General features: G+C 40.5%; 3 protein-coding genes across 11 annotated transcripts in view; 1 reads left to right on the forward strand and 2 right to left on the reverse strand.

Annotated features, from left to right (window-relative positions):
• Positions 1–10,804: 10,804 nt before the first annotated feature.
• On the reverse strand, positions 10,805–20,614 carry LOC137035534 (gastrula zinc finger protein XlCGF8.2DB-like). Of its 2 annotated transcripts, none has more exons than XM_067408926.1 (3): positions 20,557–20,614; positions 19,717–19,851; positions 10,805–11,793 (listed from the first exon to the last, which is right to left on the reverse strand). In XM_067408926.1, exons 2-3 carry the CDS (start codon positions 19,799–19,801, stop codon positions 10,952–10,954), a joined length of 927 nt encoding a protein of 308 aa, XP_067265027.1. In that variant the 5' UTR covers positions 19,802–19,851; positions 20,557–20,614; the 3' UTR covers positions 10,805–10,951. The 2 variants fall into 2 exon arrangements, with proteins under 2 accessions (XP_067265027.1, XP_067265028.1); XM_067408927.1 differs by lacking the exon at positions 20,557–20,614 and adding an exon at positions 20,176–20,201.
• Positions 20,615–29,197: 8,583 nt separating this feature from the next.
• LOC137035533 (oocyte zinc finger protein XlCOF6-like) lies at positions 29,198–54,180 on the forward strand. 3 transcript variants are annotated; one of them, XM_067408925.1, is made up of 3 exons: positions 29,198–29,328; positions 35,011–35,677; positions 52,645–54,180. In XM_067408925.1, the coding sequence occupies exons 1-3, from the start codon at positions 29,244–29,246 to the stop codon at positions 53,405–53,407; spliced, it is 1,515 nt and encodes a 504-aa protein (XP_067265026.1). In that variant the 5' UTR covers positions 29,198–29,243; the 3' UTR covers positions 53,408–54,180. The 3 variants fall into 3 exon arrangements, with proteins under 3 accessions (XP_067265026.1, XP_067265023.1, XP_067265025.1); XM_067408922.1 differs by lacking the exons at positions 29,198–29,328; positions 35,011–35,677 and adding exons at positions 44,578–44,623; positions 45,367–45,497 and having other exon boundaries at positions 52,482–54,180; XM_067408924.1 differs by lacking the exons at positions 29,198–29,328; positions 35,011–35,677 and adding exons at positions 44,620–44,632; positions 45,367–45,497 and having other exon boundaries at positions 52,482–54,180.
• A 14,170-nt stretch (positions 54,181–68,350) lies between these two features.
• Positions 68,351–72,089, reverse strand: part of LOC137035526 (gastrula zinc finger protein XlCGF57.1-like) — a 5,730-nt gene continuing 1,991 nt past the window's right edge. For 3 of the 6 annotated variants that reach the window (XM_067408906.1, XM_067408907.1, XM_067408908.1), the window contains exon 4: positions 68,353–69,842. In XM_067408906.1, the coding sequence (XP_067265007.1) occupies positions 68,755–69,842 (1,088 nt within the window). In that variant the 3' untranslated portion in view covers positions 68,353–68,754. Of the gene's footprint in view, positions 69,843–71,233; positions 71,563–72,089 lie in introns of all 6 variants that reach the window. The other 3 variants (XM_067408905.1, XM_067408910.1, XM_067408909.1) reach the window with 3 other exon arrangements.

Below are 72,089 nucleotides of genomic sequence, written 5' to 3' on the forward strand. Positions count from 1 at the left end.
AAAAAGCACCTTCATAATCATGGTATGTGTAATGTAATTAGTTCAATTGTATTTATTTTGATTATCCATGTTAAGATTAACTCCCCTCATCATTTTGTATTGTTTACAGATTTTGCAGTTACAGACAAAGTTACCAACAGGCCAGATAGTATGTACTTTTGATACTGGTATTTATCAATGTTTAATATTTATTGGTCTTGGTCTACATATTGCCTTTACATATTTAAATATTTTCCCTCAGAAGGGCCATCTGAAAACCCTAAGGCAAGGCAGCATGTCAGGCAGGAGCAACCACCAGTCATTTGTATTGATGAGAGAAATGGGATTTTTGTCACCCCAAAAGATGCCCATGGACCTAGAGTCCCTATTCATCTAAAAAAGCAAATGGTCTCAGGGTCTATTGCCTGTGAATTAGAGGCTGGAATTTTTTCGGGAATCCCACGGGTCACGGAATTCCCGTGGGATTCCTGCAGGATGCATACAGTGCATTACATCCTTGACTGGAAGATGGTAAACCGGATTCTGGCCACAAGAGAGATGGAAGGTGTTAAATCCAGTGACCACATCAGAAGGACTGTGGAGAGAATCCTTCAGGTATCTCTCTCCGTGTGTCTGTCTGTCTCTCAAATTAGATCATCTTTATCCACAAGGCATATGTAATTAATATTGCTAATTGATGATAAAATTGGGAAAAGTATGAGAACAGAGTACAACAGTAACAACAACAAAAAACATGTTTACAAGAAAAATTATACAATAAGAGAAATATATCCATAAATACAACAGTAGCCATGTGTGTGTCAATGTCCCTTACTGTACTGCACATCAGTTTGTTGCAGGCAGCTGCATTTGCTGCTCTCTGTGTCGGAGGCAGTTTTACTTTTTTGATAGATTAAGGAGAACGTTTCATAAAAATGTGAAACTTTTAAAAATAGTTTTCATATTTTCATATCTTAGTGTCCTCCTGTGCTGATATGCATTAAGCATATGTGTAAACACTGTATGTTTTGTCCTATTATAGTTATAAACATTTATTGAAAAGTTCTCTGTTCAGTTACAGGACCATTAGTCATTCTGTTTTGATGCTCTTATATCTGGGCTTCTTTTTGCAAAGCTTTTGTGTTAGTCTTTTTTTAATCTTTTTTCTTTTTACCTCACACAGAAATTTGGCATCCTGAGCAACGACACCACTTTTGTAACGGATAATGGCTCAAATGTGGTTGCAGCATTCAAGGATTATGTCCGACTCTCCTGTGCTGGCCATAACATCAACTTAATCTTAAAACATGTATTTGACCACTTGGACGAGGACAACCCAGTGCACAGCAACATCATCAAGCTGTTTAAGGACACAAAGACCCTTGTCACACACTTCAAAAGAGCAGGGTAAAATAGCATACAATTTTACGTCTTCCTGGTAAAGCTGCTTATATAATTTGAAAGAAATTAAAGTGAAATAAATAAAAAGAAGCTACTGTAATTTATACCTGCACAGGTCTTTGTTCTTTTTACTCAATTTTAAATAAATCTCTTTTTTTTTTTAAATAAATGTTGTTTTCCCAAAAGAGAGGCCAATGAATTGGAATTTATGTCACCGTAACATCCATTTTTCTTGTGCAATCTCTTTATATTTTAGGTTGCAAAAAGCACTGGACTAGTCACTGAAGCAATCTGTGGAGACGAGGTGGAATACCAGACTAGCAATGCTCCAATCTGTTAATGATGCTCTGAGATCTGGGAGGCTGCATCACATCCTGCTTTGCCGAAACGAGCTCCGTTACCTCAACAACATAGACTGCGAACTTCTTGAAGACCTCATCCAACTCCTGAAACCTTTCGATGAGGCTACCAGGCATCTCTCCACTGTCATGTATTGTTAACTCAACAATAAATGAGTAAAATGCAGCTTTATGTGCTGTTTGGGTTTATTAAACTATTGTAGACATGGTGTGAACTTTGTACTGTTTTTCTTTTATTTGCTGTCTTCCATTTTCTGGAGAAAATCTAGAAACAGGGGCTCAGCAGCCAATGGTAGACAGTGGCCTGATGTCCAGAACCCGTCAAGATGAATGTTTGCAGCTCAGAATCAAAAGTATTACTAGTGGTGTTGATTGTGTGTTTCCTATTTTTTGGCATGTGCAAACCACTGTCAGGTTTATTTATTTTTCTGTCTTTACTGGGGTAAGAGACAACTGGTGTCAGTTTGAAAGGACAAGGGTTTCTTTTGATAGCCATGTGGGCCAGTGGCACTGCCAGTGCTGCAATAAAATGAGAAGCTGTGTGCACAGGTACTTGAGCATGTGGTGGCTGTTTCAAGAGAAACCCCACCTCCTTTCTTGTCAGACTGACCCAAATGCTGGAGACAGTGATGTGGATGAAAGGGTCAGAGATGTTGCAGAGACAGAAGTGGCACCACTGGCTTCTGCTGAAATACAGGATTGGACAGATTATTTGTGGAGGAAAAAGAGGGTGCCAGAAGACCTTCCAGAGGATTTGTCAACAAAAGAGCGCCAAATCCCAGACTTGTTTGAACCCCTGGAGTCCAACTGTCCTTATTGCCCTGGCCCAACTCCACCAGCTCTGGGAGAGAGGGTGCGTAATTACACGGCATGGGACGGTGTACGGCGTATCCTCAGTGACTCGAGGTTAATTTCAGAAATGTGTTTATATCTTTATGAATTTTCACATTGTGTTTTTAACATATCTTTTATTCAATTTCCATGTTCTCCAGGTGTGCCAGTGTATGTGAAGAACTGCCTTGTTTGTAGACGTCCAGTGAGGTTTCAGGAGTATCAGTCTGGATTTCACAATTATGTGAACCAGGGCAAGGATGTTCATGCTGTCAATTCATATGTAGTGGCCACTTCGCAACCACCTTTAAATTGTGACCCTGCCTGTAAGTGGTTTTAGAAATTTAACTAAACGTAGTTTCATTTTAATGCACTGCTTTAATGTTATCATCACTTAAATGTGACATAGGTGATTCTCTACAGAAACATTTTGTAATGCTGGTTGAAAGTCTCCTTGTATCCTGATAGCATTCACTAAGTGGTCTAAATGTAATTTTATAAATGTACTTAGTCTGTGGGAAACTTATGTTTATGTTGTGTCTCCAACAGGTTGATGCTTCCTCAAAAGACTGCATCATTTTTCCTCTGTGCAAGTCAAGTCACTGGACCCTGTGTGTAAGTTGTGGTTTGGTTGTTCTTAAAATAATGTGTTTTATTTTTTTATTTTGGAAATGTCTTTCGAGAAAATGTATCGTTTTCATCCAAGGGTTTGTCTGACTTTTGGTAATCATAATATGGCTTATTTCCCCCCTCTTTATCTAGATAAAGGTTATTTCTTGGTTTAGTTAAGTATACAACAACTTTTATTGTAGAAACTTTGTGTATATTACAGGTTTTGCTGCCGAAACTTAAAAGGATACACATCCTTGACTCCACTGACCCTAGTGGTTATGGAGATACTGACTGTGTATCCATGTTCAGGTTTACATACTGTTTAATTCTGTTCCATGAAGTTTCATGGGGGAAAAAAAAAACTGTTCTGTGTTCCAGTTGAAGTTCTAAGCATGTGAATGCAAAATACTTACAAAATTTAATGGAACTGTTCATCGTTCCATAACTTTTAGGCCTGGTTTTACAGACATGGCTTGGATTAAGCCAGGATTAGGCTGTGGTTAAATTAGAACATTTTAAGTATCTTTTACAAACGTGTCTTAGAAAAAACATTACTGGTGTGTATCTTGAGACAAAAGCATGTGTGATGTTGTAAGGTGTATAAAAATAATAAAAACAAAAGCTAACTCCGAACGGTCGTCTTTAATGTAGGAAGCATCAGTAACATTGCCATAGCAAATCAACAACTCAATTTCTTCATCACCTTTTCTAGGTTTCTTATTAGGTTTTACTGCCCTCTAGCAACCATACTTAGTATCACAATTATTCATAGAACACAACATCTTCCCTCTCTGTTAAGCCGCTTAATGTCAGTGTACTGTTTCATCTTGACTTGTTTCCTTTCCACAGTGTCATGGATGTCAGATGAATTCGACATAGGAGCAATGGGCAAAATGTCCAGTCTGGTACGCATTTTACGTCCATAGAGCAGTTCATAAGGTGAGGTTGAGGTAGTGGCATGAGGTGTCGCACGATACACTTGAAGCCAGTTGGTCACAGCTTCCTTCCAAGGCTGTGACTGCAGGATGGCTGTCTGTATGCAGCCCTTCAGAGAACGGTGGAACCTCTCAATAGCTCCATTGGCTGCAGGGTAGTACACAGATGCCCTGTTATGGTGTATACCCCTGGTCTCAAGAAATTCAGCAAAGGCAGCTGATGTGAACTGCGTCCCGTTATCAGTGACAATGCTTTCCGGATTTCCATGACGACTGAAAACGGTGGTCAGAAAATCTATGACATCGTCAGTTGTGGCGGATGGGCAAATAGGTATATGAAATAGGTTGTAGAGGCGCTGGATGAGTGAGAGCTGTTTTGTCATTAGACTGACAAGAGGCACAGGCAGATATACAGGTCTGAACCTGAGAGTCCATACAAGACCACCAGTAAAGGTCACGCAGCCGCTGTTTAGTGCGTACAATCCCCTGGTGGCTTTCATGGGCCAGGGTGATCAGTGTGTGACGCAATGAGACAGGTACCACTAATCTGGAACCACGGAAGATGTAATGACCCTACACTGAGAGTCCATCCCTAATTTTGTAGTAGGGTATTAGATTCTGGGCAACAGCCCGTATAGATGGAGGCCAGCCACGGCTAATCTGTTCACGAAGAGCCACCATTTCTAAGCATGAGGAACAAGCACTGTCAAAGTCAGAGACCGGAAGGGAACTCAGTGTGGAAGAAATCAGAGCCACAAGTTCAGGTTCCACATCTGTAGAAGGATCCGCTGGCACATGCAGAGGGAGACGTGAAAGGCAGTCTGCAGTATGGTTTTGTGAACCTGGTTTGTAAATGACATCATAGGCAAAACAAAGCAGACACGCCGACCAGCGGGCAATGCGCAATCCAGCCCTGTTCATTCCTTTGGTAGTGAGTAAGGTTGTGAGTGCCTGGTGGTCCGTGCGCAAAGTAAAGCGCCTGCCCCACAAATACGTGCGCCACTTTTCTGTAGCCCACACGCAAGCAAGTGCCTCTTTTTCCACGATTGAGTATTTACGCTCTGCCATTGTAAGCGTACGTGAAGCAAAAGCTACTGGTTTCTCTGTATCATCAGGCTGAATTTGGGCGAACACAGCACCCAGTCCATAATCACAGGCATCGGTCGAAATCACTGAGCGTAGGGAGGGGTCGAACAGAGCTAGGGCAGAGCTGGACACCAAGAGCTGCTTAACCTCATCAAAACTGGTCTGGGCAGCTGCAGACCATGTGAAAGTCTCTTTATCTTTGACACATTCACGCATGGGAGCCACCACCGTTGCAAAATTCGGAATAAACTTGGAGTACCATGAAGCAAGGCCCAAGAAGGATCGTAAGGCAGCGGCATCAGATGGTGCGGGAGCTTGAAGTATTGCATTAATGTGCTCTTGGTCAGGCAAAATACCATCTGCGGTAATGACATGGCCAAGGAAGCGGAGTGTGGTCTTTCTGAAATGGCACTTTTCATCATTCAGAACCAGTCCAGCATCTTGGAGACAGTATGGAGAGTCTGATCGTGTTCATCAGCAGTGGCACCGTAAACTATTAGATCGTCCAGATAGTTCTGGACACCAGGTACTCCTTCCAGAATGGTTGCCATCATCTTTTGAAAAGCTGACAGAGCCGATGCCAGGCCATATGGAACCTGGCAAAATCTAAATAGGCCCTTGTGTGTAATAAAGGCCGTAATGTCTCTACTGTCCTTATGAAGTGGCACCTGGTAGTACGCGTTGGCCAGGTCGATAGTAGAGAAAAGAGTAGCACCTCGCAGGCTGGAGAGAAGCTCATCGACATGTGGAAGAGGATAACAGTCGGTGACCACAGCCTTGTTTGGTTCACGAAAGTCTGTGCACATTCGTATGCCTCCATTCTTTTTTCTTGTAACTACAATGGGAGAAACCCAAGCAGAGGCATCAATTTCTTCTATAATGCCAGCCCGCAATAGACGATCGAGTTCAGTCGAGACAGCATCCCTAACTGCGAATGGTAAACGCCGCAGTTTCTGGCGCACAGGTTGGACTGTAGGATCAACTTTGACCTTATGTACGAACTGTTTCACACACCCAATCTCAGGTGGAGGAGTAATGAGAGGTTCAGTAGTGGTTGTGGACAGAACAGGAGTAGCTGGCGTCGCATCTGAGGTTGTAATCATATCAGCATTTATGCAGAGATGCAAGCTGCTAATTAAGTCAATACCTAACAATGCAGTACCTTCCTCTACCACGAAGAATGTGCCTGGAGTGCTCGAATCCGCTACACACACTTGGGCATGGAGACATCCAAGTACTGGAATGTATGTCTGTGTGTAGGTCACCAGTCTAGCAGAAGGTGGAGACAAGGGGGTGGAGCTGAAATATTGTTTATAGACATGGTGTGGTAGTATAGAGACAGCAGAGTCTGTATCTACAGTAAGTCGTATCTCCTGGGCGGCAGAGGCAGCTGTATGAATGGTGGCATTGCAAAACAGTCTCTTTGGAGCATATTCATCAGTGTTGCCCGTATACAATATAGTCACGTCAGGTAACTGCACCTCGTGTACTTTACTGGTCGGAACAGAACGACATACACAAGCAAAATGACCCCTTTTATTACAGGACTTGCATTGGGCATTTGCAGCAGGGCATTGAGTGGAGTTGGCTAAATGCTTGTCAGAGCCACACCTAAAGCAAGATCTACGTGGAGAAGAAGTGGCTGCAGCATGTGGCTTAGATGAGTGGTGGTACTGTTTGTTCGCAGCTTTGTGTGATCTAGAGTGCACAGTCTGCACTGGAAGTCCCTTGTCCGAAACACCTCTGTCTGAAATCACTTTTTTGGCTTGATCAGCAGCAGCTTCCATCTGTGTTGCAATAGTTACGGCTGTGTCCAGTGTTAGGTCTGACTCCAGTAACAGCCTTTCTCTAATACTGTCACTCAACAAGCGTTCCAGTAGTTGATCACGAATCATGTCATCAGATTTGTCCTCAAAACCACAGGTAGCTGCAAGAGCACGCAAGGCAGCTACATATTGTGCAATAGTCTCATGTGGAAATTGAGCTCGCTTTCTGAATGCATAACGTTCAACAACAACGTTGACTTTTGGAGTAAAATGTTTCTCTAGTGCACTGACAGCAGAAGCATAAGTATCACCTGTTTCTGGTAGAGCGTAAAATATCCGCTGTCCCTCCGTTCCCAAACAATGGAGTAATGTGGCTCTTTTGCGGACATCCGGCCAAGCATCCCCTGTCGCATTAATCACTAGCAAGTAGTTGTTAAAAATACGCAGCCACATGTCAAAAGGCATTGCTGGTTCCCCCGGACAGGGCAAAAACATTGCTGGTGCAGGAACATTAACAGACATTCTGAGAGCAACAGTAAAACAAAACTGCAGTGCGGGGTATCCTCGTCGCCAATTTGTGATGTTGTAAGTTGTATAAAAAGAATGAAAACAAAAGCTAACTCCGAACAGTCGTCTTTAATGTAGGAAGCATCAGTAACATTGCCATAGCAAATCAACAACTCAATTTCTTCATCACCTTTTCTAGGTTTCTTATTAGGTTTCACTGCCCTCTAGCGACCATACTTAGTATCACAATTATTCATAGAACACAACAGCATGGCACTGACATATTTTAAGATATGCTTTGTTAAAACGGCTCAAACATGCATTTTAGTCTGGAACTAGCTTAAGCCTTGACTGTGAACCCATGAGTTGAAGTTGTAAATATTAGTCCAGTGGTTCAGTTCAACATTTTGTTCTCTGGCTTTAGGCATGGGCAGTAGCTTTAAAAACTAACTTGCTACTGTCTAAACCTACAACAAGGTTAAGTGGTTCAACACTGAATTTCTCTCTTGCTCTTGTATATGTATATATTTATGTGTGTGTATATATGTATGTATGTATGTATGCATGCATGTAAAAAATAATATATATATATATATATATATATATATATATATATATATATATATATATATATATATATATATATATATATATATATATATTTTAAGCTCAGTCGCAATAAAGATGATTCCAGGATCTTGGAAGCTTGTTAAAAATAAGGTATTTATTCATGTCACATACACACCAATATATGTGCATAATTCCCTCTTGGGTCGATATATGTATCATAATTAATCATAAGGCTTTATGATTTATTATATTCATATATTTCACCCATGAATTGATTAAATACTTGTAATATCACTAAAGATTTATTACAATATTGTCCCATATAAAAATACTGGAACTGTAAAATGTAGGCATACTGAAATGTCGTATTTCACAAGATCAAATGGCCCTTAATTAAACCACTTTGTCAGATTTAACGCATCCTTACAGGTGGCAGAGAAATGCTTATTTTCTTAATTCAGTTGTAACAGCGCTTATTGAGCAGAGCCATAGACATAAAGGACTTTTAGCTGGATTAATCCTAGATGAACTGGTCTAAGAAAGGCAGATTTTGAGCGAATACAGCTTTATTAGTTTATGTGCATCCATACTCTCATTTTCTTCATAATTTTCATGATCTTTATTAGGTCATATGCATCCATACTCTCGCTTTCTTCATAGGCAGTGACGCACAAATGAAATAGGTTATAGTAGGCTATACACAAATTTTTTATTTTTAATAAATTTTTTAATTTTTTATTTTTGCAAATGTCCCTTTAGGGGCTCTGTACAATTCAGACAGAATTTATTGACAGTTCAAAAAACCAAACTCGGGCAGACTGCCGAGAACCGAACTCTTGGGTGTTCGCAGCTGGAACACAGTTAGAAAAGAACAAAGAAAATACAGTTCTGGCAGAGGGCTCGCAGAAACTGTCGCTCAGTCCCGGACCTGGACGCACCACAGGTATCTGGTATCTGGGCTTCTACTGAGACTGAGACTGAGACGAACACACAATTAAGATCTCAAAGATATCTGGATATCATGGATAATAATCATTTGTCAAAGAGATGAGAAATCAGCAGAGAGAAATAGCAAAGAAAATCAGTAGAGAAGAAACAGGTGAGAAATTAATCAGCGCGAGCTAAATTTTTATTTATCTAAATTTATTTAGATACTACTTATGTACTTGTAGAACACTATGGGTTCAAATGTACTATAAGTGGTAACTCAATATATTTTTTAAATACAGAGATAGTATATTAAAAGCACATTTAAGTTCATATTTCATGACGTCTCAAAACAGCACAGTTGAGTACACTTAAATGTTCTTAAGATTATCTTGAGTACTAAAGAAGAATTTTTAGTATATTAAGTAGAAAATTAGTGCGCCAAAATAGAGCACTTTAAGTACATTATTGAAATGTACTTTTTTTTTCACCTGGGTCAGACTTAAATTTTCACCACTTCTGACGCAAAGTGATTTTGAGCATGTTTAGGCCCTCAAAAATGCGATTCATTTCGGAGAAGAAGAATAAACGCAAACTACTATTAGCTTTAATTCTCGATCTTTGGCTTTTTACCCCCAAATCCCTATGACAGTTTTCACAGAGACCCCCTTGATGTTCTCCCATCCTGTTGAGAACTACTGAGTTACAGGTTTTTGTTCAGAAACAATAACATGTTTACAAGTTTCCCTTTTATTGCACTTCTTCTCTGGCTTATTAACTGTCCTGCCTTTGAGAAAATTCCTTCTGCAGGTACAGATGAAGCAATGACTCCCAGGTGTTTCTTGGCAAGTTTACTAAGAGAATGCTGGCTCAATTTTCCACCAAAGTATCAAAGGGTCTTGGTCATGAATTGGCTTCTCTTCTGAGTAACAGCGCATTTCAATTAAAGCATCAGTCGTATGATGCTGCTGGGATGCAAGGACTTGAGAGTCAAACTCTGTCCATATCCCACCTTTTGCTGCAGGTGGGGAATCAGCTGCCTCTGAAGGGGAGCTTGACATCAGCAGAGACTGTAATGAGATTACTGTAATGAGATTATGCATTCTAAATACATAGATAATAAAACACGGAGTAAGTTTTTGGATGCAGCCATAAGCCACTTTTCAACTGAAATTACACAGAACGTTTTTTCCCAGGAACTTCTCACAAACCTGTAACTGTCTGCATTTGCGGTCTAAAGTACCGTGAAGATTAAGTCCGGTGACGAAGGACTGGATGCGACTTTCCAGTTCCAGCTGGATTTCGTCCTCCGCATACAAGCTTAATAAAGGCTGAACCTCATTGTCGGTCCCTCTGTCAATTTTTTTTATACTCTCGTTGAAACGAATAGCAAACAACTCTTACTATATGCACCGCAACAGACTTTTAAAAAATGTAGTTGAAATAAAATGCTGCATGGAGTCAACCAATCAAAATGCTCCGTGAACTCAACCAATCAGCATGTTCAGAACTTTGAAAAAGGGAGCAGGGACTTTTTCAAATTTTTACTAATTAACCAACGAACAGTAAACAGAAACAAAACACAATGAAACTGATTCAAAATAGAACATACACGTGACAAAGAAGTTGTCATGAAGGTGGACAGGTAGATTAGGTCGACATTCAGTAGCATTGTGAATGTAGCCTTAATTTCACATAGATTCTGCAATTTTGCATTGCCAAACCACTTATAACTCTTTCCACACAAAGAACAAAATATGGTCTCACATCTTTTCAGGTATATCTATAAGTGTGATGGCAAAATTTTATTTTTAATCACACTGATCACAATTAAACTGCCTTCATCCAGAGTAAAGGCACAGGTGATTTTTGAAATCACCTTTTTTCTGTATTCTTACTACATGCAGAACATTGGAATATCTTTCCAGAGTGAGTTTGCAAATGGTGTTTCAAGTCTCTTTGATGTGTGAACCTCTTCTCACACTGAAGACACATAAAAGGCTTCTCTACTGTGTGAAATTTTAATGTGTGTATTGAGTGATTTTTTGAGTGTAAAACTCTGCCCACAATGAGAGCAAGTATAAGGCTTTTCTCCAGTGTGAAGTCTCATGTGGACATTAAGGTTTCCTTTATTTGTAAAACTCTTTCCACACTGATCACATGTGACTGGTTTCTCTCCATTGTGAATCTTTACATGAACTCTATGGTTTCTTTCTGTTTTGAAGTGCTTTCCACACTTATCACATACAAACAGCTTTCCTCCAGAGTGAATTGTCATGTGGGAATTAAGGGTGTTTTTATGAGTAAAACTCTGTCCACAATGAGAGCAAGTATAAGGCTTTTCTCCAGTGTGAATTCTCATGTGGATATTAAGGTTTCCTTTTTGACTGAAACTGCTTCCACACTGTTGGCAGGTGAATGGGCTCTCTCCATTGTGAATTCTCATGTGGATATTAAGGTTTCCTTTTCGATTGAAACTTTTTCCACATTGTTTGCAGGTGAAATGTCTCTCTCCAGCGTGAATGCTCATATGGACTTTAAGGCTTTGTGTTTGAGTGAAACTCTTTCCACACTGTTGGCATGTGAAAGGCTTTTCTCCAGTGTGAACTCTCATGTGGTTTTCCAGGTTTCGTTTTCGATCGAAACTTTTTCCACACTGACTGCAGGTGAAATAACTGTTAGAACTGTTCTGATCTCTTTTTTGTGAGGAAGTCATTTCAGTCTGTGTGGATGTTTTTTCACTGATCATGAAATCATGTTTCTCATTTTTTTCTTCCATGTTTTTCAGTTCTTGACTCTCCTCTTTCAGCACCATCAGGTCTAAAGTGAAAAAAGACAAATACACCAGTTTAATGGCACAAAACAACAAACATAAAAACCAACTAGACTTGTGCCGATATTCGGTAATACGATATATCACGATAATTAATATGCATGATATTGTTATCGTGGGCACTTCAAAATACCGTAAATAATAATTTATTACCAATTATTAAAATTTTTATAATGCATTTAAGAATACTTTCTCCATCAGCTGTATAAAATGCACAACAACGCTGTATTCTGCCTTGAAGTTGGATGAGGAGAGACCCCTGATATGATTGTAAAGCACTTTGGGTGTACAGTAGTACATATGAAAGCGCTATATAAATGGCTCAATAACAATAGCAAAAAAAAATCTATGCCCCAAAATAGGCAGTTAAAAAAATGAATTAAAAAAAAATCTATGGGTTATTCATAGACAGGGGACACCTTAGACTTATGTTACATCTTTAAAAAAAAAGGTTCTAGGGCACCTTTAATAAATTCAGCTATTGTTTTGTTTTGTGAACTAAATGTAAACATCTTTTATGTAAAATATCTTACTCAGGACAGTATTAAATAAAAAAAATAACATGCATTTTGTATGATCTCACTTATGTTATTAAAATTATTCACATTTTCACAGATTCTGCAAGTGGTTCACATGCTTTTTTCATGCCACTGTAGGTGGCTATTAGCTCAACTAGCGTAAGATCAGGCTCAGGAAGACGGATGCAGTTCAAACCAAACTTCAGTAAGGTTTCACCACAGCATACACCCTGAGGGGCTAGCTACTCAAAGTACTCGGAAAAGCACCATAAATTCTCACAGCGAGAAGAGGCCTACCTTAGTAAACATATGGCATCAGCAAGGGGCTGCCATAACCAGTCCACCCAAAAGCCATGTATTTAGTATTGAAACTTCCTCAGAAGAAATACATAGAACGCTGCCACCCAACGTGAACAGGCCTGATTAGGGCCTATCCGTTGAGGTTGGGCATGGCTTTTTTAAGGTGATCAGGTTTTTTTGAAAGCATCCTGCAAACAAATCAACTAATAAGTAGGCCCAGTGGGGCCTACAATCTCAGCAACAAGTGCCGTTCAACAACTGTAAAGTAAAAACACAGACTGTACACTAGAAACCCTGATACAAGAAGCACAAACCAGCCTAGGGCTGAACCTCAGGAGGAGGCCTCATGGAAGCCTACAAACCATGATCAGCTTAGGGAGCTAAGCACTATTACACAAACAACCCTAACATGGAAGTACAAAGCTCAACCTAACAGGTAGACCATACTGTGGGCACATAATCATGGAAGGACATTCAATGGTGGCTTGTGAGGTCCACCTTGAACACCTGTCTTGCTAGGAGCAGGACATCTGAATCAATGACAGTAGTTAAGCTGTAAAGTGCCCACATGACAATCCACCCAGACTCAAGGAGGCTGATGTAGTTATAACCAAACCTCAGTAAGGCTGCATTCACACGGAGCGCCGGCGTTAATGCTTCTCGTTTACTTTGAATGGGTGATGTCATGTGTTGCCGAACTGAAATGTGGGTTCCGTCGCGTCGCTTCACTCGCGTTGCAAGCGGCAGAAGTTGAAGATTTCTCAACTTTTCAAACGCCAACGCAGGCGTCATCCAATCAGATCGCCCTATGCAAATACCCTAGAGCAGTCGCAGCCAACTGCGTTCGTGCAACAACACCGGAAAGTAATGTGATTAGCTGTAATCACTATAACGGTTGCGTCAGCACAAGCTTCAGACACGCCCTCCGTCAAGCGTTGACGCTGACGCCCCGTGTGAATGCAGCGTTAGGTTTTACCACCAGAACTCACCCTGAGAAGTCAGCCACTCAGAACAGTACTCGGTAAAAGCACCTTTTTACTCTCAAAGCGAGAGGAGTACACAACTGAACTCCAACATGCTATGCAGGAGGCCCATAGGGCATACCTTAGTAAACACGTGACATCAGCAGGTGGCGACCATAACAATACCAACCATTAGGCCATGCATTCAAAGATTTAGTTTCTAAAAGGAGTGTATATTACGCCACATACTCCAAGAGAGGCCTGAAATCAATTGAAACTATAGAATATCTTCTTTTATTTGTATTCACTCAGAGTAAAAACAAAATGTTGTGCTTTTTGCAAAATAAAGAAAACTAAAATGATGCATGATCTGTTCTCTCCCTCTGAAAAAAGTTTAATCTGATAGTTCTCAGAAAATGAACTATAACTTAGTGAATACAAATCACAAAAAAATTAGACTTATGTCTAAAGACACGTTGAAATGTCAGGTTTTAAATCATGTAAGTCATATCGAAAACAAAAATTCTGTGTTTATGTAATCTGTATGAAAAGAGAGCCATGTCAGAAGTTTGTGATTCAGCTCATTATCCGCTAATGCGGCCACGCCCACGGAGCCAGCGCTATTCAGACGCAAATTCAGTCAATACATGCATACATCGTCTCAATCGTATATTTATTGTCTTGAAAAGTGTTTATCTGTATGTAAAAGCCATGGTTAGTGACCTCTGGAAGACATGCCGTTAGTTCCTGATATGTCTTCTTCTTTAGAATAAATTGTGGACTAAATGTGCACACAAAGCGCCCTCCGGCTGCAAGTATGAATTGAAAACACCATTCCTGAAATGTCCTCTTCTTCTTTAGAATAATTTTTGGACTAAAGGTGTACAGAGTGCCCTCCAACTGCAAGTATGAATTGAAAACACCAGCGCTCATAGTGATGACAATGAATATAGAATGAATATTACTCCTCTGTATAGAAAATTGACATAAACATATAAGAATCCAGCAATATTTCTCCAAATGTGCATGCTTTTAAACAGAAAATACATTATATTTTAAAGAATATAGTAGAATACCATTATTTTAAATTGAGCTGAGACATGATTACAGAGGGTTTTTTCACAGCCTACCTGACTGAAAGGCCTCATTATTATGCAGCACCATTAGAGGTTCTTTATGCGATTCTTTTGTCTTCTCAGGTGTAAATGAGCCATTATTCATGATGATTCACGCCTCCACGTGTTTCTTGACAAAGAGTGTCTTACAAAAACTAAATCAATATATTGTTTTATATGAACAGGTAGGCATTATAATTTTCACATAATTTTGAAGCAAAAACTCTAGCCTACAACCTCCAATACCCAGAAGTCTTGTAAACACAGATTTAATATATATTTTTGGCCTTATTTCATATTATTGGCCTTATTTTAACCATGCACAAACGTTATTCCTTCAAAAACACAAACATGTACATACATGCACCTCACATATTATGGTAGCCTAGTTTGTGCTGAATACAGTGTAATGACACCTTTGTTATTAATATGTTTATGAACGACTGGAAAAAGCACAAATGTCAGGGCATGTCAAAACTTCTCCAGGGCCCCAAATCAGCCTCAGACTCCAGAGTGTTAAACGTTGGTTGATGTTCCTGTGGATTCCTGTTTCTCTCCAAGTAAAGACTTATATTGACTATCTCCTCGTCGTGTGTTTTGTGTACCAGTTAACGTAACAGAATACTGGACCAGTACAGTTATACAGTTTGCAGCATGTTTGTTGTTTTCCGTCCCAGTGATTTTCGTGTTTCACTCTCCGTTTCCGTCACCATGTACACACCCGCATTTCTGTTGTTATGCCTTGAGCAGAAGGACCGCTCCCTCGAGGCACATTTGGACAATTTTTTCTTTCTTGCTCCATCAACACATTTCCTGGACAGCAGCCTTTGCAACTTCCTGTATGCCAGCCTCAACACCGCCACCTAAGCGCTGCTGTCTGGGGAAGGACCTCGAGGGAGCTTCCGGGATTATGTGGAGTGGGTACTGGTGTCATGTGGATCTTCGATGACCGTGGGTTTCTCCAACGACGACGTCCTGATCGGCAGCATGAGCCCACCGCAGAGCGTGATGAGGACTCCGCCGCGGCGTTTGAGCCAGCGCCGACTACGAGAGGGACATCGCTACGGAGCCTGAGCAACGCGGGACTGACCAAGCGTGCGAGCCGGCTGTACCATCCGTCGCCGAGGGAATCTTAGTGGATTACGAGGGTATGGAAGTGCGCCCCACCTAACCCCCTGCCACTGAGAGTGAGTTTTTGGTCAGACATCGCAACGCCTCTGCAGGGGACTTACGGGCCAGTCGCTGCTCTCTGGCCCTCCACCCCTTCTGCGACAGCCAGCTCCGCCCTCCCTCAGGTTCCACCTCCGCCCTCCGGATACCCGCTTCCTCCTCGGGGGGTCGTCACTGCGGCTCCTTCGCGGTTGCCAAGGTCATCGGGGTCGCTTCGAGTCTTTGGCGTTCTGGCTGCATGGTGAGCTCCTACGTTGATGTCATCGCCACTGCCGCATAGTGGCATATAGGACTACATCACCATGGCTCCTCCCGTCAGCGACGCCGCCATGGGGCGCAGTCTTGGCTGTGTACTGGTTGGTTTTGCTACTTCCTCTGTTCAAGGCTACCCTCTGGTCTCCATCACCTGCATCTCCCTGGGCACCATCACCTGCACCTCCCTGGACTCCTGCACCTCGCCTCCTCCCGGGTAACCGTCCGCCTCCTGAACCGCGTCCTACACCATCGGAACCATCTCATCTTCATCTTCCCCTCTCCATGGAGTGAGGACGCGCCTTTCCGGGAGGGGGCGATATGTTACATGAGCACTCTGTTTTGGACTTATTGTTGGACTTGTTGTTGTTCTATTTCCCGCCACCAGTTTGTCACCATAGCAACTGATCACCATCATTATCACACACAGCTGTTTCTAATCACCCTCCTTGTTATCCCTTGTATATAAGCCCTGTGTTCCCAGTCTTGTGTTGTCCGGTATTGTTCATGTTAAACGTTGGTTGATGTTCCTGAGGATTTCTGTTTCTCTCCAAGTAAAGACTTATATTGACTCTATCTCCTCATTGTGTGCTTTGTGTACCAGCTAATGTAACAGTTATATGCAATATAGATGTTAACAAAATCACAAAAAGGGAGCTAATAGAAACCAGCTTTTCTCAAAAAGTGGTTCTATACTACCCTGAGTATGCAATCCAACAGGTGATGCACTCAGTGACACCAATAAACCCACAAATGGGGAATATTAGGTCACCAATGTCTCCAATAGCGGCTACATGAAAACACCTGCTATTATGAGAACAGGTGCTAACCTGTGGCAGCATAAGTAAGCTCACATATAATGTAGGGCAAAAGTTTAGAACTTCAAAGCAAACACAACGCTTTGATTTATATGCTATTTTCAAAGAGGAAAATTATTTTCTCCCTACAGATTATCAAATCTGTACTGAGCCATAGAGGATGGATGCTAAACACCAGCAACGTCAACTCAAACTTGATAAAAGAGCAAGTAGCTCAGAGGAAAAACACATTTTCCATAGCATAAAAGTTCTAGAGAGTGGGCCCTTGCACACACAGCACCTGTGTCTGGACCTGACTACAACGTAGCCCAGGAGACAATGGGCCTACAGATCCAGTTCTGGCTGCATCTATAATTCAGATTTTTAATCTCCGTATCCCCTTACATATATTTATATATAATCTATTTTTAATCTCTATAATAAAAATGTATAATTCAGATTTTGATCTCCATATCCATTTACATATATTATATATATCTTCCAAGGGGTTTTTTCCCTCCTAGGACTTTTTTCCCAGTGCTAGCACGCTGGGTTTTTCTCCTAGGGGTTTTTTTCCACCCCTGGGAGTCAGCCGATATTGGCTTAATGTAGCACCATCTTGTATATGTTACATATTACCACTCTTGTTTGTACAGCTTATTTTTAACCATTTCCTTTTTTTCTGTGCTTCTAATATGTAAAGCTGCTTTGAAACAATTACCAATTGTAAAAACGCTATATAAATAAATTTGACTTGACTTGACAGCATGAACTTATCTACGCAAAGATAAGGGCCTACCACCTGAGATAACAGCATCAGGGAGTCTAAAAAACAGTCTACAACCTAGCTGTTAAACTCAACAATTGCACCTACATAGCAAGGGGATAATGGGCATACGGCCTGACAACTCCCTCGGGAGGAGACTAGAACTAGGAACTATACAACCTGACAAGGGATAGTATACATAGGGTTATATTTAAATAACACACCTAACCTAGCTCTAGCCTGGCCGCTAAGCTACGGGTCTTCTTACAGGGCCACAAGCCTAGTGAAGCCTGGGTTTCACCTCCAAATCACATGGATAAGAGAAAGAAAGCGAAGCTCACAAGCAAACAATGTCAGGCGGCTGATTAAGGCCGACCTAAACATGCATATTAACTGAAGTGACGAGTGCTAACTCAAACTACTCTAGCAAACAGCAGATGAGAAGCTACTCTAAACAGGTGGCTAAGAGGCGGCCATTTTGTGGCCTGAACAACATATACTCTAGCCAGTCTATCAACTTCAGTTTGCCCAAAAAAACCCTAATTTTTCTGACTACATGCTCAGAAAACTATACAGGAAAATCAGGTCTTATTTTAAACACATAAAATATAGACCCTCCTGCGGCCTGCCGTCCCAAACACATAGCAGCTCGCATTCACAAGCCAGAGGAGCGCTTGCCGAACGCTATGACGTCAAACACGAACGTCATCGTCATCCACTCATTCTCATTAGCCCCGGAGAAGTTAGAGAGAGAGAATACAATTCTCTCAAACCTCCCAACAAGCTCATCTGAGAGCCCTATGATGGCAGTCACCGCTATGCCTCAGCACAAACGGGGCCACAATCACCAGGCACAGATGCAGACACCTCCTCCCTCGGGAAGAGTGCTAAACGAGAACGGAGCGTCCCGATAGGAAGAGGCTCACAGTAAATAACAGACAAACACACAGACAGCGTTCTCAAGCACTGTCTATGCCTGCTCCTCTCCAGACAGAAAACGTCCAGAAAAATGTGTACATCAAGTGTCAAACCTTGGGACACAGATGAACACACTCTCTTGAACGTTTGTAAGGCATATATAAAAACCTTACCAGAGTCGATATAGTCACAATCAGACAGAACAGGACCGAAAGACGATGAGATGCTGACTGTTTTCTCCTTTATTATACTGTTTCCGCCTTTTTAAGGCGCTCCTTTATACTCCGGGTCGCACCATATTATGTCTTAGGCTGTCGCCGGCCAATAGGGATTGAAGTTATTGGATAGTTGGCTTTCTGACACTTGGTTCACGTGATGTTCCCCCCATTGCGTATTCCAACGCAGAGTTGAGTTCCCTTTCAAAAGGAAACACTGCTAATGACAAGCAGAGCACTTGACGGCAGCAGGTTAGTGGGGAAATATATTTATTTATTATTCAGAATGCGCATTTGGAAGCGAAATACATTAATAAACATTTCAGCAGGTTGAAGATAATTAATGTTAATGCAGAAAATATAATAAATTGTTTACAAAACATTTGCCAGCCCTAAACCATATTAATAATCTGCGTTTTCACGAGAAGCTCTCTGTATATAAGTGCGCTGAATGTTGACCGGAAACGCTCGAGCTGTAATGAGTAGAACACGGAAGTAGTTGTGCAAGTAGTCCATTGTACATTGTGAACGAGTAATCAGTCGAGGTTTGAGAGAAGAAGCAGCCGTGATGAACAGCCAATTCGTATGGAAGCATCTGATGACCAAACACTGGAATTCACAAATGGAAAAATCAAGTGAGCCGGGACTGATTTGTGTTCACAGTGGACATATTTAGCGAACCGTACCGTTAGCTGAAAGCGAACCGTACTCAGACCACCTCTTTTGAAGCAGCATTAGTATTTGTCTGGTCACGTGATCTCAACATGTATATCCACATAAGGCGACCACTTAAGACAAACAAAACTGATTTAATTAGAACACACATAAGACATTCTTCAAACGTATCATTAATTTCTGTAGAGGCCGACATTTCAGTGAGGATCAAATGAAACTAACCTGTTTGTTGCTCAGTATCTTCATGTTTCACACCAAATGCTTCTTCAATCTCTATATCTTCACTCTCCTCTTTAATAAACGCCATCTTTATAATAGTTTGTCGTGAGGATCTCAGCTGCTTCTCCAGGAGTTTTTCTGTGTGTTTGAACAATTTTTCATGTTTAGGATGAGAATAATTATCAGAAATAAAAATAAATATAAATGAATCCATAGTTCAGTAGTCAGCACTCAGTCAGAGTAATGGCCTTAAATGACCCGATTACCCCCAAAAACAATAAAAACAAGCAGTACACATTATTAAAGAGCAAATTACATTCTTAAATTCTTATTTTAGCCATTATGGAGTATATGATGATTTGCAGACTACATTAAATACATTACTCTTTCATGATGACATTTAAAATAGGTTTGTAAACCTTGTCATTATTACATGTTTGTGTTTGTTCTCATTTTATTTACACTGTTCAAGCAGGCATCACCAGCGAGGTGATTCGAGCGAATCGAATCAGTGAATCATTTTGCGGAGCAATTGGTTCAATTGACTCGGTGTAAAAAAGAAAAAAAAAAAAACATCCGTTTCTCCATCACTACTAGCCAGCTGTCAAATTCGTGTTTACGGCACAATTATTGACTATATGGGTAACGAAATAAGACGCATTTTTTCTGTTACTCCTGTGCTAATGCACCTTATCACAAAAAAACCGTTCTTGAGACATTTTGGATCCTCATGTTTGAATAAATAACCTAATTACAATGCTTAATTTATTAACAAATAATTCATCATTAACTATACAACTGGTTGAACGGTTTTTGTGCTGATATAAATGCTTTAAAACAAACCTTTTTACAGGCGAATCACAACAGATGCCGGAATGCGGTGCAGAGTAATGACGTCACATCACCAGACCAAAATAAAAGTCCCGTTCATACGCTGCTGTCTAAAACCCCCAAAATACATTTAAATTTACTTAGTTCGTAAATGTTTACATTTAATATACAAAATGTGTATGACATATCCCAAATGGATATGTGTTTTTGATTAGAAAGTTTGATTAAACTATCAAAAAATTAGGATATATTATATATAAATATTTTAAATATCGAGGAAGAACAAAACCAAACTGAGTGTACTAAGGTATTTTTCTGACAAAATTACATATACAGGCAAATAACATACAAATTTTATTTTACTAGAAAAACAAAAAGCTGACAGGAAATGTTATTACATTTAATATTTTGTTGGTTCTCTCTTGTTTTTGCATAATTAATTTGTTTGACAGCCTGGCCATAAATGATGTCTGCATAGTTTGGCATGTTTCATTGTGAGAAATAAGAAATGTTTCATTATAAGAAAACCAAGAACGTTCCAGATACGTCCTCTATTCGTAATATAATGGTCATTCCATGACTTACTGGCAACGTAACAGCAACGTCATGTGCTCGTAATTTCATTACCATCATTTACACATTCTTTATATGTTATTATTACCAGAATTTGCAATATAAAACGTGTAATTAAATGTCAGACACAAGACTGAAATGTCCCCTTAAGAAAAAAAATGTTTCTTTTCACCAAATCAGAGTATGGATGACTGTTTTTTATATATAGTGACGTGACATACACAAATGTAGTGCGCGCGTGCCCACAGTATGTTGATAAGAGTGTAAAGTAAATTTTTTTGAGAGAAGAATTTATTTTTCCGAGGTGACAACGAATAAATGGCTTTTATAAAAATGTATAAAGTTAACTTTGGAAAGACGCAAAACCTTTTTTTATTGTTATGTTTACGTTAGTGCAGGTGGCCGTTAGAGTTGCCATGGCAACCGGGAAAACATTCAAGCTGCTGGAGAGGACAGCGTCGAAGTTTCTCCGTGTTTCTCGTCAGTTTTATAGCAATAAAGTTCAACAACTGCGTCAGATTGGTTAAGTAACATTACCCACAGTCTACTTTAAGTACTTTTGTTAATATTTTTACCTTTGTGATTTCCTTGATCGTCTGAAATATATGTTATGCAAAATGTTACGTTAGCATAGCATATGTTTTTAATGATACTGAGAGCAAAACGTCTTGAATGCTTTTATTTTATGTTTCGCTGTAGGCTATATGTTTTTATTTATAGTTTGAGTGTATTTCATTATTTTTATTTGGAGTTTTGTTCATGTTCTGTGTTTTTCAAAATAAATTAATTTAATTCATTTTGAGTCTGCATTCATCGTTCACAGCTGTTGGAATAGCCTTTACATTAGTTTGGGCAAATGAGGACATAAATTAGGTTAAACTACTGCATGTCCGCCCATAGAAAAATAAATAAATATAAGAATTACCAACTGATGACCAACACACAACTATTGATACACAACGTTGCCACGACGTCGCAGTTACTAACTGGCAACGTCACAAAGTTACGTTGTGGCGACGTATAGGCACCTTTCACTTTTCCGGTTGCCACGACGTAACTAGTTACGTCGCCACGACGAAAGTTTGGTCACCAAATTACGTTGCAGTTACGTAACAGTCACGTATTTTGGTTAGCTGGGAATACACAATATGCTTATCTTTAACATTTTATTTTTTTTTTTTTATATTTAGATATAGAGTGAAGATGTCCCTTTTTCTAGCCAGACATGACATGGTCACTACTGCAGCATTCTATGGGCCTTTATCACAATCAGCATGTCGTCTCATCCGGCTCCAATTAGTGGCGTAAAGGAATTTCTGCTTGTGGTATTGTCAATAGACGGACGCCAGTTTTGAAAAGAAATTGTAATTAATTTAGTTGAACTTAAAGGTTTAGTTCACTTTGTGTAATAATCAGAGTGTACACGCGTTGTTTTTAAATTTTTAAAGCAAATTTGGAAAACAAATATTGGATTGTTTGAAAATAACAACTCAGTTGACACACATGCAAAATCACAATTAATTCTGTACAACTGAGAGTAATGTTCAGGTATGTGCGACATGTTAATTTTTGATTGTTGGATATGTTTAGTTTTTTGTGATTTTGAGTAGTCTTTTGCCTTAATAAAGGTTAAATTTAATTCACAAACCTTGTTTACTGTATAATAATAAAATTTGTTTGTGATACAACTTCAAAAATCAAACCCTGGTATAATTAGTTTCTGCACTCAAAAATTATAATTTTGTCTTTTAGACAGAATCTCTCATTCAATTCAATTCACATTTATTTGTATAGCGCTTTTCACGATACTGTCACGTAAATAATGACGGATGCAATAGCAAGTTAATCTCTTTATTTAAGAGCTTCACACACAGATGGTCAGTCACAGATAACACAACGAACACAGCAGGAGAGTGGTGACGCAGGGACCTCGATGGGCGATGAGAGTCCAGATGAATGGTGACTGGTGAAGTGCGTCCGTGAAACAGTGCCGTGTAATCCGTGGGTGAAATCCAGAGAACAATCCAAACAAGGAACCAGGAAACAACGACGAGAATCCAGTCCAAGGAACAAACAACACGAGCAACACGAGACAACAACACCAGGACTCCAAACAACGATCTGACAAACATGAGACGAAAGACAAGGCGTTATAAAGGCAGGTGTAATTGCAAACAGCTGCCGCTGATCAGATAATCAGCGGCGACGCCCACACAAACAATCAGGTGACACACTACAGAACACACAGACACCAGAATGAGACAGCGGATTCATGAACCGTGACAGTACCCTCCCTCCTAGGAACGCCTCACGGCGTTCCCAGAGCTCCTTACCTGTCGATTGTAATCATCGATGAGGGAGTGATCCAGGATGTCCCTGGCAGGAACCCAACTTCTCTCCTCCGGACCGTAACCTTCCCAGTCCACCAAGTACTGGAATCCGCGTCCCCTCCGCCTAGAGTCCAGAATGCGATTGACCGAATAAGTAGGTTCCCCATCTACGAGTCGCGGCGGTGGAGGAACCGGAGTAGGCGGATTAAGATGAGAGTGAAAAACGGGTTTAATTTTGGAAACATGAAAGGCGGGATGAATCCTCCTGTACGCTGGAGGTAATTTGAGTCGGACTGCCACCGGACTAATGATTTTGGTGACAGGGAACGGGCCTATGAATTTATGAGCTAATTTATTGGCAACGGAGCGGAGCGGAATGTTCTTAGTAGAAAGCCACACTTTTTGACCAACGACGTATACGGGAGGCTTCGACCGGTGGCGATCAGTCTTAGCCTTGGTGCGCGCCCTCACCTCAGCAGAGTCTCACGGGCTCTGTTCCAAGTGCGGTGGCACCTCTGGACAAAGGCGTGAGCGGAGGGGACCGCGACTTCAGATTCCAGACTGGGAAACACAGGTGGCTGGTAACCTATACTACATTCAAACGGAGAGAGGCCCGTCGAAGACACTGGTAATGAATTATGTGCGTACTCAATCATAGAGAGTTGTTGGCTCCAGGAGGAAGGATTCTTGGACGCCAAACATCGCAACATTCGCTCCAAATCCTGGTTGGCTCTCTCGGTCTGCCCATTGGTCTGGGGATGGAACCCAGAGGAAAGACTGACAGTCGCCCCCAGCAGTCTACAAAACTCTTGCCAAAATTTGGACACAAATTGGGGACCCCTGTCGGACACCACATCTATCGGGAGGCCATGTAACCGAAAAATGTGGTCTACGACGGTAACCGCTGTCTCCTTAGCAGAGGGTAATTTAGTTAAGGGAACAAAATGAGTCGCCTTCGAGAACCGGTCCACCACGGTCAAAACGACCGTGTACCCCTGGGAGGGTGGGAGGGCGGTAACGAAATCTAGCGCAATGTGGGACCAAGGTCTCGAAGGGACAGACAGCGGTTGGAGTAACCCATCTGGAGGTCGATTGGAAGTCTTGCCAGTGGCGCAAACCGAGCAAGCCAAAACAAAACTGCGAATGTCACGAGCCATAGCTGGCCACCAGAATCGTTGCTTAACCAAAAACCTGGTCCGATTAACCCCTGGATGACAAGCCACGTTGGAACAATGACCCCATTTGATAACGCAGGACCTTAACTTCTCCGGTACAAACAAACGGTTCGGTGGGCATCCGGGCGGAGGCGTTACCCCTTCTAAGGCCGACAGGACCTTCGATTCGACCTCCCATGTAAGAGTGGAGACCACTAATGTCTCGGGAAGAATACACTCGGGAGTAGACGGGCGTTCGGAAGGATCAAAAATGCGAGATAAAGAATCGGGCTTGATGTTTTTGGAGCCCGGGCGGTACGATAGGGAAAAATCAAAACGTCCGAAAAAAGTGCCCACCGAGCCTGCCTGGAGTTAAGTCTTTTAGCCGATCGAATATACTCAAGGTTCTTATGATCTGTCCATACGATAAAGGGTACCCCCGAACCCTCCAACCAATGACGCCACTCTTCCAACGCTAATTTGACTGCCAACAACTCTCTATTACCAATGTCATAGTTGCGTTCGGCTGGAGATAAACGATGGGAAAAATACGCGCAAGGATGCATCTTATCGTCCGTGGGAGAACGCTGGGATAGTACTGCACCTACCCCCACCTCTGACGCGTCGACCTCCACCACGAACTGACGCAAAGGATCAGGGGCAATGAGAATGGGAGCCGAAACGAAGCGACTCTTCAGTTTGGCAAATGCAGCTTCCGCTGCATCCGACCACCTGAAGGTCGTTCTGGGGGAGGTCAAGGCGGTCAGAGGCGCGGCTAGTTGGCTGAAATTGCGAATAAAACGCCGGTAAAAATTGGCGAATCCCAGAAACCTCTGTAGGGCCTTACGGGAATCTGGACTTGGCCAATCCACCACAGCCTTAACCTTGTCAGGATCCATGCGAACTCCCTCAGACGAGACGATGTACCCTAGAAAAGAAACAGACTGTGCGTGAAACTCGCATTTCTCCGCCTTGACAAAAAGCCCATTCTCTAACAGACGCTGAAGCACTCGTCTGACGTGTTGAACATGTTCCTGGAGAGACGAGGAAAATATCAATATGTCATCCAGGTAGACATAAATGAACTGATCGACCATGTCTCTCAACACGTCATTGACGAGTGCCTGGAAGACCGCTGGACTGTTGGACAGCCCGAAGGGCATGACCAAGTATTCAAAGTGTCCTCTAGGGGTGTTAAACGCGGTCTTCCATTCATCCCCCTTCCTGATGCGAACCAAATGATAAGCGTTCCTTAAGTCCAATTTAGTGAAAACGGATGCTCCCTGCAACCTCTCAAAGGCTGAAGACATCAACGGCAAAGGATAAGTATTCTTTACCGTGATGTTGTTCAGCCCTCGGTAATCAATGCAAGGTCGCAGAGACCCATCCTTCTTCCCCACAAAAAGAACCCCGCCCCCGCTGGAGAAGAGGAAGGGCGGATGAATTTCGCTGCCAGAGAATCAGAAATATATTTCTCCATGGCCTCCCTCTCGGGAGCAGACAGAGAGTATAGTTTGCCTTTAGGCGGAGACTTACCGGGTACTAAATCTATGGCACAGTCATAGGGACGATGCGGAGGGAGAGAAGCAGCCCGGGACTTACTGAACACTTCCCTCAGGTCTTGATACTCTGCGGGCACGTTAGACAAATCCACCGCCTCCTCCTGTAACACAGAAACAGACACAGTGGGACAAGCAGACAACAGACAAGACCTGTGACAAAGAGTGCTCCACTCGGTGATGGTGTGCTGCTGCCAGTCAATCCGAGGGTTGTGTTTGGTGAGCCAGGGGTGTCCGAGAACGATAGGTGCCTGAGGTGAGTCCATGAGGAGAAACTGAATGTCTTCATTGTGATTGCCAGAGGAGATGAGAGTAACGTAGTCCGTAGAGTGAGAGATGCTGGGAAGTCGTTGTCCATTGAGTGCGTCGACAGTGATCAGGCGGGTGAGTGGGATGATGGGTAAACTGTTAAGTTGTGCAAAGTTGGTGTCCATGAAGTTCCCCTCAGCCCCGGAGTCGATGAGTGCCTGGCAGGTGATGTTGTGAGTCGCCCATCTCAGTCTTACCGGGAGGAGGGTGGATGGTGAGGACTTCTCGGCGGAGATCCCACCCGATAGTAGCCTCAGATTTACTACCGGGCTTGATCTTTTACTGGGCAAGACCTGAGGAAGTGACCTGATGCTCCGCAGTAGAGACATAAGCCTTGGGATCTCCGCCTTTCTCTCTCCTCCCGGGAAAGCCGAGCTCTCCCTACCTGCATGGGTTCGGGATCTATAAAGGAGCCGACCGTGTCCGCTGTATTGGCCAACCAGCCCTCCGCTCCATGAGGCTTAGCGTTAGCAGATTCTAGACGTTCCAGCCTCTGAAGTCGAGCATCCACTCGCAGCGCGAGATCGATGAGTCCGTTGAGTGTCTGAGGAAGATCCAAGACATAGATCTCTCGATGGACACAGTCGGCCAACCCATGCAGGAACACATCCCACTGCGCCTCCTCGTTCCAGCGGCACTCCGCCGCGAGAGTGCGAAACTCGATGGAATATTCTGCGACCGTGCGGTTACCCTGCTTGAGTTCGGTGAGTTGTCGGGCAGCGTCCTTGCCAGCCACCGCACGGTCGAACACTCTCCTCATCTCGGCGGCGAGTGCCTGGAACGAGGCGCAGCATGGATCCTGGTTCTCCCACACCGCCGTTCCCCACAATGCTGCCTTCCCTGTCAGGAGCGTGATCACAAAAGCCACCTTGGATTTCTCCATCTCGAAGGTGCGTGGCTGCAACGAGAAATGCAAGGAACACTTGTTCAAGAACGCTCTACAAAAGTTCGGCTCACCGGCATAAGTCTGAGGAACAGGAAGGCGTGGTTCTGGCTGATCCCACCGCTCCAGCGGCGTGGGGGGAATCGGCGGTGGGGTTGGCGCAGTGGGAGCTCGAAGCTGTTGAAGTTGCTGGGAGAGCTCAGACACCTGCGTCACCAGCGCTTGAACAGCGCGTCCGGTGGAAGAGATACTCTCCTGCTGTTGGTCCATGCGGGAAATGCTGTGGTTGATGAACTCCGTCAAAGCTGCTGAGCTTGCTGCATCCATGGTTGGTCAGATCGTTCTGTCACGTAAATAATGACGGATGCAATAGCAAGTTAATCTCTTTATTTAAGAGCTTCACACACAGATGGTCAGTCACAGATAACACAACGAACACAGCAGGAGAGTGGTGACGCAGGGACCTCGATGGGCGATGAGAGTCCAGATGAATGGTGACTGGTGAAGTGCGTCCGTGAAACAGTGCCGTGTAATCCGTGGGTGAAATCCAGAGAACAATCCAAACAAGGAACCAGGAAACAACGACGAGAATCCAGTCCAAGGAACAAACAACACGAGCAACACGAGACAACAACACCAGGACTCCAAACAACGATCTGACAAACATGAGACGAAAGACAAGGCGTTATAAAGGCAGGTGTAATTGCAAACAGCTGCCGCTGATCAGATAATCAGCGGCGACGCCCACACAAACAATCAGGTGACACACTACAGAACACACAGACACCAGAATGAGACAGCGGATTCATGAACCGTGACAGATACATATTGTTTCAAAGCAGCTTTACAGAGAATGCATATCAGATGTGCTTCACAATCATTTATTGGCAGCTCTTTTCAGCACATATTGGACAGCATGTATTTAAACATGTATTCATCTATAATCCATCCGACATATTATTTTGCTTGTATATAGCCTATGCAGTTTTGTGATTTTAGCCTGTGACCAGGACTTTTATTTTGGAGTGGCGTTGTGACGTCATAAGACTGCGGCGCTGGGCGTCTGTTGAGAATCGGCTGAAGAAAGGTTTGTGTTTTGTAAGCATTTAAAGTTTTTAAATAGGCTTAGTCCCTTCATATAATGTAATAGCTAACTTTTAAGAGCGTTATTCTGTGAGTAAAACACATCCACATGAGTAACTGAAAAGGTTTTTTTTTTCTTAGTAACAGAAAAGTTGCTTATTTTGCGCCCTTTATCGTGCATCAGTTTATCATAAACATGAATTCAGTCTCTAGTAAATTGTGACGAAGAAACGAGCTTTCCGAGTCAACTGAATTAAATGCATGTCAAAAATGATTCAATCAGTGTTTCGAATCTCTTGAAAGTAGTTTCATCCTATAACACCAGAGGCTTTCAGGAGCGCTTCTAGTTTTTAGTTTGTACAAGCAGTTTTATAGCACTTGTGTTCAATTATGTATTCATTTTCAGTAACTCTTTACTGTTTTAATTGTTTAAATTTAATTAAATTTTTCCTAACCCTGAACATAACTGTTGGTAACCCTCTTTATATATTTAATTTGTTTCAAAATATAAACTCATATTCTGATTCAGTTTTGATGTAAGAAAGACCTTAATTTCTCAACATTTGTTTGATTAGCCGCAGCGCTGTCTGACCTTTTAACAAAGTGCAGTAAATGGTAAAATAATGTAATAATGTAATAATGTAATATGAAAACACATTCCAGTTGACAACATCAATCAGCCATAATGATTTACTGTGGATTTATTTTTATTTCTGTTATTTATTCTCCTATTAAACATGTCAAATTGTTCAAACACACAGGGAAAAATCCTGGTTCAGCTGAGATCTCGTGACACACTATTATAAAGATGGCGTTTATTAAACAGGAGAGTGAAGAAATAAAGATTGAAGAAGTGTTCAGTGTGAAACATGAAGAAACTGAAGAACAAACAGGTTAGTTTCATTCTCAAAGCTGAACTCATTTGATTCTTATTAAAATGTGGGCTCTACAGAAATACGCACTGAATCAGCGCATTTATAATTACGCCTCAAAATAGGCATTTAAAAAATTGAATAATAAAAAGTCTATGGGGTATTTTGCGCTAAAACTTCACAGACACATTCAGGGGACACCTTAGACTTATATTACATCTTGTGAAAAAGGATTCTAGGGCAAACACAGAGTAAGCCAGTCAGAGATTTTGAACATTGTGACAGATAATTTTTTTTTGCCACCAGTTCATTTGTTTTATCACATACATAAATCACAGTATCACCTGCATACATTTAAATATATACATCAAGACCAACATCTGGAAAATAATTCAAGTACAAAATAAAAAGTAGAGGCCCTGGTATAGACACCTGAGGTACCCCTGTGGAACGATCTCTCAAAGAAGATGTATTTTAATCCAGGTGTAAGATAAGGCTCAATACAATTGATTGTTTCTACCGAAAAGTTAAAATGTAATAATTTAGATAACAGATTTTTATGATTTAGCGTATTGAATGCCTTTTGTAAATCAGTGAACACTGCACCCACAACCCTTGTCTAGTTTTCACCACACTTGCTCAATAAAATAACATACAGCAGTTTCGTTGAATGACGTTTACCGAACCCAAATTGCAAATGGCATTACTGACAAAATTAAAATGTGTCACGGTTGGTGATCCGCTGTCTCATTCTGGTGTCTGTGTATGTGTGTGTTTCATCATGTTTATTGTTATATGTGGGCGTCGCCGCTGATTGTCTGATCAGCGGCAGCTGTTTCCCATCTACCAGCCTATTTAATGCCCTGTCTTTCGTCTCATGTTTGTCAGATCGTTGTTTGGAGTTCCCCTGTGTTGTCCCCTGTCCTTATCGTGTGTTCGTTCCTGGATTGGAGTTCTTCTTGATGTCGTGTTCCTGTTTTCTATTCTTCGTTGGATTCTTCACGGTGGTTTCACGCTCACGGACTCCCTTCACGATCTTCCCTCACTGGATTCCTGGCGGTCCATCGTAGTCCCTGCGTTCACCACTCTCCTGCTGTCTGCTACATGTCAGCTGACTGTTCTCATGTGTGTGAAGCTCAATAAATGAGAATTTTAAACTTGCACTTGCATCTGCCTTTCTTTCCATGACAGAACGATCTGACCATAATGGATGCAGCAAGTTCAGCGTCGCTGACGAAGTTCAATCACATCAATCACAGCATCGCACGGATGGATCAGCAGCAGGAGAGTATTTCATATACCGGACACGCTGTGCAAGCACTGGTGACACAGGTGTCCGAGCTCTCCCAGCAACTGCAACAGCTTCGCAATCCCACTGCGCCGCCCACGCTGTCTGTTCCCCCCCACACCACCGGATCGATTAGACCAGCCGGAGCCACACCTACCTGTTCCACAGTCTTACGCTGCTGAGCCTAATTTCTGCAGAACTTTTCTTACAAGGTGTTCCATGTATCGCTCTGCAGCCCCGAACCTTTGAAAAGGAGGAGTCTAGGTTGCCGTTCGTGCTCACGCTTCTCACAGGGCAGGCAGCTTTGTGGGGAACGGCAGCGTGGGAGAACCAGGATTCATGCTGCACCTCGTTCCAGGCACTCGCCGCCGAGATGAGAAGGGTCTTCGACCGTGCAGTAGCTGGCAAGGACGCGGCTCGACTGCTTACGGAGCTCAAACAAGGGAATCGCACTGTGGCTGAGTACTCCATCAAGTTCTGTACCTTGGCGGCGGAATGCAGATGGAACGAGGAGGCGCAGTGGGACGTCTTCCTGCATGGGTTGGCCGACCATGTCCAGAAGGAAATCTACATCTTCCCCAGAGTCTTAACGGGCTAATCGACCTTGTGTTGCAAGTGGACGCTCGCCTCAGTGGTGTGGGACGCTTCTCCCTTCCTGACCACGGAGCTAGAGGTGCGGAGGGTCGTTCGACCAGCGCTGCAGACACTGTCGGTCCCACCTACCATTCTGAACCCATGCAGGTAGGGAGAGCTCGGCTTTCCCGGGAGGAGAGAGAGAGGCGGAGATCCCAAGGACTGTGCATTTACTGTGGAGGAGCGGGGCATTTTCTGCATTCATGCCCGAGTAAAGGATCGAGCCCGATAGTAACGAAGAGGCTACTATAGGGTGGGATCTCTGCCGAGAAGTCCTCACCATCCACTCTCCTTCCGATAAGACTGAGATGGGCCAACCACACTCTCACCTGTCAAGCACTACTCTACTTGGGAACTGAGGGTAATTTCATGGACATTCACTTTGCACAGAAGAATCACCTGCCTATCACTCCACTCACCAGTCAGATTGCTGTCAATGCCCTCAATGGCCAGAGTCTTCCCAACACCTCACTCACTACCAGCTCCATAACCTTGATTACATCCGGCAACCACACAGAATCCATCCAATTTCTGCTCATGGATTCCCCCTTAGCACCCATTGTACTCGGACACCCCTGGCTCACTCAACACAACCCCAAGGTGGACTGGCGGCAGCACTCCATCTCCGAATGGAGCACTCAATGTCACAAGTCCTGTCTTATGTCTGCTTGTCCGTCTGTCTTTGTGTTACAGGAGAAGGCAGCGGATCTATCAAATGTGCCCGCGGAGTATCTGGATCTGAAGGAAGTGTTCAGTAAGTCCCGTGCTGCTTCTATTCCTCCGCATCGTCCCTATGACTGTGCTATAGATTTAGTGCTAGGTAAGTCTCCGCCTAAAGGCAAGTTGTACTCGCTTTCGGTTCCTGAGAGGGAGGCCATAGAGAAATATATTTCTGATTCTCTAGCAGGGAAGTTAATCTGCCCTTCCTCTTCTCCAGCGGGGGCAGGGTTCTTTTTTTGTAGGGAAGAAGGATGGTTCCTTGCGACCTTGCATTGATTACCAAGGGTTGAATAACATCACGGTAAAGAATACATATCCTCTGCCGTTGATGTCTTCAGCCTTTGAGAGGTTACAAGGAGCATCCATTTTCACAAAATTGGATTTAAGGAACGCTTATCATTTGGTTCGCATCAGGGAGGGGGATGAGTGGAAGACTGCCTTTAACACCCCTAGGGGGCACTTTGAATACTTGGTCATGCCCTTCGGGCTGTCCAACTCCCTGGCGGTCTTCCAGGCACTCGTTAATGACGTGTTGAGAGATATGGTTGACCAGTTCATTTATGTCTACCTGGACGACATATTGATTTTTTTTCCTCGTCTCTCCAGGAACATGTGCAAAACGTCAGACGAGTGCTTCAATGACTGCTAGAGAATGGGTTTTTTGTCAAGGCGGAGAAATGCACAGTCTGTTTCTTTCCTGGGGTACATCGTCTCGTCTGAGGGAGTTTGCATGGATCCTGAGAAGTTTAAGGCTGTGGTGGATTGGCCAAGTCCAGATTCCCTTAAGGCCCTACAGAGGTTTCTGGGGTTTGCCATTTTTACCGGCGGTTCATTCACAATTTCAGCCAACTAGCCGCACCTCTGACCGCCTTGACCTCCCCCAGAACGATGTTCAGGTGGTCCAAACTGAGAAGTCGCTTCCTTTCGGCTCCCATTCTCATAGCCCCTGATCCCTCACGTCAGTTCATGGTGGAGGTCGATGCGTCAGAGGTGGGGGTAGATGCAGTGCTATCCCAGCGTTCTCCCACAGATGATAAGATGCATCCCTGCGCGTTTTATACCTATCGTTTATCTCCAGCCGAGCGTAATTATGACATTGGTAACAGAGAGTTGCTGGCAGTCAAGTTAGCGTTGGAAGAATGGCGTCACTGGTTGGAAGGTTCAGGAGTACCTTTTATCGTTTGGACTGATCACAAAAACTTAGAATAGATCAGATCTGCCAAAAGACTAAACTCCAGGCAGGCTCGGTGGGCACTTTTTTTCGGACGATTTGATTTTTCTCTCTCGTACCGCCCGGGTTCTAAAAACATCAAACCTGATTCTTTGTCTCGCATGTTTGATCCTTCCGAACGCCTGTCTACTCCCAAGTGTATTCTTCCAGAGACATTAGTGGTCTCCACTCTGACATGGCAGGTCGAATCGAAGGTCAAGATGGCTTTACAAGGGGTAACGCCCCTGCCCCGAGTGCCCACCGAATCGATTATTTGTGCCGGAGAGGTTAAGGTCCAATGTTATCAAGTGGGGGCATTGTTCCAACATGGCTTGTCATCCAGGGGTTAATTGCACCAGTTTTTTGGTCAAGCAACGATTGTGGTGGCCTGCTATGGCTCGTGACATTCGCAGTTTTGTTTTGGCTTGCTCGATTTGTGCCACTGGTAAGACTTCCAATCGACCTCCAGATGGGTTACTCCAAACGCTGTCTGTCCCTTCGAGACCCTGGTCCCACATTGCGCTAGATTTTGTCACCGCCCTCCCACCCTCCAAAGGGAATACGGTTGACCGTAGTGGACCGGTTCTCAAAGGCGGCTCATTTCATCCCTTTACCCAAATTACCCTCTGCTAAGGAGACAGCGTAAACTGTCGTAGACCACGTCTTTCGGTTACATGGCCTCCCGATGGATGTGGGTTTCGACAGGGGTCCCCAATTTGTGTCCAAATTTTGGCAAGAGTTTTGTAAATTACTGGGGGTCTGTCAGTCTTTCGTCGGGGTTCCATCCTCAGAGCAATGGCCAAACCGAGAGAGCCAACCAAGATTTGGAAAGAATGCTGCAATGTTTGGTTTCCAAGAATCCTTCCTCCTGGAGCCAACAACTCTCTATGATTGTGTACGCACATAATTCGGTACCAGTGTCTGCCACGGACCTCTCGTCGTTTGAATGTAGTTTAGGTTACCAACCACCTATCTTTCCCAGTCTGGAATCCGAAGTCGCGGTCCCCTCCGCTCACGCCTTCGTCCAGAGGTGCTTCCTCTGGAGTACAGGAGAATTCATCCTGCCTTTCATGCGTCTAAGATTAAACCTATGTTTCATTCACACATTAATCCGCCGACCCCGATTCCCCCACCACCACGACTCGTAGACGGGGAGTTCCCCTGTGTTGTCCCCTGTGCTTCTCGTGTGTTCGTTCCTGGATTGGAGTTCTTCTTGACGTCGTGTTCCTGATTTCTGTTCTCCGTTGGATTCTTCACGGTGGTTTCACGCTCACAGACTCCCTTCATGATCTTCCCTCACTGGATTCCTGGCGGTCCATCGAAGTCCCTGCGTTCACCACTCTCCTGCTGTCTGCTACATGTCAGCTGACTGTTCTCATGTGTGAGAAGCTCAATAAATGAGAAGTTTAAACTTGCACTTGCATCTGCCTTATTTTCCATGACAAAATGGGGCTATAATTTGATAAATTAGTGTGATCACCTGCCTTGAAAACTGGGGTAACTTCTGACCCCCTCACACCCTTAAACCAATGCACTTACACACAAAATTTCTGTCCTCTACATTTCTCCTCTCCTTAATCTATTTGTCAGATAAACCTGGAATTGTATATTACAAATATTTTTGGTTCTTGAAGGATGGCTTTTGTTCCTCTCGTGAGTTGCTTTGGATAAAACACTTTGCATAAATCTGCACATCGTGTAATTAATTAGATTAAAAATTGTATAATCTCTTTCAGTAGCTTAGTGCATATAGGATGTAGTTTACTATGTTGGTGACTGTTTCTGTTTTAATGCTTTTGTTTGTTGTTTTGTGCCATTAAACAAGGGTTAACTTGTATTTGTTTTTCTTTAGACCTGATGCAGCTGAAAGAGGAGAGTCAAGAACTGGAGGAATTGGAGGAGAAAAATCATTATGAAAATGATCATGGTTTCAAAACTGAAGAAAAATCTTTTAGTTGCTCAATGACAAAAAAGGTTCCCTCACAAAAAAGAGTTCTGAAGACAGAAACTAGTAGTGATTTCACATGCCCACAGTGTGGAAAATGTTTTGGTCGAAAAAAATACCTTACAATTCACATGAGAATTCACACTGGAGAGAAGCCTTTCACCTGCCAGCAGTGTGGAAAGAGTTTCACTCAAAAATCAAGCTTTAATATCCACATGAAAATTCACTCTGGAGAAAACCCTTTCACCTGCCAAGAGTGTGGAAAGAGTTTCACTCAAAAAGCAAGACTTGAAGTCCACATGAGAGTTCACACTGGAGAAAACCCTTTCACCTGCCAAGAGTGTGGAAAGAGTTTCACTCAAAAAGGAAACTTTAATGTCCACATGAGAATTCATACCGGAGAGAAATCTTTCACCTGCAACCTGTGTGGGAAGAGCTGCTCACTAAAAGGAAATCTACAGATTCATATGAGAACTCACACTGGAGAGAAGCCGTTCACATGTGATCTGTGTGGAAAGAGTTTTCCCCACAAAGGACGGTTTAAAGTCCACATGAGAATTCACACTGGAGAGAAGTTGTTTACATGTGATCAGTGTGACATGAGTTTCACAAATGAAAGAGACATGAAACATCATTTGAAAACACATTCTGGAAAGAAACTTTAATGTCTCAAAAAAATTATTTTATCATCACATTTCCAGATACTCCTAAGAGCCCATTTCAACCTGGTATAAAGATTTAGTCCATCTCTTTTGTCCACTTTCAACCACTTCTGTCCTGATTTCTTCAAGGGGAAGGTCTACCCATAGAGTAAATGTATTGTTTTTTTTTAGATCTTTTGATCAAATGGACAAAATAAGCTTGCGTAATTTACATATGAATGTACTACGAGCATCAGCTTTCGTTTCTGCTCTAACAGATGCAAGATCACACTGAACACGGTGAGTGTGTGTTAGAAATCAGGAATGGTGAGAGAACATTGTTGAATGGTGAGATTAAATTGTTTTGTCCCCAAACTAAACTTGTTTCTGGCTACCAAGCTTTCCATAATATTTATGCATCAAGTCAGTAGGCAGAGAGTAAGGCGGTCTTTTGTGGCTGTTCGAACACATTCAACCACATGGGGGTTTCCACATGAGGGTTTCCACTACGGAAGCAATTTGGGCAAATTAGGGGTGTCGCAGTATACCGGTATTGACGATAACCGTGATATTCAAAGCATGAAATATCGATATTGTGTTAATTTAGGGTGTGACGATTATACCGGTATTGGCAATAACCACGATATTTAAAAAGAATAGGACGCTTATGATATCATGAATAGTAAAGAATTTAAGTAAATACTCCAGTGCCAGTACCTGGTTGAGCTCTCAGGTGGCAGTATTGCACCTTAACACTCTGAGGTCTGAAAACGCGCCGGCGCGTTTTGCAGGTTTTTTTTCACATTGCAGCAAAACAGACTTAAAATACTCTGTCATTTTTTGTTATAGAGACATAAGTAATATATCAATTGAAACTATAGAATATCTTCTTTTATTTGTGTACACTCAGAGTAAAAACAAAATGTTGTGCTTTTTGTAAAATAAAGAAAACTAACATGATGCGTGATTTCTCCTCTCCCTCTGAACGAAGTCCAATCTGATAGTTCTCAGAAAATTAAGTGTAACTTAGTGAATACTAATCACAGAAAAATTAAACTTATGTCTAAAAAACCTTAAGATGTCAGGTTTTAAATCATGTAAGTCAAATCGAAAACAAACCTTCTGTGTTTATGTAATCTGTATGAAAAGAGAGCCATGTCAGAAGTGATTCAGCTCATTATCCGCTAATGCGGCCACGCCCATGGAGCCAGCGCTATTCAGACGCAAATTCAGAGGCAATACATGCATTCATCATCTCAATCGTGTATTTATTGTCTTGAAAAGTGTTTATCTGGATGTAAAAGTCATGGTTAGCGAGCTCTAGAAGACATGCAGTTAGTTCCTGTTTACTTTTCTTCTATAGATTAATTTTAGATGAGTTTTTGTTTCTTTAGCGCCCTCATGCTGCTGTATGAATTGGAAACTCCATTCATGGAATAGCCTCTTCTTCTTTTAGATGAATTTGTGGACTAAAAAAGCACAGAGCGCCCTCCGACTTCAAGGATGAATTGAAAACACCAGCGCTTATAGTAATGACAGTGAATATTAAATAAAAATAACTCCTCTGTATAGAAAATTGACATAAACATATGAGAATCCAATATTTTTAAACTAAAAGCCTATATTCAGACTCTTTGCATCACATAAGTACATTATATTTTAAAGTATAATATAAAACCATTACTTTATATTGTAATAATATTTTTCTGTATGTTTCATATATCATGATGAGCTTGAGACATCACAAAAGGTTTTTTTCACAGCCTACCTGACTGAAAGGCCTCATTAATATGCAAGTCATTTCAGCTCATTACTATCCAATTCTTTTGTCTTCTCAGGTGAGAATGGTCCATTTTCAGTGGTGATTCACGCCTCCTCGCATACTGTGTTTCTTGGCAAAAAGTGTCTTACAAAAACTAAATCAATATATTGTTTTATATTAAGGAATAGGCAGCATAATGTTTACATAATTTTGAAGCAAAAACTCTAGTCTACAACCTCCAATACCCAGAAGTCTTGTAAACACAGATTTACTATACTATACATTTTTTTGGCTTTATTTCAGTGACTTAAGTTTTTTGTTTTTTCAATAACCACGCATAAATGTTATTCCTTCAAAAACACAAACATGTACATACATGTTCCTCACATATTATTGTAGCATAGTTTGTGCTGAATATAGTGTAATGACACTTTTGTCATTAATATGTTTATGAACAACTGAAAAAAGCACAATGTCAGGGCATGTCAAAACTTCTCCAAGCCCCAAATCAGCCTCAGACTCCAGAGGGTTAACGCTGATGCCTGTCAAACAAGAAGAAGACGCAGTGCGCAGCTATTACGAGCGGGAGAGTGAGAGGCTCTGTTCACACACCCGAAAAAAGTAAATAAGCTCGACAGTATGGGAGTTTTTCAGCTCCTTAGACAGCCCAATCTGCAGGATTTGCCTAGCTACAGTCAGTGCGAAGGGTGGCAACACCATCAACCTCTTACCCTGCAGATTACTCCATTTTACAGAGAGTAAGTTGCGATTATTTTACCAGTCATGGAATGGGAAATGTTATATTAACCTGTTAACAGCGATTTTCTGTGTTCACGTATTTAAATAAAGGGTGATAATTTTAAGTACCTCGTTTTCTTTATTCGTCTTACTCAGCATGATGTAGATATGCATGCAGTTATTTGCCCTCAAAATTCAAGATACACGGGCATTTTTTGCCCAACAATTTTTTTGTCATTATATCATATTATAAGATGTAGTTGTTTTACAATATCACACGAGCAAAAGTGCCATTTTCCCCAAATCAGCACAAATGCAGTGTTCCTTCAACTTGTTAAATGAACAATGTGAGTTACATTTTAGACACAGTATTGTTAATATTGTTTGTTTTTTTCTTTATTTCGCCAACGAAAATTTCAAAATTATGAACAGCCCCAGTGCAACAGAAATGTTTCTGTTATACTGACTGAATCCACGTTTAGAACTAACGAATCCGAGCTTCGTTCCTGAATGAATCATATTTAAGGGACATTAAAAAGTTAAAATTAGAAAAAAAAAATTTAAATATTAAATTAAATTTATGTAGACAAATTGTAAATGCTGTGTAAATATATGTCACTTCTCATTCTGTGTCACCTCTGTATTACAAAGATGGATTTTGTTGATAATGATTTAATTTGACTGGTAACAGCCATAATGTATAGGATACTGTGCTAGTATTAATTTTTATTTCTTCAGGTCTTAAAAAACCTTAAATTTGACTTTAAAAAAATGTGCAGCAATCCCGAAAGAGAAAAACAAAATAAACAAAGTAAAAATTATTTAGACTGCTAAATCAAAAAGGATTCTATAAATATTGCGATATATCAATACTGTGATATTTTTTGGCCACAATAACCGTGGTGTGAAAAATCCAATATCGTGACAACCCTAGGTCAAATGCTTCGAAAGTGGAAGCTCAAAACAGTTTTCACCCCATTTACACCTGTATATAGCATTGTCCATTTGTGATCTGGGGTCTCATTTATAAAACTGTGCGTAGGATTTCTTACTAAAAGTGTACGTACGCGCAAAAGCTAGATTCTGCGTACGCACAAAAAAAATCAGATTTATAAAACCATGCGTACGCCAGAACCTGCGCACAAATCCCTTTATAAATCCCATTCAGCGGAAGATTGTGCGTACGTGCATCTCCACCCTGTCTCCTCCCCGAAATAACCATATATGGAGCTTACGACGCCTAGTTTTACTATGCATAACCTCATCTGCATGTCATTTCCATACACGTTCCCAACCACGTGACACCACGGTTAACACCGTCAAAGGTACAAGACATTGGAAAATATTAGATATGGACTATAAATGCCATTTGTGCCACACATTATATTGATAAAGATCATCCAATATCCTCTTTATGTTTTAGAATAAATATATCAAAATATCCATAAAAACAAAATTGTATAAAATAAATAAAGGTTTTAGGATAGAGTTGATTCATTCATTTCAACTGGCCGGATAGTATTTTAATAGTTTTAAACAATTCAAATCCAATTTATGTAGTTTTGCTGATGAGGTGAACATATCTTTTAGGAAGTTTATAGGCTATTTTTAGTGGAAACAGATCGGACTACTTATTTATTGCAGTGTAAATACAATTGTCTGACTCGGCGCGTCACTGACAAAGTATTTTAAAAAGAAAACTGGCAAATCTTACCATTTTACTCAAATGATATCCTTCAAATGGTAATTGTTTGAAGATCCTTCACACAACATCAACACTTCCTGCAGCTGTGGCTGTACAGTAAGATATTATTGGACCTATTCAAACTGGACAACGGACCGTTCGACCACCGAATCCAGCAGTGTCTAAAAAATATTTTGTCATAACATCTGCAGTTTAGTTTAAAGAGGAATTATTGTGCTCCCAGCGCTCCTCCCTGTGATTAAATCAGCGTGTCACTGGAAAAGTGATCGAAAGTAGCACATCTACTATCTCAATTCATATCACTTTTGTCTCCAGAATGTGCGTACGCACGGCTCAAAGTTTGCTTAAAGGTGCGCACATTCTCCCGTCAAGTTTGTTTTTATAGATCACAACCTTTGCTTGGGAACTGGCACGCTTTATAAATGAGACCCCAGATCGACCAAAACGCATCTTAATACCAGGTGGAAACTGAGCCTAAAATGTATGCAGATGTGAGACCCTGTTTTTGTGTGGAAACATTTAAATGGCTTTGCAATTTTAAATGCCACCAGCAAATATCTGTTAAAATAATTTTGATTTAATTTATTTGATTGTTCAATACCTCACAATCAAAATGTTAGATAAACTTCTGTCTTGGTGTGAAATGCAGCAATGTAAATGAAAAAATATGAATAAAAGGACACTGAATAAAAAAAAGAATATTGAAATTAATATGAATTATTAATTCATCTTTAGTGAGAGAACAGACAGGTAATCATGGTTTAGACTTGACTATGCCTGCGTTAGGGAGTGTTTCAGTACACATGCTGTCGTGTTGTCCTGAAAAAGGACGGAGGGTCCAGATTCTGTGTCAATTATAGAGGGCTAAACTCTAAAACTCACCTAGATGCCTATCTAATGAATTCTTGTGTTTTCCTTTTGGGCTGAAAAATGCTGGAGCATCATTTCAGAGGCTAATGAAACATGCTATGAGAAGTTAAAGGAAAATGTTGCATGTGTACATTGACGATATTGTTGTGTATTCGCAATCCATCTCTGAACATCTACAACATCATCATCAAGTTCTCTCATGTCTTCATGACGCTGGTCTCACTCTTAGCCTAAAGAAATGCAACCTCCTTCAAAAATAAAGTCTTCAGGCACATAGTTTCAGAAAGGGAGTGACTACAGACCCAACTAAGGTTGCTGCAGTAAAGTAATTTCCAGTACCTCAAACTGTGAAAGAGGTGCAAAGATTTTTGAAACCTGCAGGTTGGCATCACCAGTTTATACCCCAGTTTTCAGAGAAATCTGCTCCCTTGCACTCTCTAAAACAAAAGAACCTCACTTGGTCTTGGACTGACCAGTACCAACAGGCATTTGGCATTCTCAAGCAAGACTTTGTAGAAGCACCCGTACTTGTAACCCCTAACTTTACTAAACCTTTTCGTGTACAGACTGATGCCAGTGACATTGGTCTAGAGCAGGGGTTTGCAATCCTGGAGGGCCACTGTCTTGCAGAGTTTAGCTCCTACCCTAATTAAACACATCTGAACCAGCTAATCTAGGTCTTACTATAGGCTAGAAACCTCCAAGCAGATGTGTTTAGGCAAGTTGGAGCTAAACTCTCCAGGACTGAGTTTGGACACCCCTGGTCTAGAGTCTGAAGGTGAGGGCATATCATTGCTTATGCCTCTTGCTTACTTCAAGGAGCAGAGAAAGCATACTCAGTCTCAGAAAAATAAGGTCTAGCTGTGGTATGGGTGGTGAAAAAGTGGATACCATACTTGGAAGGAAGTCCATTTGAAGTAGTTACGCATCATGCTGCTTTGTTATGAAAGCACTGGGTTTGCTACTGCTGAGGTTGCTTTAAGCCAAGTTCAGACTGCACGATTTTCAAAGTAGTCTGGTCACTGTTCTTTTCACACTGCATGACTATCTTGGCCATCATTCAGTCGCTGATGTGTTCAAACTGCATGATGGATCGGAGACAGAAGGTTTCACACTGCATGACTTTACAATAGGAAGAATCGCCGACAACTCTGTCTGGCACACAAACTCTGTTTCACAACCAAACACACACAAGACGTGACAAGGAAACAACGTGATATCACTCGTTCAAGACCGGAGTTCTCACGTGAGACTGGCCCTGCATCTCAATTAGCTCCCTAGCTCCCTAAGTCGTGAATCAGTATTTCACAACCTAGGAAGCTAGGGAGCTGATACCCTGATCAGTGCCCTGACTACTGAACTAGGGAGCTGATTGAGACACACGGCCATTATTATTAAAAGCTGCAGCCCGCAAGAAGTTTGAAATACGAATTGCTTGTGCGCTGATTTGCAGCGAAAACAACAAAAATACAAGAAGAATAGGGAGGAGGAAATGTTTGGGGAGACGCAAGGAACAAGGATTGTGTGTTCTGCAACGACAGTTGGAGGTAAATACATAACTTTTCAATGAGCTGCTGTTGCAGATGGTCAAGCAAATGTTTGTGTTTTGTTTCTGTTTGATAGAATTATAATGTTTATGTTTATGAAGCCATGCTTGCTGATATTGTGGTCTATAACTCCTCCCCGCTGCTCTGTATCTTGCTCTCTCATTGGCTGTCGGTCATCGCCGATGTAGTTTTCAGTCAGAACACTTTTCACACAGCAGGATTTTGAATCGTCGACAGGTCCAGATATTTAGCATGGCAAATATCTCTAGGGCATCGGCGACTCGTCAGCGATTCTCTCAGATCTCGTCTCTGCTCATTCACACTGCGTGATTGTCACTCGCGTGAACGAGCACCTATTTGCCTGTGATTTCGGGCATTTGTCGGCGATTTCTCAAAACCTGTCGGCGAGCCAAAATCGGGGCTAAAATCATGCAGTCTGAACTCGCCTTAAGTTTCTTGGCTGTGCATTTTTCAAATGTTGCATATATAAGGAAGCAGCAGAGGATGTGTCCACAGCATCAGTTACTTAGAGAGTCTGGACTTCTTAAAGGTCCCGTTCTTCGTGATCCCATGTTTCAAACTTTAGTTAGTGTGTAATGTTGTTGTTAGAGTATAAATAAAATCTGTAAAATTTTAAAGCTCAAAGTTCAATGCCAAGCAAGATATTTTATTTAACAGAAGTCGCCTACATCGAACAGCCAGTTTGGACTTCATCCCTCTACTTCCTTCTTTAATGACGTCACTAAAACAGTTTTTTGACTAACTTCCGGCCACAGGAATACACAAAACAGGGGGCGTGGTCTTGTTGCGCTCCCACGGAGAAGAGCAAGAGTTGCGTTTGTAGAGTGTGTTTGTTGCCATGTCGTCGAAACGGTGTTATTTTCATCCAGCAGTCCAATCACCTTTGTTTGGCCTTCCCAGGGACGCTGTACTTGGAGATCAATGGTTACAATTTATGTTTAACTCAGTTCCCGAAAATTATAATTGTGGTATCCTTACTGCAATAGTTAATGTTGGACTGCAGTGCACATAATGGCCACAAGAGGGGACTATGTTTATGTATATGGCTGTTTTCCGTATGAGGTACTCTTCGGAGTGAGTGCTAACGTTGTACATTTTCTGTCGCTGCTTGTGGAGATTGAAGAGTTCAGTCTCTCGGGAATTATTGTCTTTTGTGTTCATTCAGCACAACACCACAATAATCCACAAGTAAAACTATGTGCAGCACACGTTATGGTAAGAGGCGTGACCTTTCCGGGAAAGGAGGGCTAAGCTGCTGTCGAATCACAACACAGGAACCGCTGGCACAATCAGAACTCGTTACGTATTTCTGAAGGAGGGACTTCATAGAACAAGGAAGTCATCAGCCCGTTTTTATGACAGTGGAAACAGCGGTATACAGATAAGTAAATTATGTGAAAAATACTGTGTTTTTTTACACGCGAAACATGAACACATGGTATATTGCACACTATAAACACAATCAAAGCTTCAAAAAAACACGAAAAACGGGACCTTTAAGAAAGAAATGTGGAGAGGGAAAACCTCTAACAGATGCTTGGAGGATTCACACACATGCATGTGCAAACATAACTTCTCACGGGACATTCAAATCAGGTTCCCCAGTTCAGTGGCACAAAAATGTCAAGCAAATTTGGAAAACAAATATTGGATTGTTTGAAAAGTTCAAGAATCACAAACTTTTTTTGTGTTGACACACATGCAAAAATCATAATTAATTCTGCACAACTGAGAGTAACGTACAGGTATGTGTGACATGTTGGATATGTTTATTTTTGTGATTTTTGAGTAGTCTTTTGCCTTAATAAAGGTTTAATTTAATTGACGAACCTTGTTTACTGTATAATAATAAAATATTTGTTTGTGATACAACTTCAAAAATCAAACCCTGGTATAATTAGTTTCTGCACTCAAAAATTATAATTCTGTCTTTTAGACAGAATCTCTCATTCAATTCAATTTTTCACGATACATATTGTTTCAAAGCAGCTTTACAGAGAATGCATATCAGATGTGCTTCACACTCATTTATTGGCAGCTCTTTTCAGCACATATTGGACAGCATGTATTTAAACATGTATTCATCTATAATCCATCCGACATATTATTTTGCTTGTATATAGCCTATGCACTTTTGTGATTTTAGCCTGTGACCAGGACTTTTATTTTGGAGTGGCGTTGTGACGTCATAAGACTGCGGTGCGCTGGGCGTCTGTTGAGAATCGGCTGAAGAAAGGTTTGTTTTGTAAGCATTAAAAGTTTTTAAAAAGGCTTAGTCCCTTCATATAATGTAATAGCTAACTTTTAAGAGCGTTATTTCTGTGAGTAAAACACATCCACATGATTAACTGATAAGGTTTTTTTTTTCATAGTAACAGAAAAGTTGCGTCTTATTTTGCGCCCTTTATCGTGCATCAGTTTATCATAAACATGAATTCAGTCTCTAGTAAATTGTGACGAAGAAACGAGCTTTCCGAGTCAACTGAATCAAATGCATGTCAAGAATGATTCAATCAGTGTTTCGAATCTCTTTAAAGTAGTTCCATCCTATAACACCAGAGGCTTTCTGGAGCGTTTTTAGTTTGTACAAGCAGTTTTATAGCACTTGTGTTCAATTATGTATTCATTTTCAGTAACTCTTTACCGTTTTAATTTAATTACATTTTTTTTTCTAATCCTGAACGTAACTGTTACCACCCTCTTGATATATTTAACCTGATTTGTTTCAAAATATGAACCCATATATTCTAATTCAGTTTTGATGAAAGAAATACCTTAATTTCTCAACATTTTCTGTTCCATTAGCTGCAGCGCTGTCTGAGGTGTGACCTTTTAACAAACTGCAGTAAAACTGTTAATAATATAATATGAAAACGCATTCCAGTTGACATCAATCAGCCATAATGATTTACTGTGGATTTATTTTTATTTCTGTTAATCATTCTCATCTTAAACATGTCAAATTGTTCAAACACACAGAAAAACTCCTGGTTCAGCTGAGATCTCGTGACACACTATTATAAAGATGGCGTTTATTAAAGAGGAGAGTGAAGAAATAAAGATTGAAGAAGTGTTCAGTGTGAAACATGAAGAAACTGAAGAGCAAACAGGTTAGTTTCATTCTCAAAGCTGAACTCATTTGATTCTTATTAAAATGTGGGCTCTACAGAATAAATGATATTTTTGTGACATCATATGAGAGTACAGTTTTGTGTAACAAAAATATGTCATTCTAAATTGAAAACAAAGAACCATTCATGTAAACCTAAAATGAAACAATTAAATGTGAGTAATTATCTCTACATTTGTTGATCACATTATTTTCTGTTCAATTAGTGATCTTTTAGGTTCATTACAGAACTGTGGCAGGACAGATTAAACCAAGGCAGATCATCTTTGTAATTAAATCAGAAATGGATATAGAGTGCAATAAAGCAGGATAATTAATCATTTTAAAGGATGTTATTCACCTCCTGTTTGTGCTTTAGTCTTAGAAGTAAATCTTTGCTTTGCATAACTTACAGTCGACTCGTGTGAAATATCCACTCATGTACGTCCTTTACATAATCATCAGATGATTTATTGTTGTACGGACTGTAAAGCCGCAATATGCATGATATAATAATAGTTGGCGGTAATGATTTAATTTAGTTTGTGATCTAGTAAGAAGACTCTGTGCTGCTTCACTGCATTGTTAAAGTGTCCCTATTATGGATTTTTGAAAATGACCTTTCATGCAGTGTGTAATGTACCTATATGTGAATGTAAACAGTGTTCATAGTTGTAAAGCTGAAAGTGCATCATAAAAAAAAGTTATTGTCTCTCAAAAGAAAGAGTTGTTAGTTCAAATCCCATTCCCTGCGTTCTGTGTGGACATCCCCCGAAACCTTGATCCCTCCTCAAACGCTGTATTTGGTTCGTATTGTGTACGTGTCAAGAAGATGCTGTTTTCTGCTCTGCAATAGCAAATTCTCTTTGTAAACACTTCCAAAGGTTGAGGATATGAAGAACCAGTGATTAAAATTGACATGAAACATGAAAGTGTGATTAATTATTGATGTATATATTTTCTACTGGGTGTTCAAAATACACCCCAATCTTACCTCGACGAACTCAAACACACGAAAAGAGTCAAAGACACGAGTGAAGGTGGAGCCTCCTATTACGTTATCATCACAGACCAATGGTAGTACGAAGGTGTTTTGCAGCTGAAGCGAACTTTTCCGGAAGGTTCGCTTTGGCAAGCCATTTCGAGCTTCCAGAAAGTACACAAAACGTACTTCGTTTTGGCCTGATTTTGTTCGAAATGACATTGCATCAGTTGGTTCTTTGATTTCGTTTGAGGTTTACTGGGGCCTTACTGTATTCACAGAGACAAGAGCCATGTCGTTATTTTCATTATTAAACACTTGCAGTCTGTATAATTCATAAACACAAGTTCATTCTTTATAAATCTCTCCAAAAGTGTAGCATTAGCCCGTTAGCCCGAGCATAGACTACCATCAAACTCATTCAGAGTTTGTAAACATCCAAATAAATACTATACTCACATGATTGGATAGGCTGCATGACGAACACTTTGTAAAGATCTATTTTGAGGGTTATATTAGCTGTGTGAACTTTGTTTATGCAATGTATTATAGAGTTGTGAGCTCAGGGGCGGGGAGCGCGAACATTTAAAGGTGTCCAAGAATGCTTTTTCACAAGATGTAAAATAAGTCTAAGGTGTCTCCTGAATGTGTCTGAAGTTTCAGCTCAAAATACCCCATAGAATTTTTAAATTAATTTTTTAACTGCCTATTTTGGGGCATCATTAACTATACACTGATTTTGGCAGCGCCGCCCCTTTAAATGGCGTGCTCCCTGCCACACGAGATCTCAACTATATTACAGTGCATTTACAAAGTTCACACGGCTAATATAACCCTCAAATGGATCTTTACAAGATGTTCATCATGCATGCTGTATGCATTATTCGAATTATGTGAGTAAAGTATTTATTTGGATGTTTACGTTTGATTCTGTATGAGTTTGAGGCTGTGCTCTGTGGCTAACGGCTAATGCTACACTGTTGGAGAGATTTATAAAGAATGAAGTTGTGTTTATGAATTATACAGACTGCAAGTGTTTAAAAATGAAAATGGCGACAGCTCTCTTGTCTCCGTGAATACAGTAAAAAAACATTTAACAGTACATTAGCAACATGGTAATGAAACATTTAGAAAGAAACCAGGGACACAAGTCAGCAGCACTTTTTTCAGCAGATTTTCGTTTTTTTGCAGAATCTGTTAATTGAGATCATGAAGAAGCCTTTCCGTGTTTGAGATAGCAGTATTGGTATATTTAAAAGCGTACATTTTGAGGTTGAAATCGGCTTGTTTTTCGGAGATTCTAGCACGCAGTAGGGGCGTGTCATGTCTGTGTGTATTTCCATACTGGGAAGCGTGGCTACTTATTATGCAGCGCTCTGGCCGGCTCTAGCTGATATCAAAATTCAATGAAGAACCGTGGCCGTTACACCGAAAATGTTTTGAAGTACTTCTTCGACAAGCCGGATGCTTATGAACAAGCGCTCACTGATTCTGAAGACGATCTGAGCGACGATGAAAGCGGCATAATAAGACATTACCTCTCTGGAGTCGGGTAACACGCCGGCGCGTTTTGCAGGGTTTTTTTTCACATTGCAGCAAAACAGACTTAAAATACTCCGTCAATTTTTGTCATAGAGACATAAGTAATATATCAATTGAAACTATAGAATGTCTTCCAGTTAGTTCCTGGATTGCCTATTCTTCTTTAACAGGCTTCTCAGCTGAGAAAATTTCATTTCATGATTATAGTGACCAAAATGATCATGGTTATCACAGAATCCTGTTCAAAAAGTAAATTCACCAAGTTTCATGTGGAAAACCAGCAAATAACAAATAAAATTAGCATCAATATGTACTTTTTCTTTACATAAACATTAAAATAATAACATTAAAAATGATGGGCAGATTTTAAAGGAGTGTCTTACAACAATCTACAATGCACAAGTTCAAATAGAGTTTTGACAAAAAAAGTCATATTTCAGCCTCTAAATCATTTTTATAAAAGTCAAAAAAGATAAATTACTGACATTTATAATGCACATTAACCTTTATTATTAATAGTATGCGGTCCATGCAGCTTTACAGGGGGTATGATTTATCTAAATTAGATGTAAATGAGCACTATTGTCACTCCCAGCAGGTGAGAACAGGTGAGAACTGCAACTTTAGAGGCGTTTTTCTCCCTATAGAGCTTTCTTGAATGCCTACCTTCAAATGGCCACAACTTCTCCAAACATTATCAGATTTCACACATCGTTGGAAAGCTTGGAGACTACACTTTCAGAATCTGTGAATAACTCAAAATGCCCCAGAACCGACTTGTGTCCCTACTTTCTGTGACTGGTCACAAATATCACTAAAAATATCATGATATCATGGATCATGTCAGTTAATATTGCTCCATCTGCCATTTTTCGCTGTTGTTCTTGCTGGCTTACCTTGTCTGTGCACAGATCCAGACGTTAATACTGCCTTTCCTTGTCTAATGCCTTGAACATGGGCTGGCATATATGAAAATATTGGGGTCATACATATTAATGATCCCGACTGTTACGTAACAGTCGGTGTTATGTTGAGATCCGCGTCTTTTCTGGAAGTCTTTTAAACAAATGAGATTTATATAAGAAGGAGGAAGCAATGGGGTTTGAAACTAAATGTGTCTTTTCCATGTACTGAACTCTTGTTATTTAACTATGCCAATATAAATTAAATTTTTGATTCTAGGGCACCTTTAAAGGGGACACGCACTGAATCAGCGCATTTATAATTACGCCTCAAAATAGGCAGTTAAAAAATGGAATAATAAAAAGTCTATGGGGTATTTTGAGCTGAAACTTCACAGACACATTTAGGGGACACCTTAGACTTATATTACATCTTGTGAAAAAGGATTGTAAGGGCACCTTTAAACAACACAGAGTAAGCCAGTCAGATATTTTGGACATTGTGACAGATAATTTTTTTTGCCACCAGTTCATTTGTTCTATCACGTACATAAAGCACAGTATCACCTGCATACATTTAAATATATACATCAAGACAAACATCTGGAAAATAGTTCAAGTACAAAATAAAAAGTAGAGGCCCTGGTATAGTCACCTGAGGTACCCCTGTGGAACGATCTCTAAAAGAAGATGTGTTTTAATCTGGGTGTAAGATAAGACTTGATACAATTGATTGCTTCTACTGAAAAGTTAAAATGTAATAATTTAGATAACAGATTTTTATGATTTAGCGTGTTGAATGCCTTTTGTAAATCAATAAACTCTGCACCCACAACCCTTGTCTAGTTTTCACCACACTTGCTCAATAAAATAACATACAGCAGTTTCCGTTGTTTACCGAACCCAAATTGCAAAGGGCACAATAAATTATTTGGTAAATCTAAAAAAATTACAATTTGCCCAGCTACTACTTTTTCTACTGTTTTAGACATTACTGACAAAATTGAAATGGGGCTATAATTTGATAAATTAGTGTGATCACCTGCCTTGAAAACTGGGGTAACTAACTTCTGACCCCCTCACACCCTTAAACCAATGCACTTACACACAAAACTTCTACTTGGGTAAAGTTGGTTTTATATTCGCATGTTCAGAGTTCTGATAAATTCAGACCTTCCAATAAATGTGCAATAAATTAATGTTTGCGAATTTTAAGCAGCGACATGATATTGACAACCAACGATTGTCAACTTCAATCAAAATAGGCAAGTATTGTTTTAATGGCATACTTACTTGTGAATGTCCAATGTAGTGTGATTAAAGGATTAGTTCACTTTTAAATAAACTTTTGCTTATAATTTACTCACCCCCATGTCATCCAAGATGTCAATGTCCTTGTTTCTGCAGTCGAAAAGAAATTAAGGTTTTTGATGAAAACATTTCAGGATTTTTCTCCATACAATGGGCTTGAATGGGCACCAGACGGTTCAAGGTCCTAAAGACAGTTTCAGTGCAGCTTCAAAGGGCTTTAAACTATACCAGACGATACCAGACGATGAATAAGGGTCTTATCTAGCGAAACGATCAGTCATTTTAAAAAAAATTAAAAAAGTTTACGTTTTATAAGCACAAATGTTCGCCTTGCTCTGTTCTCGGATGAGCGTTCGTGACGTCACGTAATACGCAATTACGTTGAAAAGGTCACGCATGACATAGGCAGAAGTACAGATTCGGTGTTTACAACTTGAACATGCAAATACTAACCCTGCGTCTCGATCAGCTCCCTAGTTCCCTAGGTCGTGAATCAGTATGAAAGTGAATGTGGCTGATTCCCTGATCAGTGCCCTGACTACTGAACTAGGGGGCTGATTGAGACACACGCCGTTTACAAGAACAAGGTAAAACAACTAATGGTTCTTCCATCTTGTGTTGTCAGTACCATCAGACTGTCATACCCTTCTCGATCAGAACAAAAACACCTCTAAAGGGGGTCGCACACCGGACGCGCACATTATATATGCGCAAGCTCAATTTTGACTCGACTCCTGATAGAAGAGTTGCACAATGGGAGTGTTTTACGTAAACGGAAACATTACATATGCTTTAATATTTCGCACTGAGGTTAGTGTACATGGACAAATGGCACAACAAAGCAAAAAGAAATAAAAGGCTACGTTTATTATACATTTTTAAACTTTGTTCAAGCTGTTAAACTAAGAATGTAAAACTGATGCATCTTGCAGCACAGGGTGAAGTCAGTATGTACATTAACGGGAAATATAATATACATTTAATGTAAACAATGTACATGGCGCTCTGTGGCGCAGCAGGATTTTGAACAACTTCCTGGGTGCCGCGGACAGGCACCGAATGTCGCCGCCGGTGTGTACACTCATAGGAAACAATGTGTTCGAATTTTAAAGACGTGGCTCTGCGCTGAGCTTCGCGTCCGGTGTGCGACCCCCTCGCTGTTGCTCAGTAGTGGAAGTGGAAATTTTGTCCGGTAATGCAGCGAGATGGAAACAGGGACTCACCGACTGATTCTAATGGCGGGATTGAAATGGTCCAGTCGTGGCAGCATCTAGATTCTTCCTCTGTTGACCATGGTTGGCATTTGCCACATGTGCACCACCACGTCTCTTTAGATCGCCGCAGCAGTCTCTTCCATCTGCCTAATTTCTTCCTCTGTGTATTCTGGTTCAAAAGGTATGGCAGGCAAAAAACTCATCTTCTCCTCGTCCGACATTGTTGTTTTGACGTTACCTTTTTTTGTAAACGGTGTTTGACTTAGTATTTGCACGTTCAAGTTGTAAACACAGAATCTGTACTTCCGCCTATGTCATGCGTGACCTTTTCAACGTAATTGCGTATTACGTGACGTCACGAACGCGCATCAGAGAACAGAGCAAGGAGACCATTTGTGCTTATAAAACTTATTTATTTATTTTTTTTTAAATGACTGATCGTTTCGTTAGATAAGACCCTTATTCATCGTCTGGTATAGTTTAAAGCCCTTTGAAGCTGCACTGAAACTGTCTATAGGACCTTGAACCGTCTGGTGCCCATTCAAGCCCATTGTACGGAGAAAAATCCTGGAATGTTTTCATCAAAAACCTTAAATTTTCTTCGACTGAAGAAAGAAGGACATGGAAGTCTTGGATGACATGGGGGTGAGTAAATTATAAGCAAAAGTTTATTTAAAAGTGAACTAATCCTTTAACAAGGCTATTGAATACGGATGTCCGAATGTGCGAATATAAAACCAACTTTACCCAAGTAAAACTTCTGTCCTCTACATTTCTCCTCTTCTTAATCTATTTGTCAGATAAACCTGGAATTGTATATTACAAATATTTTTGGCTCTTGAAGGATTGCTTTTGTTCCTCTCGTGAGTTGCTTTGGACATCGCGTAATTAATTTGATTAAAAACTTTATAACCTCTTTCAGTAGCTTAGTGCATATAGGATGTAGTATACTATGTTGGTGAGTGTTGATGTTTTAATGCTTTTGTTGTTTTGTGCTATTGAACAAGGGTTAACTTGTATTTGTTTTTCTTTAGACCTGATGCAGCTGAAAGAGGAGAGTCAAGAACTGGAGGAATTGGAGGAGAAAAATCATTATGAAAATTATCATGGTTTCAAAGCTGAAGAAAATTCTTTTAGTTGCTCAATGACAAAAATGGTTCCCTCACAAAAAAGAGTTCTGAAGACAGAAACTAGTAGTGATTTCACATGCCAACAGTGTGGAAAATGTTTCGCTCGAAAACAATACCTTACAATCCACATGAGAATTCACACTGGAGAGAAGCCTTTCACCTGCCAGCAGTGTGGAAAGAGTTTCACTCAAAAATCAAGCCTTAATATCCACATGAAAATTCACTCTGGAGAGAGTCCTTACACCTGCCAAGAGTGTGGAAAGAGTTTCACTCAAAAAGGAAACTTTAATGTCCACATGAGAATTCATACTGGAGAGAAATCTTTCACCTGCAACCTGTGTGGGAAGAGCTTCTCACTAAAAGGAAATCTACAGATTCATATGAGAACTCACACTGGAGAGAAGCCGTTCACATGTGATCTGTGTGGAAAGAGTTTTCCACACAAAGGACGGATTAAAGTGCACATGAGAATTCACACTGGAGAGAAGCCGTTCACGTGTGATCAGTGTGGAAGGTGTTTCAGATGTAAATTAACTCTTAAAACCCACATGAGCACTCACTCAAGAGAGAAGTGTTTTAAATGTCATCAGTGTGGAAGGAGCTATACATGCAGTAAACGTCTTAAGAAACACGTAATAACTCACAACGGAGGTACACCCTTCATGTGCCTTCACTGTGGAATGACATGCTCAAGCAATGCAAGCCTTGAGGTTCACATAACAAGTCACACTGAAGAGAAGCCTTTCACGTGTCTTCAGTGTGACATGAGTTTCACAAATGAAAGAGACATGAAACATCATTTGAAAACTCATTCTGGAAAAAAACTTTAATGTCGCAAAAAAAATTATTTTGCCATCACATTTGCAGATACACCCAAGGCCCCATTTCCACCTGGTATTAAGATTTAATCCGTCACTTTTGTTCACTTCTGTCCTGATTTCTTCGAGGGGAGGGTCTACCCATAAAGTAAATGTATACGCTTGTGCAATTTACATATGAACGTACTATGAGCATCAGCTTTCATTTCTGACAGATGCAAGATCACATTGAACACGGTGAGTGTGTGTTAGAAATCAGGAATGGTGAGAGAACATTGTTGAATGGTGAGATTAAATTGTTTTGTCTCAAAACCAAACTTGGTTCTTTAGTTGACAAAGTTTAAATCCCATCTGGCTACCAAGCTTTCCACAATATTTACACATTAAGTCAGTAGACAGAGAGTAGGCGGTCTTTTGTGGCTGTTCGAACACATATGAGGGTTTCCACTACGAAAGCAATTTGGTCAACTGCTTCGAAAGTGGAAGCCCAAAACGGTTTTTACCCCGTTTACACCTGTATATAGCGTTGTCCACTTGATCCGATTGACCAAAACGCATCTTAATACCAGGAAACTGGGCCTAAAATATGAATGCAGGTGTGAGACCCTGTTTTTGTGTGGAAACTGTTTTAAATGGCTCTGTAATTTTAAATGCCAATAGGAAATATCTGATAAAATAATTTTGATTTCATTTATTTGATTCAGTTTAATACCTCACAATCAAAATGTTATATAAACTTCTGTATAGGTGTGAAATGCAACCATGTAAATGATAAAATATTAATGAAAGGACAAACTGAATAATAAAAAAAAGAATATTGAAATGAATTACTGATTCATCTTTAGTGAGAGAACACACAGGTAATCATGGTTTCGACTTTAATATGCCTACGTTTGGGAGTGTTTAAGTACAGATGCTGCCTGGTTGTCCCGAAAAAGGATGGAGGGTCCAGATTCTGCTTCAAATATAGAGGTCTAAACTCTAAAATTCACCTAGATGCCTATCTAATGAATCCTTGTGTTTACCTTTTGGGCTGAAAAATGCTGGAGCATTATTTTAAGAGTCTAATGGACCATGCTATGAGAAGTTAAAGGTAAATGTTGCATGGTGTACACTGATGATATTGTTGTTTATTCACAATCCATCTCTGAACATCTACAACATCTTAATCAAGTCCTCCCATGTCTCCATAAGGCTAGTCTCACTCTTAACCTAAGGTTGCATTTCCTTAGGTTAAGAGTGAGACTAGCCTTATGGAGACATGGGAGGACTTGATTCAAAAATAAAGTCCTCAGGCACATAGTTGCAGAAAAGGAGTGACTACAGACCCAACTAAGGTTGCTGCAGTAAAGTCATTTCCAGTACCTCAAACTGTGAAAGAGGTGCAAAGATTTTTGAAACTTGCTGGCTGGCATCACCGGTTTATACTCCAGTTTTCAGAGAAAGCTGCTCCCTTGCACTCTCTAAAACAAAAGAACCTCACTTGGTCTTGGACTGACCAGTACCAACAGGCATTTGGCATTTTCAAGCAAGACTTGGTAGAAGCACCCGTACTTGTAACCCCTAACTTTACTAAACCTTTTCGTGTACAGACTGATGCCAGTGACATTGGTCTAGAGCAGGGGTTTGCAATCCTGGAGGGCCACTGTCCTACAGAGTTTAGCTCCTACTCTTATAAAACACATCTGGACCAGCTAATCAAGGTCTTACTATAGGCTAGAAACCTCTAAGCAGGTTGGAGCTAAACTCTCCAGGACTGAGTTTGGACACCCCTGTTCTAGAGTCTGAAGGTGAGGGCATGTCATTGCTTATGCCTCTCGCTTACTTCGAGGAGCTGAGAAAGCATACTCAGTCTCAGAAAAAGAATGTCTAGCTGTGGTATGGGTGGTGAAAAAATGGAGACCATACTTGGAAGGAAGTCCAATTGAAGTAGTTACACATCATGCTGCTTTATGAAAGCACTGGGTTTGCTACTGCTGAGGTTGCTTTAGGAAGGAAACTGGAAAAGCCATTGGAAAGGGCTTTACAACCACCTCCTGACACTAGCACTGTTCAGCCCTCCATGGAACGTCAGCAAGACCTCATCAAAATGGAAAAGGAAATTTTGCACAAGCCCAAACCAAACAGAAAAAATATTACAAGACAAAATTATATAATTATAATTATATATAATTATATATTAAAATTATAATTATATAGAAATGAACATCCAGTTAAACATTTATTTGCCTTTTGATGTTCTCTGGAACCATCTGCCATCTTTTCACAATTTCAAGAATGTCTTCTAGTTTCTGGAAGTCCAAATTTGTGTCTTGTTTCTCCGTATACATATCAGCATTGCCACTTTGATTCACAGAACAATGCATGTTTTTATTAATGGTCATGCCAAACAACTGTCATGCTAAAATAAGGCAGGGACATATACCATGATATGAGAATGTGCAACAGGTACAAGAATGGGTCTCCAAAGCCGTATGATATGTTCCTCTCCCACAAAGGCTTTCCACAATGATTTAAATCTTCACCTCAGAACAGACACTGAATTGGCCTTTGTCTTGTACAGCTCTTGCATGAGCTTCCAGTTCAGGGAATGCATCATCCTTATCTTTGAGTACATCCAGCAGCACCAAATGTTTGCATACTTCACCTCTCAAACCAATAGGGCAACTGCAGAAGCACTCTGCTGGGCAGGTTCTGTAGAAAATTGTGGGGTCTTTTTCAGATGGCACACTATAGACATATATTTCTGATGATTCTCTTTTGATGTGGTCAATCAAAGATGAGAATTGGTATTGATAATATCCCAGATAAGAATTGGTATTTTAGTTGATGGAAGAACCTGAATAAAAGAAAAAAACTATTCATAGTGCCAAAACAAGTGTATAATTATATGGGGAAAATATGCATGACAGTGAATGGTAGTAAAGGCTGTACAGCAGAAATCCCTTTAAATTTGCCAGGGTCTTATATTACCTTTCTATTAAATTGTTGGTCTCTGAATTCCCATGGTTATAACAATGTCCATAATTGGCACATCTATGACTAATTGGTTCCCAGTACCTCTGGAAGTAATTGCAAAGCTCATGGTAGTGAGAAAAATCCTTTAGAAATTTTTCAGCCACTCTGTCAAAGTCAGCCTTCTGCAATAAATAAAACAAGGTATTGTAAGACTGCAAGCACAAAAGGCAATAACAGCAACAAAAACATAATAATACTCAGGATAAAATATCTATAGGATTCTGTAGTTTCTATAGTTTTTTGAAAATTACACAAAGTATAGTGAAAAAAGCTACTTACTTGCAGTACATGATACCAGCAGAGAAGAACATCAGACTCAGGAAAAACTTCCTTTAGAGCAGGGTTTCCCAAACTGGGGTTCACGGGGGAATGCAGGGGGTTCGTAAGTTGATGACAAGAAATTAATTAAATTATAATTAAATCATCAATCAATCAAACAAATATGCTAACTAATATAAAAAAAAAAAAATACTAACAAAAACTATAATTTTATTTCTCTAATCTGCATGTCATATGACCATTCAGTTACAGAACTGAACATGCTGAACAAGAGTCACAGTACAGATCAGCTGCAGGCGTCAGATTTTACGTCACTTTGCCCATTTCGCTTCACGTTTGACTGACAAGATGATGGAGGAAGATTTGGTTTCAAAAAGAAATGTAAAAGCGCCTTAAGCGAGTTTGTCATATGTTTTGTTGGTGTTTTTTATTAAGAAGAATAATGAACACATTAAAAATGCGTTCACAGGCGTTCATAACCGTGCGGGCCGTTATAAATGCCTATGCGGCCGTGAGCAGTTTACTTTCATTGAACTTGAATTAGTGATTTAAAAGCACCCGCCGGTGTTGTTGATTAAACAGGCAGGAAAATTTCCTCACCGTCACATCCCAAGTTCAAATGTGTAATAACAATAGCAATGTAAAATACTGATTAAAAACTTAAAAAAGGATAAATAATCAATGTTTTTAAAGTAAACATACAAATGTCCCATTAAATTATTGAAATACTTCAAATCTCAGGGGGTACTTCAAGTAAATTATTGAGCCAAAGGGGTTCGGCTGACAAAAAAGTTTGAAAACCCCTGCTTTAGAGCATTTATTTCACTCATGTCTTTGTCAGCCATGAAGCACCTTTAAAGAAAAAGAAAAGTAGGTTACCTTGTTCAATCCAGCAGCGGATACCCCAATAGATCAGTTCCTTAATATATTACCTTGGTGGCTTAGGCAAGGCAAGGCAAGGCAAGGCAATTTTATTTGTATAGCACATTTCATACACAATGGTAATTCAAAGTGCTTTGCATAAAGAAGAAGAATAAAAATAGAACATAAGGAATAGAAATAACAGTATTTAAAATGCATTAAAAGTCAGAATCATGATGATACATAAAAGATATAAAAATACATTAAAAATGAAATAAAAACAGGAAAAGAATTTAAAGAATAAAAAGATAATACATATAAAATAAAGTGCAAACAGTTCGGACATAGCACAGTGCTCAATCAGCAAATGCATAGGTAAAAAGATGTGTTTTGAGTCTGGATTTGAATGTGGCTACTGTTGGAGCACACCTGATCTCTTCTGGAAGCTGGTTCCAGCTGCGGCTGGCGTAACAGCTAAAAGCAGACTCTCCTTGCTTTGAGTGAGCCCTTGGTATTTTTAAGTGAGTTGATCCTGATGATCTGAGTGATCTGTTAGGTTTATATTCTATGAGCATATCTGAGGTTCTAGGCCATTGAGTGATTTATAAACAAGCAACAGTACTTTAAAATCAATTCTAAATGCAACTGGAAGCCAGTGCAAGGACCTGAGGACTGGTGTGATGTGTTCATGTTTTCGGGTTCTGCTCAGAATCCTGGCAGCAGCGTTCTGTACGAGCTGCAGCTGTCTTATGGTCTTTTTGGGAAGACCAGTGAGGAGCCCATTACAATAATCCACCCTGCTGGTGATGAAAGCATGAACAAGTTTCTCTAAATCACACCAAGATTCCTGACTTGATTTTTAGTTGTTTGACCCCTAGAGTGAAGGTACATGTTCACTTTGAGAACCTCATCTTTGTTTCCAAACACAATGACTTCAGTTTTGTCTTTGTTTAACTGAAGGAAGTTTAGGCACATCCAATTTTTAATTTCATCAATGCATTGACACAGGGAGTCAATGGGGCTGTAGTCGTTGGGTGATAGGGCTAGGTAAATCTGGGTGTCATCTGCATAGCTGTGATATGCAATTTGGTTCTTTCTCATTATTTGGCTCAGTGGCAGCATATATAGGTTGAACAGGAGGGGTGCGAGTATTGAACCTTGAGGGACTCCGCATGTCATGGATGTCCACTCAGACTTATGGTCACCGATACTCACATAATAACCTCTCCCTTCTAAGTATGACCTGAACCATTTAAGGACCATCCCAGAAAGCCCAACCCAGTTTTCGAGCCTGTCAAGAAGAATGTTGTGATCTACAGTGTCAAACGCAGCACTGAGGTCAAGTAGAACCAGCACTGATAATTTACCTGTATCTGTGTTTAGGCGAATATCATTTATTATCTTTATGAGTGCTGTTTCTGTGATGTGATGCGGTCGGAAACCAGATTGAAAGTTATCAAAGTATCCATTCAAGCTTAAGAACTTGTTCAGCTGATTGAAAACAACTTTTTCAATGATCTTGCATATGAAAGGAAGATTTGAGATTGGCCTGTAGTTGCTCAGTATGGTGTTATCCAGATTGCTCTTTTTCAGGAGGGGCTTAACAACTGCAGTTTTCAGGGATTCTGAAGTCCCAGAGAGAAGTGATCTCCCCACTTCTAGGAGATCTGCTTCTAAACAGTTTAACACTCTTTTGAAAAAAGATGTGGGAAGTGTGTCAATGGCACAGGTTGATGTTTTAAGGTGCTGTACTGTTTCTTCCAAAATTTTACCATCAATTGCTTCGAAATCAGACATAATAGCTACTTTCTGAGGTTGTGATCTGATCTGTTTTACCCCAGTGCAGCTCAAGGATGTGCTGATCGTCTTTCTGATATTATTAGTTTTCTCAGAGAAGAAGGAAGCAAACTCACTACATTTGCTGTCTGAGAGCATTTCACTGGGAATCTGACTTGGGGGGTTTGTTAGTCTCTCTACTGTAGCAAAAAGAGTGCGGGTGTTGTTTAAGTTTCTGTTTATAATATTTGAGAAGAAGGTCTGTCTAGCTTTGCCTAATTCCACATTGAAAGCATGAAGAATATCTTTATAGATGTTATAATGGATTTCAAGTTTTGTCTTTCGCCACATGCGCTCAGCTTTTCTGCATTGTCTTTTCATATTTTGCACTGCTGTTGAGTTTCTCCATGGTGCTTTTTGTCTGCCACTTTTCTTCCTGACTTTCACAGGAGCAATGTTATCAATAACATTCTGTACTTTTGAGTTAAAAGAATCAAGGAGAAATCAACAGAGTCTGCAGATATGCTTGGTGTTAAAGATATAGCCTTCATAAAAATAAAATTTAAGCATCGCTTTTTGACCTGCTTGGCTTAGGGAACTGCTTGGCTTAGGGAACACAGGTCGTAGACTCTTAAGCACAATCTTAAACAATGGTTTCTTTGGTCTCACTGCTTGTTAATATGTATGCTACAGGAACTCCATGGCCATGGTCATCCCTCACAAGCAATATAAAAAGTGGAAATGAATATTGATTCACACAGTGTGTGGCATAAAAAAAACACAATATAACTTCCATGGTCCTGTAAGTCTTTTCTCATCCACTCCATTTGGAGAACAATTATATGGTCCTGTGCATGCTCTTGTCATGAGCCAGGTTTGATCACTCGTGTTTTTTGGGTGTTTTTCCTCTCTATCGTTCTTCTTTCATTAATTTCAGCTGTTCCCTGTTACCTCTGGCGTTCGTGCTCTCGTGCACGCACCTGTTCTGTCTTCGCGCTGATTGCGCTGCCTATTTCTCTCTATTCTTTGTTCTTGTTCTGTATAGAGTTCCAGTCCCAAGAAATTAATATCTTACCGATTCGTACACATATTTGCACTCTGTTCAGTCAGCGAGCGAGTGAAGAAAACACAGGCATTTTAGTGATGACTCATCTGAACACCTCTGATTGGTCATTGCATTCATAAGCTCAACAGCATCGTGTGTGATTGGTTATACAGTCTATGGTTATAATGCAGAGCTTTACAAACGCGTCCGTCTCTGGCTCAGCACCAGCCAGCGAACGCAGATCTGAATTTAGCAGCTGATGATATGACTCACTGAACGATCTAATCACACTGGTGTGATTGTATTCAAATTGTATTTAATACAGAAAATATTAATCGGCAATTTTTGTTGTCTTTTGAAAGCTGCATTCAAAATCCACTTGACTCAGAAATCTGAGGGGGCACGTGCCCTCTCGCTTTAAATGGGCATGACCCCTCTGCCTAGCCCAGTCAGGTGTGCCGTGAAAAATGATCCAAACTTCATATCTCTATTATAATTCGTTATTATCATTTTAAAACAGAGGGTTTTTACAAATATTTAACCAATGATAAGAACTAAAACAAGCTTGTCAGTAAAACTTCGTAACGCCATTGAAACCTCAAGCTCTGAGCGAAACCTCGTCCATTCAGAATGACGCGCCGCGCACAGCCTGGAGGAGACAGATCTCCGCTTTTTTTGCAAAGCAAGGGGACATAAATAACAGATGTTTGGCAGATCATTTGGCTTCATACACATAAATTACATCATTTTTAATGTTAAAATATATTTGTCAGGGACCCCCCAAAATCCAAAAATGAATTCTTATGGGGGGTCCCTAATGACTTATGGAGGGTCCGGGACCCCCCCGACCCCCCTCATTTCGAACCCTGCTGTTGTATGTAATGTTAATTGCTTAGGGTTGCATTACATTATGCATTAAGTGTTAAAGGTGCCCTAGAATTGAAAATTGAATTTACCTCGGCATAGATAAATAGAGTTCTGTACATGGAAATGACAAACAGTGAGTCTCAAACACCATTGTTTCCTTCTTCTTATGTAAATTGATTTGTGCAAAAGACCTCCGAAGAACAGGCGAATCTCAACATAACAGCAATTGTGACGCAACAGTCGGGATCATTAATATGTACGCCCTCAAATTTTGCATATGCCAGCCCATGGTCAAGGTAGTAGACAAGTCAGTATTAACGTCTGGATCTGTGCACAGCCGAATCAACAGACTTTATGCAAGTAAGCAAGCAAGGACAATAGCGAAAAATGGCAGATGGAGCAATAATGACTGACATGATCCATGATAACATGATATTTTTAGTGATATTTGTAAATTGACTTTCTAAATGTTTCGTTAGCATGTTGCTAATGTACTGTTAAATGTGGTTAAAGTTACCATTGTTTCTTACTGTATTCACGGAGACTAGAGCCATGTCGTTATTTTCATTTTTAAACACTTGCAGTCTGTATAATTCATAAACACAACTTCTTTATAAATCTCTCCAACAGTGTGTAATGTTAGCTTTAGCCCCGTTAGCCGCAGCATAGGCTACCATCAAACTCATTCAGAATCAAATGTAAACATCCAAATAAATATTATACTCACATGATCTGATATACTGCATGATGAACACTTTGTAAAGATCCATTTTGAGGGTTATAATAGCTGTGTGAACTTTGTTTATGCAATGTATTATAGAGTTGCGAGCTTGGGGGGCGGAGAGCGCGAGCAGTTAAAAAATTAAATAATAAAAAGTCTATGGGGTATTTTGAGCTGAAACTTCACAGACACATTCAGGGGACACCTTAGACTTATATTACACCTTTTGAAAAAGGATTCTATGGCACCTTTAATTTCAGGACTCCTTAGTGGGCAAATTCATTTTCATTGTCAGTTTTGGATTGCAGAGAAGTTGAAAGGACAGACAGAATCTTACTGTAACAAGGTTAGTAGATGTGGGAAGAAGGAGGCGGGAACCGGCGAACGTTCAACAAAACTTTAATTCAAAATAAACAAAGAACAAAACGAAAGTAATGCCGGCAGACCCTCGCGGATGTCTGCCGACCACACAAACATAATAAAACATAAAATAAAGTCCAGGCCTGGTCCTCTCTCGTCCTTCACGGTCGTCGCTCCTCCTTTTATGCTCCCGGAGCTCCTCCGTGAGAGACTCAAGGCCGGTGCGCCTCCCAGGTGATGCTCATTATCACTTGCGTCACCGGCCTCGCGCCGTTCCCTCACGGCTCACGGCCGCCCTGGTCACCACATACCCCCATCGCCCCTCGCAGGCCGGGGGGTACTCCCGAGACTGCGCTCTACTCCCCCCCCGGGGCCTGTCTCGGCAGCCGCAGCACCTGGGGGTAAGGACAGACGAGACGAGAGAAAGGAGACGAAAACAAGGGGAGCGACAGGACGAGAGAGGAAAAAAGAGGGAAAAAAAATATTGGTCCGGTTCCCCGACACACTGCCGCTTGGTCCTCAGCCTGCCAAGAGGCTCTTCTTCGCGGTGCCATGCGGTGGCACTGGACGCTTGGTGGACGGCCTGATCCTCGACCGCCTCCTGGCGGCCGGCGATGGCTCCTCTGGCTGAGGGCAGCCGGCAGGGAGTCCCCCGTCCCCTGCTCCTCCCCTTCATGGCGAACGGCAGCAGGCTCCGCGGACGGTGGCGACTCCTCCGCTCCCTCCTGGACGGCAGCCACCCCACCTCGTCCCAGGAGCACGGCATCCGGGTCTCCGTCCCACCTTTCACTAGGCTCCAGCACCACCGCCTCGGGCAGCCTCTTGCGGTCTTCACTCCCGCGCTGCCCGAACTCCGCAGCACCGCGATCCCCCTCAGCAGCGAGGGCTCTCCGACAGCATGTCCCTCCTTACTCCTGGGTTTCGGCACCAATGTAACACGGTTAGTAGATGTGGGAAGAAGGAGGCGGGAACCGGTGAACGTTCAACAAAACTTTAAATCAAAATAAACAAAGAACAAAGGACGAGAGAGGGCCAGGCCTGAACTTTATTTTATGTTTTATTATGTTTGTGTGGAAACACATAAACAAAACACATAAACAAAGAACAAAACGAAAGTAATGCCGGCAGACCCTCGTGGACGTCTGCCGGCATTACTTTCGTTTTGTTCTTTGTTTATGTGTTTTGTTTATGTGTTTCCACACAAACATAATAAAACATAAAATAAAGTTCAGGCCTGGTCCTCTCTAGTCCTTCACGGGCGTCGCTCCTCCTTTTATGCTCCCGGAGCTCCTCCGTGAGGGACTCAAGGCCGGTGCGCCTCCCAGGTGATGCTCGTTATCACTTGCGTCACTGGTCACTGGTGCCCTGGTCGCCACACTTACCTTTTGTCGGCCAGCCGAGAAAAGAAGGGAGGGAATGGTCAAAATAGAGGTTGATTGCATTTGGTCGGCACATGCTGATGACATCAGAGGCTTGTGATTGGTTGATTCAATGTTGATCCAGGATTTAGGTCCTGGAGGGCCACTGTCCTGCAGAGTTTAGCTGCAACTTGCCTAGACACAACTGCTTGGAAGTTTCTAGCCTATAGTAAGACCTTGATTAGCTGGTCCAGATGTGTTTTATAAGGGTAGGAGCTAAACTCTGCAGGACAGTGGCGCTCCAGGATTGCAAACCCCTGCTCTAGACCAATGTCGCTGGCATCAGTCTGTACACGAAAAGGTTTAGTAAAGTTAGGGGTTACAAGTACAGGTGCTTGTACCAAGTCTTGCTTGAAAATGCCAAATGCCTGTTGGTACTGGTCAGTCCAAGACCAAGTGAGGTTCTTTTGTTTTAGAGAGTGCAAGGGAGCAGCTTTCTCTGAAAACTGGAGTATAAACCAGTAATACCAGCCTGCAAGTTCCAAAAATCTTTGCACCTCTTTCACAGTTTGAAGTACTGGAAATGACTTTACTGCAGCAACCTTAGTTGGGTCTGTAGTCACTCCTTTTCTGAAACTATGCCTGAGGACTTTATTTTTGAAGGAGGTTGCATTTCTTTAGGCTAAGAGTGAGACCAGCGTCATGAAGACATGAGAGAACTTGATGATGTTGTAGATGTTCAGAGATGGATTGCGAATACACAACAATATCGTCAATGTACACATGCAACATTTTCCTTTAACTTCTCATAGCACGTTTCATTAGCCTCTGAAATGATGCTGCAGTAAGAATTCATATAACCCTTTTGACTTTACAAATGGTCTTATGAATACTGTCTGTTTCCATCTCTAGCTGCAAGTAACCACTTTTAAGGTCTAGAGTTCTGAAGATTGTAGATCCATGCAATTACTCCAGGATCTCTTGAATATGGGGCATTATATAGGCATCTAGGTGAGTTTTAGAGTTTAGACCTTTGTAATCGACACAGAATCTGGACCCTACATCTAGGGCCCTATGAAATCCGTTTTTTTCCCAAATTCCATTTTTATTTTTTCTCAAATTCTGTTTTTTTTATTCCATTTTAATGGTTACATTTAATTTTAGCAATCAAAAAGCATGTCTATTTACTATGAAATAATGAATATTGTCCAATTTACCAACAATTTATTAAAAGTTTAACAAAAAAATTACTTTTTTAGGGCCCTATGATATATGTTTTATTCTTTCCCCTCAATTTTTTTTTTTTTTTTCTGGATTCCATTTTAATGGTTTAATTAAATTTTAATAATCAAAAAGAATGTCTAATTAATTAATTCTTAAAGACAACAATATTTATTAATTAAAAAATAGATTTTTATGAAATGTTTAGTTTTTTCAGAAATTCTGTTTTGTATTTTAATTTTTCCAGCAATCAAATGAATGCATACCATTTAATTTATCTTTTGATCATTAAATTAAACTTTTTTGTCAAACAATGTGCTGCACAACAGAGCTTTACTGTTAACATTAAAACATGGAAGAAAAACTGAGACTACTCAAGTTACGGACTGCAGCTTTCATAATTAAAACCTCCGAAATATGATCCGACACCTCATTTGGGGGATCCCCCTCTCATATAGCCTAACATCAAAAGTGGTCCATGCCGTGTTTTGTGTTTTCCGACACATAAGCAACATATAAAGAAGTGGCTGTCAAACTTTTTTTTCATTGATGCGACCAAACCAATTCAAGCCAAGCATAGGAATACTAAACTATATAATATACATATAGCCTACAGAACAAGAATAAAAACTTATAAGTAGCTATAAACAAGCCCAAACGAATTAATTTGAAGCGAAACAAAGTAAAAACCGGTGTTCTCAAGCAGCCTCTCGTTCGGCACGAATTAAAAAGTTTCCATATTAGCAATGTATTTGGATGCTGAACTTTTAATTATTATGTCAAATAGGATTTGTACTTCACTCTCATTTCAATATCAACGAAAAAATCATCCTCTTCACATGAGCAAAAATGTGTTTGGCAGGACCATTTTCAGCTAGTCACGCTGAACGGCACAGATAGGATACTATGAAGTATTTAAAATGAGCAGTGTAATTTTTTATATGTTTGCCTGACGGTATTTTATTTTGATAATGAACAGGCTGTGATGTCAAGTTTGCAATGAATATGTTGAGTGCGCACGCAAGGCGCCGGCGCGATCATTTCAACTGATTCCTTATACCGGCAGAAACAACTTAAATACTCCGTAAATTACTTTGTGAACAAAGAAAACATTTTGGCATTAGGCATTAAAAATGTAAAAGTTTTACCTTTATAAATAGAATTTAGTAGAATGTTATAGGCAAGAATTTTGCAAGTAATTACAAGTTTAATCTTGTCTTGCCTGGATCTTTGGTGTAAGCTCGCCAACGCCCCCAAGAACACCTGAGCGCCCCCCTTTTAAAAATCTTGCTTCCAACTCCCCAGGTGTTCTCTGAATGCCCCCGTTGAGAAACACTAATGTAAGCTATTATTAAATTAATTTATCTAAATTCTACTGTACACTAATATGTTTCTGTCAAGTTAAATCGAACTTTTATTTTGACGGGTTGCCTAGAGCTTTGAGTTTTTATGAATGGATTCCGCGAATCCATCCGCGTTTTCTGTATCGCAGAAATCATAGGGCCCTATACATCATTTTTTAGGACAACTACAGGAGAAGCCAAGAGAGAGGAAGATGTTTGAATAACTCTTTTTAGATCACAATCTGAAGTTATTACAAGCACTTGATGACATTAATAATCACACAAAGCTTTATGCTCTCTAAATATTTATCTCTAAATCTCTATATTTATCTCTAAATATATTTTAAAATGTATTCTTGAAAGCAGTATAGATAGAGTATGTTTCTGATGTGGTACAATTTTTTTTTTATCTTAATTTAATGCTTTATATTATGCAGCAGACGATGTTAAAGCCCTTTACGATACATACATGAGGAAAATGCATTGTTGGTCAGCGCCACCAAGCGCGAATTAGCAGAAGGTGATCAGTTGTTGCATGTTTGGCGTGAACGGTCCAATCGTTGGTGATTTGCCTTGCTTTTTCACGTTGCGCTAAGTGTGAAAGGGCCTTAACATGTATATAAATCAAAACTTTCCTTCATGCGAGACCAGCAAGGTTCAGACATGCCCTACGGCAGACCAGCACGTGTACTGAAACAATCCCAAACGTAGGCATATTCAAGTCATGACTGTTTACCTGTGCATTCTCTAAATAACCCTCTGGAGTCTGAGGCTGATTTGGGGCCTGGAGAAGTTTTGACATGCCCTGACATTTGTGCTTTTTTCAGTTGTTCATAAACATATAAATGACAAAAGTGTCATTACACTGTATTCAGCACAAACTAGGCTACCATAATATGTGAGGAACATGTATGTACATGTTTGTGTTTTTGAAGGAATAAGTTTATGCGTGGTTATTGAAAAAAAATGATATTAAATCTGTGTTCACAAGACTTCTGGGTATTGGAGATTGTAGACTAGAATTTTTGCTACAAAATGAGGTAAAAATTATGCTGCCTGCTTGTTCATATAAAACAATAGAGAGATTTAAATTTTCTAAAACATCTTTGGTAAAGAAACACAGTATGCGTGGAGGCATGAATCATCATGAATAATGGGTGATTCTCACCTGAGAAGACAAAATAATCGCATAAAGAGCTCTAATGAGCTGCATAAATAATGAGCTCTTTCAGTCAGGTAAGCTGTGAAAAAACCCTATGTGATCATGTCTCAAAGCTCATCATGGTGTAAATCAAACATACAGAAAAAACAGCAATACTGTGAAATATTATTACAATTTAACAATGTTATTCTATTATATTCTTTAAAATATAATGTATTTCTGTGATGCAAAGTGTCTGAACAATTATGTTACCTCTATGGCATTTCATATAGGCTTTTAGCTTAAAAGCATTCACATTTGGAGAAATATTGATTGATTCTCACATGTTTGTCAATTTTCTATACAGAGTAAAATTTATTCAGGATTTATTGTCATTACTATGAGTTCTGGATACTGTGTTTTCAATTCATACTTGCACCCGGAGGGCGCTCTGTGCACCTTTAGTCCACAAATGCCTGAGCACTAATGAAGAATAGGCAATCCAGGAACTAAACGAACGAACAGAGGCCAGAGATCGCTAACTATGGCTATTCAAAACACTTTTCAAGACAATAAATACACGACTGAGACGATGAATGCATGTATTGACTGAATTTACGTCTGAGAAGCGCTGGCCCCGTGGGCGTGGCCGCATTAGCGGATAATGAGCTGAATCTCGGACTTCTGACATGGCTCTCTTTTCATACAGATTACATAAACACAGAATGTTTTTTTTTATTTGACTAACATGATTTAAAACCTGACATTTCAACATTTTTTAGACATAAGTCTAATTTTTTTGTGATTAGTATTCACTAAGTTACAGTTCATTTTCTGAGAACTATCAGATTGGACTTCGTTCAGAGGGAGACGAGAGATCACACATCATGTTAATTTTTCTTTATTTTGCAAAAAGCACAACATTTTGTTTTTACTCTGAGTGTACACAAATAAAAGAAGATATTCCACAGATTAAAATGGTGTATAACTCTTAATTGTATGTGCAACATTGATGAAGTATTTTGAGTCTCTTTCACACTGGTAAGAAAAAAACCGCGGTGGTATCGCCGGCGATACCTCAGACCTCAGAGTGTTAAAGATGAATCAAATAATTCATTTCAATATTCATTCTTTATTCAGTTTGTTCTTTTATTTACATTTTTTCATTTACATCGTTGCATTTCACACCAAGAAAGAAGTTTATCTAACATTTTTATTGTGAAGTATTGAACTGATTTGAATAAATTAAACCAAAATTAATTTCACAGATATTTGCTGGTGGCATTTAAAACACATCTTAATATCAGGTGAAAGTGCGGGCCTTAGGTGTATCTGCAAATGTGATGGCAAAATAATTTTTTTTGCGACATTAAAGTTTCTTTCCAGAATGAGTTTTCAAATGATGTTTCATGTTTCTTTTGTTTGCGAAACTCATGTCACATTGAAGACACGTGAAAGGCTCTTCAGTGTGACTTGTTATGTGAACCTCAAGGCTTGCATTGCTTAAGCACGTCATTCCACAGTGAAGGCACATGAAAGGTGTATCTCCAATGTGAGTTAATACATGACTCTTAAGACGTTTACTGTATGTATAGCCCTTTCCACATTGATGACATATAAAAAGGTTCTCTCCTGAGTGAGTGCTCATGTGGGTTTTAAGAGTTAATTTGCATCTGAATCTAATTCCACACTGATCACATGTGAACGGCTTCTCTCCAGTGTGAATTCTCATGTGCACTTTAATCTGTCCTTTGCTTGAAAAACTCTTTCCACATTGATCACATGTGAACGGCTTCTCTCCAGTGTGAATTCTCATGTGGACTTTAATCTGTTTTTTGTGTGGAAAACTCTTTCCACACTGATCACATGTGTACGGCTTCTCTCCGGTGTGAATTCTCATGTGAATCTGTAGATTTCCTTTTAGTGAGAAACTCTTCCCACACAGATTGCAGGTAAAAGGCTTCTCTCCAGAGTGAATTCTCATGTGGACATTAAGGGTTGCTTTTTGAGTGAAACTCTTTCCACATTGTTTGCAGGTGTAATGACTCTTTCCAGTGTGAATTTTCATGTGGACATTAAGGCTTGATTTTTGACTGAAACTCTTTCCACACTGCTGGCAGGTGTAATGACTCTTTCCAGTGTGAATTTTCATGTGGACATTAAGGCTTGATTTTTGACTGAAACTCTTTCCACACTGCTGGCAGGTGAAAGGCTTCTCTCCAGTGTGAACTCTCATGTGGATTGTAAGGTTTTGTTTTCGACCAAAACATTTCCCACACTGTTGGCATGTGAAAGCACTACTATTTTCTGTCTTCAGAACTCTTTTTTGTGAGGGAACCATTTTTGTCATCGAGCAACTAAAAGATTTTTCTTCAGTTTTGAAATCATGATCTTTTTCATGATTTTTCTCTTCCAATTCCTCCATTTCTTGACTCTCCTCTTTCAGCTGCATCAGGTCTAAAGGAAAACAAATACAAGTTAACCCTTGTTCAATAGCACAAAACAAAAAAGCGTTAAAACATCAACACTCACCAACATAGTATACAGGGTTGGGAAGGTTACTTTTAGAATGTATTTCACTACAGATTACAAAATAAATGCTTAAAAAAGTATTCTGTAATGTATTTCATTACATTACTCAAGTTTAGTAACTTAATCTAAATACTTTAGAATACTTTGAAATACTTGACACAAAGGACCATATTAACTTGATGTTCTGTTTTAAGTTTACAACCTGTAAATAAAAATGACCTCTACCCACCAGGATTTGGTTTTCCACTAAATTGTATTTTTAACATCAGTTAAAAAAAAAAAAGTCTGCAATTTATTAGACATAACCTATGAGTTGGTAAAGAATTTCAATATCTTTATATAAAAAATAAGAAAATATTTGTTTCTTTTAACATTACATCCATATATAATTACTATTGATATATCAGTCCTAATTATATTTGTTAAGATGTGCATCAGAGGGATAACAAAATATTAAATAATAAAATATTGTTAATATAGGTTGTTTTATAGGTGTATTAACTATATAAACAACAAACAGCAGAATAATGGTATAAATAGGAGGCAGATGCAATCACACTCTGTCTTTCACTTTGGAGACAACCTGTGTGTTCCTGCTATTAGACAGAGTGACTTCTCAAGCCTTCGAAGAGCTTTTCTTCTACAGTGCTGGTGTTAAGGCACCTTACAGCGAGGCCGTGAGCTTTCCCAGAGCGAGCTTTTTGAGCTATTTATACAGCTCTCGACTGCTGTTTTCACAGCATCATTTGCCCCGTTTGGTTTGCGATTTGGGCCAGTTCCTCTGTGCATGTGACTCGGAGTGGTGTACCTGCAGTCAGTGATAGGCAGTAACGCGTTAGAAGTAACGCATTACTGTAATCCGATAACTTTTTTCAAGTAACGAGTAAAGTAAGGGATTAAAATTGCAAAAACAGTAATTAGATTACTGTTACTTCCCCATAAGCAGGCTGCATTACTGCGTTAACCATGATTTTGTTTCGTGAGACTGTCTCGTGACCTGAGTCGTAACATGACAATGACGTATGAGCGCCGCGGCGTCAGTGGTAACACCGACATGTGTAGCGTTGAACAAGAGACAACATAGAGTGCGGGAGAGAGCAGGACTATGCAGCGTTTAATGCTTGGAAGTACCGACATTACTTTGAGTTTGACTCGGTTAAAGGTGACATGAACTAAAGAAGCTTGTCGCTGGCCATATTGTCGAGGACATGCTGCCAATTTCCACTGTTGACTCTGAATCGTTCCGAAGCATCATAGAAAAAATACCGACCAAACACGGTGTCAAGCTGCCGCAGAGAAAGTCATTTGCAGCATACCTTGAGAGAGAATACGACATAATGGACGGTAATTTGAAGGCTGCACTTGGAGATGTAGACTTTGTTTCCACCACTGCTGACATCTGGACGGTGAATAACAAAAGTTTTATGGCTGTAACAGTTCACTGGATTAATTCCACTTTACAGCGTAACAAAGCAGCCCTAGCGTGTAAGAAAATTAGAGGCAGGCACACCTATGATGTAACTGGAACAGAGATTGAAGAAATCCATTCATCATATGGACTGCATGGCAAAGTTGTTGCCACTGTAACTGATAATGCAGAATTTTGCCAAAGCATTCAGAGTGTGTCAGCCCTGTAATTTGGAATCTGAAAATGAAGAAGAAGGTGATGATGAGGAACCAACTTTTACAGATGTCACAGAAGCTCTTTCAACCGCATCTGGTGATGGACAGTTTAGCCTCCCTCCACACTACAGGTGTGCATCACACACAATTAAGCTCATTTCAACAAGCGATGTTGACAAACATCTAAATTATTGTGCAGACACCAAGGCTGTATATAGGAGTAGTATTGCAAAATGCTCTGCTCTTTGGACTAAAGCAAGTCATCAACATTAGCCTCTGAACAGGTGGAGGAAGTCAGCCGCAGGAAACTAATGGTACCCACATCCACAAGGTGGAATTCCCTGTATGAGGCCATTTCCAGAATCATCACAATTCCGATGAATGAGCTGAATCCCCTGTGCGTAAATTTGGGAATCAAGTGCCTTAATGAAAGGGAGTACGTAATCTTAAAAGAGTACTGCATCGTGATGAAGCCCCTAGACATCTTACAAGGGGATGAGTGCACCTATGGGGCTTTACTACCAACACTCACAAGCCTGATGTCAAAGA

This window comes from Chanodichthys erythropterus, chromosome 14, assembly GCF_024489055.1.
Source record: "Chanodichthys erythropterus isolate Z2021 chromosome 14, ASM2448905v1, whole genome shotgun sequence".
Lineage (NCBI taxonomy): Eukaryota > Metazoa > Chordata > Actinopteri > Cypriniformes > Xenocyprididae > Chanodichthys > Chanodichthys erythropterus.

Excerpts from the sequence above, each read along its gene's own strand:
- LOC137035534 (XM_067408926.1), bottom strand. The coding sequence starts at position 19,801 with ATGGCGTTTATTAAAGAGGAGAGTGAAGATATAGAGATTGAAGAAGCA. Across the intron at positions 11,794-19,716 it reads AGATACTGAGCAACAAACAG|ACCTGATGGTGCTGAAAGAG; the intron begins GTTAGTTTCATT and ends TTTTCACTTTAG.
- LOC137035533 (XM_067408925.1), top strand. The coding sequence starts at position 29,244 with ATGGCGTTTATTAAACAGGAGAGTGAAGAAATAAAGATTGAAGAAGTG. Across the intron at positions 29,329-35,010 it reads AGAAACTGAAGAACAAACAG|ACCTGATGCAGCTGAAAGAG; the intron begins GTTAGTTTCATT and ends GTTTTTCTTTAG. Across the intron at positions 35,678-52,644 it reads AGAATTCACACTGGAGAGAA|TGATTTCACATGCCAACAGT; the intron begins GTTGTTTACATG and ends AGAAACTAGTAG.